General features: G+C 40.4%; 3 protein-coding genes and 1 long non-coding RNA gene across 5 annotated transcripts in view; 1 reads left to right on the top strand and 3 right to left on the bottom strand.

The window, feature by feature from the left end:
• Positions 1–599: 599 nt before the first annotated feature.
• On the bottom strand, positions 600–9,916 carry LOC106937141 (kinesin-like protein KIF3A). The gene is made up of 10 exons (XM_015018493.1): positions 9,749–9,916; positions 8,158–8,431; positions 7,791–7,935; positions 4,922–5,006; positions 4,663–4,768; positions 2,437–2,576; positions 2,120–2,317; positions 1,635–1,809; positions 1,432–1,530; positions 600–823 (listed from the first exon to the last, which is right to left on the bottom strand). The coding sequence occupies exons 1-10, from the start codon at positions 9,752–9,754 to the stop codon at positions 723–725; spliced, it is 1,329 nt and encodes a 442-aa protein (XP_014873979.1). The 5' UTR covers positions 9,755–9,916; the 3' UTR covers positions 600–722.
• Positions 9,917–11,571: 1,655 nt separating this feature from the next.
• On the bottom strand, positions 11,572–32,616 carry sh3rf2 (SH3 domain containing ring finger 2). 2 transcript variants are annotated; one of them, XM_015018489.1, is made up of 11 exons: positions 32,519–32,616; positions 31,566–31,971; positions 28,670–28,960; positions 25,993–26,088; positions 24,723–25,073; positions 14,978–15,099; positions 14,647–14,817; positions 13,420–13,694; positions 13,020–13,327; positions 12,633–12,937; positions 11,572–12,541 (listed from the first exon to the last, which is right to left on the bottom strand). In XM_015018489.1, the coding sequence occupies exons 1-11, from the start codon at positions 32,578–32,580 to the stop codon at positions 12,361–12,363; spliced, it is 2,568 nt and encodes an 855-aa protein (XP_014873975.1). In that variant the 5' UTR covers positions 32,581–32,616; the 3' UTR covers positions 11,572–12,360. The 2 variants fall into 2 exon arrangements, with proteins under 2 accessions (XP_014873975.1, XP_014873977.1); XM_015018491.1 differs by having other exon boundaries at positions 32,275–32,593.
• A 26,378-nt stretch (positions 32,617–58,994) lies between these two features.
• The window catches only part of LOC106937139 (BTB/POZ domain-containing protein KCTD16-like), a 21,865-nt gene continuing 12,062 nt past the window's right edge, over positions 58,995–68,797 (bottom strand). Inside the window, exon 2 of the mRNA XM_015018492.1 lies at positions 58,995–59,615. Coding sequence (XP_014873978.1) covers positions 59,161–59,615 — 455 coding nt within the window. The 3' untranslated portion in view covers positions 58,995–59,160. The remainder of the gene's footprint in view (positions 59,616–68,797) is intronic.
• The window catches only part of LOC106937140 (uncharacterized), a 5,285-nt gene continuing 5,253 nt past the window's right edge, over positions 68,766–68,797 (top strand). The window contains exon 1 of the long non-coding RNA XR_001422326.1: positions 68,766–68,795. This is a non-coding gene — a long non-coding RNA (uncharacterized LOC106937140). The remainder of the gene's footprint in view (positions 68,796–68,797) is intronic.

The raw sequence follows: 68,797 nt of genomic DNA on the forward strand, positions 1-68,797 counted from the left end.
ATCGATTTGGTTCAAGTATCCGTATCAAATTTCCAGTGACTAAATATGACTGAGATCAACTGTCAGTCACTCAATTTAAAATGCCTTTGAAGAAAACTCTGTGATACTCCAACATTTTGCACCATTGCTCAGTTTTTCATATTATCTCACATCTATGGCAAGAGAAAAAAAATACTGTCTCTGACTCAGCTTGTAGACTTGACATCAAGGCAACAGGAAACCCCCTAAGGAAAACCACCTACCTATACATCACCCAAACCATTTTAGATATTTACAGTGTTACTAAAAAGTGTTCAACATCTTACAGAAAGATGTTGAACCACATGCATTAATAACGTAAAAGTATAGGTCACATATATGACAACTTTGACTGGATTTAAGGGATTGCTGTCTACAGATTTAAGGGATTGAATATGCTAAACTTCCCAAAAGATCTTTAAGCAGCTGCCATGCTGCAAAACTCAGCTTTCTAGAAATTTTTACTCCAAGGAGCATATTAATATATTTATATTTTATTTTCTTCTCCTTGAGAAAACAGCCATATAAGTCAGGAAAAGTAATAGGCACAAAGAAAAAAGAAATAAAATAAAACATGCAAATGATTGTGTAGTCACAGCAGCAAAAATATCACATTGGATTGAATATATTAAAAGCTTAAAATTTCTGTGCTCATGTGTGAAAAGGGCTGTAATTTGTGGGCAGGCTGGTTGGTGAGCAGAGGGCTACTCCAACTCACTATCCCGCAGGTCGGCGTCAGTGGGTGGCGGCACTGAGGAAGTGTCGGTAAATTCTGAACTATTACTTCTGCTGATATCACAACTGTCTGAAAAAGAAGCAGAAGAAGTCCCAAAGCCCAAAGACAGAAACATGACAGAAAGATAAACCATAAACAGTTGTAGGAAAATGTGATTACAAGTTTAAGAACAGAAAAACAAGGCGAAAATAATTTGCAAGTGAAAAAGCTGGAGGCACAGGCATGCAAACTGCTAACTCAACAGACCAGATAAGCTCAGAGAAACAACTTAAAACTGAAATCACAAAGAAATCTAAAAATAAAAATAAACTAACTAGCTGGAATTCTATTGCAACGACAAAATGATTCTCGTTCTTTTTTCACACCACTCACAGTAGGTACATGTTGAGAATACCGGGGGGAACTCCTAAATGAGCAAACTACAAGGTTAAATGCAGGTTTAGTCATGCCTTGCAAAACAACTTCGACTTGATTCAGATCTTAGGAGCTGAATAATTGCTTAGCATTAAACGCTGTCGACGGATCAAACAAGCTACATGCAAATCATGTAGATGGTTATCTGCTCTTGTGCTAAAACCGCACACTGAACTGCAAGACAAGATTTTGTTTTAGTCACACCAAAATGTGGGTGGTCTAACTTTTTCCACAATCTGTGCTCATTAATGATCAACTCTTACCCCTCTTCCTCCGTCGGCCTTCTCCTGCCTCTCCTGCATCATCGTCCCCTTCGTCCATCTCCTCTGATCCGCTGCCTTCTGACCCAGAAATCTCTTCCCCTAGTGTTGCACAAACAACAACAACAACAACAACATTTTAGTCTCTGAAGAAAACACGCATGTTGCATGTTATATATATATATTTTTATTATTTAGCTCCTTACCCTCTTCCAGTTTCTTTTTGAGCTCCTCGATCTCTTTCTGAAACTGCCGTAGAAGGGCGTCCTTGGGATCTTCGTTGATTCTGGCTTTGTTTTTGATGTTTTTAGCCCTGTTAGCATAGCGCAAGGTACTGATGGTCTCGTCATAGTTGTAGTCTGCAGGACCTATATTTGCACACTGGTAGGGAAAGGTATGTTGGGTAAAATTTTAAGATAGATACAGGTATAACGACTTTACCCTGACAACTATTGAAAACCATACATATAAAATTAGAATATCACATCAAAGAAATGCAATACAGAAATGTGCCTTTAATATCTGTAAAAGAACAACTTGCTTAAAGGTTGTTTTATTTTTTTCAAATAGTACTTTTAAATCCGACACAAAAGCCTTATCAGAATACCGTAACACAGCCTAACAATTAATCCACGTGAGACATGGCATTTTAAAAAAGGCTCCTAATATTGTGTTCAAACTGAAGCTGTACCATCATGGTCTTGGAGTTTCCTCCCAGTGAATCCTGAAGCAAACGGGTCAGTTTGGAGTTTCTGTACGGGACGTGAGTGCTCTTGCCGTCCACCAGGGCGGAGATAACGTTACCCAGGGTGGAGAGGGACAGATTGATCTTCGTTGCTTCCTTCAAACGCTGGCCTGTGGCTCCGGTTTTGCCCTGTCTTTCTGAGCCCTGTGTTTGTTGAGAATAAGCGGCAGTTGGCGGAGATTGTGCAGAACACGTGCAGCGAGGCTTACTTAGAAGTATTCGTTCAAGTTTAAAAAGAAGCAGCTTTTATTATTCATACTTACTGCCAGATCTACAAGATGAAGCTTTCCCATGCGCACATGCTGGTTACCATCCACACCCTTCTCACTGCACTCGATGGTGATGGTGAAGATGGCATGAGAGCGGGAGCTGTGCTCATTCATGTTTGTAGCACCGACGGATCCTGCACCAAAATAAAAAGAGAAAAAGATCAATTTAAACTTGACATTTAACACTGAAAGTACTGTGTAGTGCTCCTCCAATATCTCAACCTTTTTGTGCAATTCAATAGTACCGCTGGCAGCAAAGCAGAAGCTCGGCATAACGCTACCACCACTATTAATGACAATGGTACAGTGTTCATAAATCTGAAAGCCACTTTTTCACCAAACATGTATGTGATGACTGGTGATGTCTATTATATTCCAAGATCATGAATTCATCATTTGAATACAAAAACATGTAAAGTATGTTGGATTAAAACTCACTGCAAAGTGCTCAATAAACTTCAGAGCATTGGACACATCACTTTACGGTAAGAAAGAGAAGGGTGAGATTTATCATGAGTAATATCGTTGCAACATCCAACAAAAATGTCACATTTTATCTTTAATTTTTTTTCCATTTCCTGAGCAGATGTGACATACGGTAAAAAAAAAATAAAAAAAAAATAGACATCATTATGTTGCAACTGATCGTGGTGTGAAAAATGTCTTGAGACTATCCCAAAACTATTATTATAAACTGAGGTTTGTGTACAAAAAGTGTTATTGATATACTATTTTCTAATTGACACAGGAAGTCTGTATGTGTAATTTAAAAATTGAACTGCAACACTTCCTGGATGAGCCAAATTCATATATGTCATATGTCAGAGGCAGTAAATTCTCTGTAAAATGACATCAACAAAGTCGTGCGTGCAAAACAGGATTTTTTTTGTTACAGCGGGGAAGGATTACCAGGAGTTCAACGCCTTATGCACACTGACTTAACAAACAGAAGCCTGGGTCTGCAGTGCATTTCACATAATGCCGCCTTAGCATTTTTCACTACAAGCAACAGACTTTCATTTTGATGACAGTCAGAAGAATAAACACACAATCCCTCCTGCACCACGACTGCTGTGTGCACAAAGAGAAAAATCATGGAGGCTATTTTCAATGAGCTTCGAAATATTTCAAGTCATAGTAAAGGTTTAAAGAAAGTTATGTGCTGGAGCATAGCATGAAATTCTGAACACCATGCTTGTTTAGTAGGGGTCACTCCTGTCCCCCCATATGTGATAAAAATAAAGTTTTGCCTGAAGCAATTCAATAACTGGATTTGGTATGTGTCAACACAGCAAATAAAAAATTTATATTATTAACATGATATTATACGACTATAGACGAATACTAATACTACTAATAAAAAAAGTTGATGGCTTCTCTGTTAGTGTTACTTTTAGTCTGTAATAACGTTTTGCATATGTTAAATATTTAAACAAAATTAAAATAGTATTGATCATCTTGATGGATTTGCACAATAATCAATATATTGGCCAGAAGAATGCCGGAATACTTCAGGCAAAAAAGTCAAGCTAGTAAGTGAAACAGGCAAACAAATCTAAAAACCAAACACACACTGCTATAAGCTAACAGACTCAGCATTAGCTGCAGGGAGAGATAGTGGAGGTCTGAACAAAACTCTCTGCATTCATTCATGTCTTTACAAAAACATGTGAAATGTTAACCACAACAGTGTGAACAAGAAGAAAAAAAATGTCCACATTCGACGTATGAGGGTGACAGTCTGGATGTCATGGTTAAAACGCGGATACTGCTAGGTGCTCCAACACAATAATCATACCTTGAAACTGGTCTTGGCATGGATAAAGATGGCTAACTTTACATTTCTGGAATAGCCTTACCGGAATCAGGCTTTAACTGTATAGAAAATGCAAGAACTAGGCTTGAAAGTTGGGTCAGTTTCAGCAAACAAACCAGTTTAATGGAACTCTATCAATTTTATCTGGAAAAAATTATCCAATATCCAGCCAGATACCATCATTGAGCCTTTATGCAGTTGCATTATCCCACCCGAGAAAAATAATTCAAATAATCCATTCAAACCCCAAATGTATTATAACATCTGTGCCCAGTCGAGGTGCATGTGAACCTCAGACAACAGCAGAATTTCTCATAGAAACAAGAGTTGATAGTCAGTTATATGTGTTTCATGCTTGATCTGTTGCTGTCATGATTCCTTATCAATTCAGTGGTTGTGCTTACGATTTTTGTGACCGAGAGTCATAATCCTGTCCATGTCGTCAGCATTATTTACAACATAACCAGAGAGATCTTTGATGTACACGCCAACATCAGGTCTTTCTTTGACCTACAAAAAAAAAAAGATCTTTATCATTGAAAGTTGCAACAGTTGCAAGTCCAAATTTAGAGTTTAGCAAAGACAAATGACAACCGCGACTTTTAAGACAACTCGTTGTGCAAAACCTTTATAATTGATTGCAAAATGTATATGTCCCATTACCTCAAGCCTTTGCAACTGGTCCTTGCCCAGCAAATCCCGCACTTCCTCATTGTAAATCTCCAGGTACGAAACACGAACTAAAAACCTGTCAAAGACAAACATAGAACTAATTACATTTTAAAAAGGCTGATGTAGGAATATACACAGTTGAAACCTTTCAAAGAGCCGTGTGTATATAAATGCTTTCACCGTAGGTGTATATCCCGGGGGGTCGGGGGTCCGGACCCCCCCAATCTTGGAAAAGTCTAGAATTGCCTCAACCAAAGAAATCATGAAAGAAACCCTTGTATTTAAACAATATCAATATAAAAAAAGGCAATAGAAACGAAGAACAAAGTAAATCCGCCATTTATCTAAGAAGAAAATAAGAATTAATTTGTAGGTTCCCCCCGCCCCCTATTGTTAGAACAATGGTTCAGTAAAAAGTGAAGGAGGAGCAACAGCTGCGCTGCTGAATGACACAGGCTCCGTTAGAGCCGCTGAAGTGAGGAGCTAGCTGTTAGCTGTGGCTCTGCAGCACTAACAAAAAACCCTCCAGTAAGTAAATATTTAACCAAAAGACATGTAACACGTTTTATTAACTTTCACTGCTCAATAGGAAGAAACACATTAACAATAAAAATCAGAACAAAGTTCATTATTTCAGCTGAATCATGATAAACTGCCACCTTATGCGTTGGAAATCAAAACTAGCTAAACTGATACATTGTTTTCATAGACTTAGCTCCTTTTTCTGTCAAAGGTAGCCAATATTTCAATATTTAGCTCTCTAACTCTTACTTTAATAAGAAGAGTTTGAAATGGGAGGGGGCAGCTGAGCGTTAGCACTAGCCGACAGCTCTGTATGGAAGCTGAGAGCAGAGGGGCTCCTGCAGCTGACAGTAAAAAAAATATAAAGTATGCCTTTATTTCTTTCCATCTTCAACGTAGAGCCTTTAAAACCACAAAATAAAATGAATATTTTTCTAGAAAACTCTGGTGCTGACCTTTAAGTTTAAGTTATGCTTCTTCCCAGATATTCAATTCCTACATATTTATAGGTTCTCAGCCATCCAGGAAATTAAACCTCCTTATCCCCCCCCAAAAAATAAAAGTTTAAAGCAACTTAAGTTATAATTTAAATAATACATGATTTGTATTGAGAACCACTGCAATAAATCGATATTTATGAAAAATTTTATTAAGTGGAGTTACTTATTAAAACTTGTTTTTATTTAGAGCCTTAAAATTTTGTAAAGGTGTAGCAGAAATTAGATCGGTGACTCTGAACCAAACTCAGATCTAAGCAACATTTGAATCTTAGTTTGACTTCTATGGGTCTCAACAGGTTGTTATTCATTGCTTCTTACTAGTCATTTTTGGTGGTGCAGCTTGAACACAATAAAAAAAAAAAAAAATTAAACCACATTTTACGTTACATTTGACTGTAATTTTGCCGACCCCCCTAAAAATTGCTCTTAAAAATATGTCCGTGTATGGTCCCCCCCAATAATGAGATGGGATTTACACCTTTGGCTTTCACTTTGCTCCCACAATCTAGATTAGGGTAAAAAATACAAACAAGCCAATTACAGGAATATATAAAGGAAACTGATCACCAAATTAGCTTCGATTACGACAAGTCATTGTATATTTCTTTAGTAGGATTTAATAAGTATGTGGGTAAAATTACTTCTCCTGAGCTCATCCAGAGAACGACATATGTTTAACTATAACTAGTAAGTAGGATAAATTATGTTCAGAGCTTAGCAACAGGAGAGCTTCATGCTTATGCGATGCTAATACGACACAGCTGTTCAGAAACAAAACCACGTCACACACTTTACAACTTTAAGTACAGTTACGAGAAATAGATTCAATTCCATGGTATTGGTTAGTAAAACTTGCCAGTCACTTAGTTGTGTCATATTTCCAAAATGACTATCAAAGCTGTTAATCTACCAGTGAAAAGCTCTGTTTATCAGCTGCAATCTAAAAAGAGGGTAGACCACACTAAGGATATGAAATGTTCACCTATGTCAAAAAAAAAAGAAGAAAAAAAAAATCCTAGCTCAGCTCTATCATGTAGTTTGGGTGAACCAGTGTTCACAAGAAAAGACACCAATGCCTATCCTAGTTTCTGCAAGCAGCATTTCCTGTTTCCTGTTCATGTTTATATTACGCTTTAAGGTTTGTTTCCCAAGAGTATCTGGCAGAAGCATTAATATGCTTTTGAACATCTTTATTTTAGCATCTTGTTAAGTAAAACTTCAATGTATTTTGCAGGGATTTTATGTGACAGACCATCACAAAACAGTGTATAAATAAAGTGGAAAGAAATGCGGCACTACTTGCTCTGTATTGTTATTTTCATGGTGGTTTTTTTTGTTTTGTTTTGTTTTTTACAAAAAATAAAAGAGTGCATTGCATATTTTGTAAACTGCAGCTATCACGCTCAGATTGACTATTTACCTCATTGGTAAGTATGCAATGAGGTAAATAGCATACTTACTTCATTAAATGTACAATAAAAAGGAGCGAGTATGGCCTTTATAGAAAAGTGATAAGAATAATGTAAGAAAGAAAGATATATATTAAAAAAACTATTTGCAGTTTGTCTCACAGAAAACACCTCAAACATGTGAAGGAAGAACGTCTGATCAAATGACACCAAAGTTTAATTTATGGTGTAAATTCAAAACACTGTGTAGCAGTCACTGGGCAGAAGGCGTGACACAACCTTAAAACCCGTGTTTCTTTTTTTTTTTTTTTTTTGAAGTTTGATAAATATGCAGAACTTTATCACATAAAATAAAACCATGTTTGTGATTGTAATGTTACAGAATGTAAAGGGATATAATAAAACGTTGTCTACAGTCTGATTTCATACCTTGTGTCGCCCTCTGCCTTGGCAATGTGTCCAAAAATATGAGCAAAAGAATTTGGAATAATCCCTCGAAGCTCTGGTACCGCCCTCACCCCCTCCATGGTGAAGGTTTTTCCTGTGCCAGTTTGCCCATATGCAAAAATTGTGCCTGGATGTGGGAATCAAAGAATATAATTCCATCATTCCTAATAATATGGATTGACGAAAATTGAAAATGACAAAGTATTAAGTACAAGGTCTTTTGGGAGTACTGTTATGTGCTTGTTATAAGCCACACTACAGTAGCCCCTGCAACGACTGAAAGTTAACTATTTCAATGCTTTAACAGAGCTGATTAAACAAATCGTTTCTTTAAGGACAACAACTGCACCGTTATATCCCTCTAAAACGGAATCGATGATTGGGCGGGCTGTGAGGTTGTAGACATCTAGCTGCTTGCTGTCAGGCCCAAACACAGTGTCAAAGGTGAATGTCTTAGGAGGTTCGTGGGGGGTCTCCAGTTTGTTCACCGTTATGGTACCACGGATCTCGTCCACGATGACGGCCGGCTTGTAGGCCATCATCTTCTCCTTCTGGTTGAGGGGACGACATCTTACCACGACTTTGACATTATCGCTGACTTCCGGTTTCTCAGCCTTACTGCTCTGAAATGGATAAAAATAAGAAATACTTGGACTTATGGGCATAGCTGACAAAAAACATGGGATATGCTACATGCACACACGGGATCATTTTTGACATCCCTAATGAAGTTATGCAGAAAAAGTATTGTGGAAAAATAGTGGTGAGAAAAAGTGGTTGCCCCTCTTGATTTCCTTTTTTTTTTTTTTTGCATGTTTGCCACACTTAAATGCTTCAGAACATCAAACTAATTAAAATATTAGCCAATCCTCTCTCATGAACAAACAAAAGGAAACAGTGGCTGATTTTCAGATCCTTGTTCCAAAACATAAAGCTAAATTAACACAATATATCAATATCAGCCCCTATACTTACATCCTACAGAAAACCCAATGTCTTAGATAAGTGAAAGAGAGGAGCCAGGATTCTGGACAGTCTAGACAAGGCCAGGGGTCTCCATCATTGGTCTTAGTTGCTTTCCTGCAACTTTCAGATGGATTTGCTACCACACACATGAATCAAATGGAAAGGACAAACCTCAGCAAATTCTACAGAGGCCTGGTAATTAATTATTCATTTGATTCGTGTGTGCTGGAACAGACTCCAAGGAGAAATGGTAAAAAATCCCTCTCTCTGTTTGCTCCAGTTCAGTGAAACGTAACAAGAGAAGTGCTGCTCCATTGGCAAAGGATTGTTGCATTGACAATATCTGTGTACTGATTTTGTTATAGCAATTATGGCATGTGATTTTAGTCCGCAAATAAGTTGTATATTTAAATTAAAGGTTGGATTACTACAATTTTCACTGCGAGACTATTCTGCTAAAATGAAAGATTTTACAGCTTTTAACGCGTTTTTATCAGGGTTGCAATTACATCTGTATGTACAGACGCAATTTACCGTCTCATAAACACCCCATAACAGAACACGGAGTCTAAAGCAGACACAATAAATGCATAAATCAATCAGAGCTGAGTGGTTTTAATTAACCCTTTATGGGTCAAAATGTTATAAGATGTTGCTAGGTAACGACGTTAAGGTCTCTGCTTTGACCGTAGCTGGCTGGCTAATAATAACTGCAATGTTCACTTACATGGAAGAAGCGAACGTAAACTAAAAGCTATTGTGATAAAATACACCCAGTAGTACATAAAACATTAAAAGGAAACGGACAGTTGTCAGAGGCCTTTACCATATCTCTCTATCCTGCAACAGCTACGGTAACTGATATGCTAATGATGCTAAGTGGGGTTAGCATCACATCAACAGAAGAAGGGAGGAACCCTACTTACGAACAAAACAAAACAAAAAAAAACATACAAAAAGGCGTGGCGACTTACCGGCATAGTGAGGAAGTGGAATGTATTATATATGGAGGCTTCTAGACGCTTGGAGTGATCTGTTCATTTGATTTTGGGTTACTGCTCGCTGAATTTGTGCACCAGCGATGTTGTGATTCTCATCAGCAGCTCATGGCCGTTGGCTTGTCAGCTCCAGTCTGAGTCGGTGTGCGCATGCGTATCCACTGGTTTCGACTGGCCAGTATAATGGATCAATTTTCATACAGTAATATCTATTAGCCCTATTTTGCATAAGTTCATTTGGTAACTCTACAGTTTATTAAACCATAGAACTGCTATTTTAATAACAAAAACGAGCACTCTGAGCTATTAGTCAGCATAATATCTGACTAAAAGATATTTTATAATATATATTTTTTTCGTATTGTAGGAGTCAATGTAACAAATGTATTGGCTCCTTACGCTGTATCCAGTACCTTCCATAGCCTATATGTAAAATGCTATAAGTTAATTTCTCATTATCTAGCTCTCAAAAACTTAATTTTTATTTGGCCTTGAAACCCAACGAGGACAAAAAAAAAAAAAAAAATAGATCCCTTTTGTTTAATATTCCAGAAAAAACCTACCTTTAGTTTGAATATTGATAGGTACTATTGATAACTCCATGCTAAAAACAAACAAAATGACTAGAGACGCAATTATTAGTGCTGCTGCTGTAATTTAAAAAAAAAAAACCCATCTTTGTTCTGACTAATGGAGCTGTAGTTAGTCTTCTCCAAAGTTGCCGTACATGGACTGTGGCGATTTGCCTCCTTGATTGCTGCTGAGCTTTGACTTCTAACCTTGCAATTTTATGGTACTTAAAATAATAACTTCTGCCTTTCTTGAATTAAGCAGTGGGAAATTTAGATTTGTCATGGTTACTATGGATGCACTGTTTAAGTATCTGTGCTGAACTGTTGTCATGTGCTTACAGTAATAAAAAGTTGTCATCAACATATATGTTATGAGACATAATAGTACTTTAAGGTTTTCTCTGATTTATAATCAGAAAATGACAAATTAGTCCCTTCCTACCAGCTGAGATCGGAACGTATTGAGCACGGTCTATTTATCATTCAGTATGTTATGTTTAAATGCATCAAAGGCAACACTTAGATCCAGTAAAACTAAGACGTTTTTGATGCATCAGTGTGTGTGCTGTGGTTGAAATCCTGACTGAAAAAGGAGTAAACAGATTCACTTTTAAATTCGATTTGTAAAAATGCTATAGGTGAGATTACAGAGGCATCTGATTTCCTTAAAATACATTTATTATCTTTGAAATCTGTAATATTTCAGAGGCAAAACAAAGAGATAAAACAACAAGAGATAAAAAAAAGGAAAGAAAAAAAAAGAACTTGTGGGCACCATGTCTAGACAACAGGTTGCAGTTTTTAAGTCGTGATTAGTTTCTGTGAAACTGACATGAGATGGATAGTTCAATGGTTCAAAATTAATCTACGTGAACAAATTATTACCGAGGCCACACAGGTCTTACTCTTAGAATTTCATCTATGAAATAATCAGCAGGATTTGTTGGTGAAGAGTCCAGGCGACAGCCTGCCAGAAACAGTCAATAAGGTTGTAAATCCTGTACATAAGGTATGATAACTTTAAAAATGTCCTAATGGTCCCAGTTTAGGAATTTAGTTTTCTCGACCAGCGTTTGGTTCTTCTACACTCCTTTACTTTCACTTTGGTCTCAATTGAGGCAAATTCAGTCACAGCTTTCCAGCCGCAATACTGGAATGAAAAAATATTTACAGGTTTATTAATGTGGCCTAAAGGAAGGTTGGGTTATAGAAGAAAAAGCCAAACTGTTACAGGTTCTGGAACTATACTTTATTAACACAAAAGCAGTACAGATAATTTACCTAATCTCTCTAAGTATGTACAAATATAATATGTTTTCTTGGTGGGTTTTGACAAAGGCACTCACCATTGTGTAACAGATGAAGCAAGGAACCTGAAGTGGGTTTTTAGTGCAAAACTCGAATAATACCACGTGTTACAAACATGCGCACACATTATAGGATGCAAAATACATCTCTGAAGACTTTACCCACGCTCTCACATCCACTCAGGTCCAAAGTAAAAACCTGTTATTTGATTGTCGTGTGGCAGGACTGGTTTTTGGACATAAACACTCGTTTTGTTGAGTTGATCTATTAAGTTATTTGGCAGTTCAAACTGATATGACAGAAATTAGGGGTGTACCAATTTATCGGCCAGCTGATTTATCTCGGTCGATTTCCTTATTTTTGGGAGATTGGTGATTGACTGATACTTACATGTGAAACACATCTTATCCCCCGATCTTATCTACGTCAGCAAAGGTTTTAAAATCAGTCACTGTTCTCTTCTGCTCCGCTGTCAGAGAGGTTTGACTGACAGACCGGCCCACCAGGTCACGTCTGCACGTTTGCAGTTAACAATAGTCACCCCACTGTTGCCAACTCAGCGACTTTCATGCTATGCTTAGCAACACCTCAGACAAAAGAAATTGGTATCGGCCAAAATTGGGACTTTCTAAAGATCATAATCAGCCAGAAAACTGCAATCGGTGCATCCCTAACAGAAGTATCCATCAATTTAGCAGTAATACACAGTCAGCTGAGCCTCTCAAGGACTTGGAGAATAGTGTTGTGGAAAATGCCTGTTTGTCCGCTGCTCTCCTGCGTGAGGAGGACCCGTCCGTCAGGCCGAGGTCTGTGGACGAGGACCGCCTCTCCTTGCAGCAGACTGAGCTCCGAGTCCGTCTGGGCTAAATGCGTTGTGGTCACTCTGTGCCTGGAAAACAAAACATTTCAAACAAAATAGATGAGCGATTGCTCAGGTCCGCCTCTCCTCGGGTGAGTGAGGACTCCAAAGCGAAGTTTACCTGACGGGGCTGAACTGAGCCGACAAAGCTGACAGCGACGGCTGTGAGTGGAATGGTTTCTGCGGGTTAGAATTTGGATCGGAAATGGCCGTTTCAAAGCCCTTCCTAAGAACCGAACCTTTCCCGTCTTTGAGGAGGATCCCCGGTCCGTCTCTCCCCATGGTGAGAGAAGGGGCCCACACTTCTAAAGGCAGGGGCCCGGGACGACAGTTTGGATGAACCTGAGACCCAGACGACCAGGAGGAGGTCCGATGTCTCGGAGGAGGAGACTCTTCATCCGTCAGGAACCGAACTGATTTTGGAGGCTTTGGAAAATGCAAAGAAACATTCAACCTACCCAAAAGCCTGAGAACTTGAAAACGAAGGCAAACGTGAATCTGACATTACCTTGTCTATGCTGCTTTTCTGTGCGTCAGGTCTGACTAAAATCGACTGAGGTGCGTTTGCAGCAGGCTGCCTGTGATGATGAAATACTGCTTCGTGTGAGGCTCCACAGTCCCTGTCCTTCAGGACAGCACCAGCAGAGAGCGCTGCTGGCTCAGTCATCCAGCCGTAAGGTTTGGGGTTGGAGAACGGGAAGCTGCTGTTTCTCTTTCTCTGCAGGGCAGGCGAGTAGCCCGACGCCTGAACTTGTGCGAAAGGTTGCGTGTTGGACGGGATGTTGTAAGAGGACACATGGGTGGGACGTTGTGAGGCTGAAACAAAACATAAAGAGTGCATTTTTGTTTCACAACTGCTGGACCAAGATAAAGCAGGCCCAATTGTTGGAAACTTATTTCTCACTGACCTCTGTGGGGGTTGAAAACACGTCTCACGGTGTCCCAACCTTGAGACGTCCCGTAAAAGGACGGCTTGGCAGCTCCGCCGGAGGACGCGGCGTGCTGCGCTCCATTTGGCACAGATGACACCTGTCCTGTTGAGAATTTCGTTCCATCACCGCCCACCTTGTCGAGAGCAAGGACCACAGTGGGATGTTTTGCAGCGGTGGGTTTCTTCCCAGACACTGTGCTGTAATGCGAGGACGCGTTAGCTGCTTTGGTCTCCAAAAGTCTGGCTGAGGTTCTGTAACAAAAAGCATGTGTCATTTTGAAAACAGCACTTTACTTTTCAGGAGTAGTCTCACATTTTTTTTCACACTTTAACCACAAACACTAACGCTGCGTCTGAGAGTGATTTTAACATGATGTGGTGGACCAGCACAAAGCAATGCATTGCTCTGAAATCCGCTAATAAAATAATTGAATACATATATCACAAGGATATCAAAATCACAATTTAACTTTAGGATATATCCATCTTTTCTATGAGATTTTCTGTAGAGCATTAATGCACCAATAGCATTATGAATCCCTAAACTAACATGATGATAAAGGAAAGCATTCATCAGAGAAACAACGGAGAGGCCCTGCAGACATCTGCAGCTCAAGGCAAGTCAAGCAGGTTTATTTAAATAAATTCATACATAATATAATGCTGCTTCCAACAGGGAACAATGGCCTTAAATAAATCGCTACAATAGAAGGGTTTAGATCAAATCAAGTCCTATTCATGTTTGGAAACGGCCCAGTCAAAGTCCAGAACTACTTCCAACCAAGATGCCGCGGTAAGAGTTGAAACGTGATATTCACAGAGCCTCTGCATCCGATTTGACCAAGCTGAGGCACACCCTGATAGGTATGCAGCAGGGATCGCAGTGGAAGGTGGTTCCACAAAGCACTGACTCATGAGAACAAACAAACAAACAACTTCTTTGGAAAATATCTTGAAAACCATGAATTCTTTTCCACTCGTGTCACAATTTGGCATTACTTTGTTAGTTCTTCACATAAAATTCAAAAGAGGTTTTTGGTTCTAATAAGCTGTGCATCAAGTCCTATAAATAATTTAGAGAGATCTTAAAATTGTCTCTCTTATTTATTTATTTGGGCTTTGAGTTCCATTGAGTTTGACCACATTTCTGAAACGTATGCGTGACTGAAAGCCTCCGAGCACGTACACAGATGCAGCCTCTCACCTGAGCACGGGGGTGATGTAGTTGCTAGGAAGAATGCCCACTTTCCCCGTGCGGAGCGACAGCCCACGCAGCCAGCCATCTTTGAACTTCCCGTACACGCCCACCATCTCTCCTTTCCTCAGCTCCAGTTCCTCCGGTCGTCGGGGTTTGTAGGTGTACAGGACAGCACACCTGGAGGGGCACACCCAGCGTTTGCTTAAGTCGTCACCGCATGTTCACGGCCCATGAAATTTCACTCAGGCTTTCCTCATTGTACCCTTAATACTCTCATTCTCGCACGCATGATCCTGCATTATCGTCTTAATAATGCAATGTTTTAAAGATGACTCACACGCTGATCGAGAGCTGCTGCGTGGAGGAGTTTCTGCCGTCTGCAGAGGAGGAGGCCATCTGGGGGCTCATCAGGGCCATGGAGATTGTGGACGGGGTCTCGCTGGTCATTTTCTTCTCACTCTGAAAGGCAATCCGATTTGAAACTATAATAAGAAACTGAAAGCATGATGCACAGCGCATTATGAAAGTACACATGTATAAGAGATGACAGCACAGCTGCATTTCTGGGAATGTAATGTCTTCGTTTTTTGTTTTTTTAAACGACATGAGTCAACAAGAGACCTGATGGTGGTTACGAATGGCGTCATTAAACCTCATCCTACATGCACTGTGACTTATGCTGGCTGTAGCTTAATGGTAATTCGTGCACCAGCACAGAAAAGATCAAAGTGGGAGATTCCTGTGCAAAAACCTACAGCTGATGTTTCTTTGATCTGTCCGACTTAGACAGCTGAAGCCTCATTGTGTCACTTTAACAAATTTTAACAAATTCAGTACAGCTCTTAATGACTGGGAAGTTATTTTTACCCAGTAAGTCCTATGATTTTATCTATGATGCATCTTCATTTAACCCAAAATTTAATCCGAATTTTGAAGCAAGACAAACTTGTGGTACTCATTTCTGTGGGAAGCCGATGATGTTATCTGAAAGGAAGTTCAAAAACTGACGCAATTAACTTTTCTGCTACACTGTTTTAAATTTGAGGCGTTTAAGTTAAGCATTTCGAAATCGAGGTCTTAAATGGTAGCACAAAAATAAGCATGTATTCTAGATCAGAAGGGAAAATGATTCAAATCTACCCTGCGTTTCCAAATCACACAGCAGATTCTGAACTTTCGTTACTCACCGAACCAGAAATAACTACAAAATGGAACAGCAGCATGCAAAGCACACCATGACTGCTTCCATAGGATTTAGAAAGGAAAGTAGTCATCATGTATTGCTACTTAAATCCATCTTAAAATCTGGGATGGGTTTCAACAACAAAATCACCCGAAGCCAGAATGGGGTCATGCTCAAAAAGACGAACACAATCTGACACTGCAAGCCTCAGTTAGCAAGTTTACTGTGAAAGTGGTTCACCGTAAAATTAAGGAGAGACAAAAGCAGTCGAGTTTGTCTGAGGAGCTGGTAGCACGGTGGTGGAGAGATGAAGCTTTGGGTTCGTTTTGCAGTCACTGAATCAACCGTGAAACTCCTCTGTTGACCAGCCTGTCTGTTGGCTTCAGCCTGAGCAAATTCTGGCAGATGAAGAAGGAAAATCACAGATCCAAAGTCTAAAAACTTCAGATCTCAAGCTGATTTGGTAACTGGAAGAATTTACTCTGTTTTTCTGTGAATGTAATTATGAAGCTCAAGAAGTTATGCATAAAACAGAAACTTTGAAAAATAATCCGATAATATTTGTCTTTCTTTTCCACCATGCAGAAACAAAGCACTTAGCTTAATTTAACTTTAGTCAAACCAGCATTTAATACATATAATATTTTTTTTTTTTTTGCCATGTTGTTAACCAAAATGGTTGTAATGGTTAATCTGTTTCCTCTCTATCACAGACTTTATAAAAAAAGATTCAACGACACAACACAAGACATAAAAGTGTCTGGTGCAAACAAACAATATCTATTTTGCATAATAACAGAAGTACTTTACTTAGCTAGAAAAAAGAGTTAATGACTTTAAACAGGAAATAAGATTGTGAGACTTCTCAAAAAAGCCTAAAAATCCTAACAAAAAGCATAATTTTTCTGCTATCCTAACGAGGTTCTGTTCATCATCTCTCCTCATAATCTTTTACAGCTGCACAAGCCTGTGATCAGACATTTCGAAAGCAACAGCACCATAACTTTTAAGTGGGCAAAAATAAACGGCGTTGCAAACGGCTAGCAACATAATTGCTCCGCTCCTTTACTCTCTCATCCGTCTGCGTAGCGTAGCGTTTACGATTTGATGATTTACTTCTTTGAAGTGCTAAAAACCTTTCGCTTTCAAATTGCTGATGCAATAATGATGCACATGCATGAAGCTGTGTAGAACACACCATGAAATATAAATGACCAAAAGCTTGTTTAGAACGGTTGACTCTATGAACGTAGTTTCTCCGTGTAAGCCTGAGAAGCTGGGAAACTTTTTCCAGGCTAGATGTCGGCCAGCTGTGAGTCAGCCGTGACGCCGTCGGTGAATGACAGGGAGTGACACGGAGGCGAGTCAGCCAACCGTTAAAGATCCAGTTCAGAGCTTTAATCCCTCTTGTTAGAGGACTGATGATGGTCTTAACGAGGCTTTGACTAGATGTGTTTCTGCTGCCACTGTCTCCTGCTCACATTATTTTAATACAGTCACTACGAAGAGGAGGGTGGAGAAACTTTTGTGCTGTCCTTTATCTTTTGTCATAACAGATATCTGGTACTATTTATAGCCTCCCCCCACTCATCTTCTACTTAAAGCGTTACTGCTGGCCCATGGGCATTTTTGTTTCCTCAATGCAGCTCGCATCTGGCTCTCAATTCACATTAAAACTTGAAAGCACAAAGACCAAAATTATTAAGCTGTGGACGCAAGCTTCCAGGACTGGACACTTAAGCGATTAAAATAATTTCAATAAATAATAATAATTAAAAAAGTAATGAGAAATGTTTTGTTCTACGTCATCCGTCGTTCAGAGGAAAATGTTTTATATTTCTTCTTTCGCACCTGTTACTCCATACACATAATCCCACCCAAAGCAATCATGGCCATTATTGCAGGACCTGACAAGTTTGAGTTTTCATATCCTTTCTGAGGCAGCGGTTTCATTTCATTTGCACAGTTTCTTACAATTATCCAAAACTCCTGTGCAAAAACTCTTCTGCAACATTATGCAACAACAACAACAACAAAATACTTTTATCACATCTTGAATTATTTAAATTCCTTCCAAATTGTTCAGTTTTTTTTTCTCTCTCTGTGCTTAAAGACTTACGCAAACATGAGGCGCTTTGAGAGTGTGAGGATATCAATATTCATCCTGTTCACACTAAAACTTTGGATAGAGTCACCGTCGGCATAAATGTTTTATTGATTTGGGTTTTTAAGTGATCGTGCAAAATTATACACACATGTTCAGACACATTTTAATATGTGGTAAAATTAACAATAAGAACTTGTTCATCAACTGTAAGCTTACTGTAGTGACAATTAAACTTAGGCATAAATCTGACTGTTTATTCAGCCACTATTTCAGAAAGAACTGGTCATATTTATTCAAACCGGTTGATTCCTGAGTATTAGCCAGGCTTTTAAGCCCAGCGCCCAAGTTTTCAATTGTGAGAAAGTCTGGACTGTTCCAAAATCTTACCGACTGCAGGTCCGACTCAAATGACGACTTTTCAGATGACATTTAAATGAGTCCGTAGAAACGTTTGGCCAGGACTACACGGGGTTAAGGTTTGTTAAATCATATGATGTTTTTTGTATGTGAAGGTAACACTTTAATAAAAACTAGACCTGAATGACATTCGACGTAAAAATAGTAAATTCAGTTATTTTAATTCGGTCAAAGATGATCTGTTAACTTGTCGCATGTCACTGTTGGTTCTATTATTAACTTGGTTGGTTTAATTGTTTTAAAAATTGCTTGTGGAATGAAGGAGAACGTGTTTATCAAAGGTTTAATTAAATCAATGTCATCAAAACTGACAATAAAGGTTATATAATTAACTTGACCAACCCCAAAAAACTTTATCTGACCCAGCCTTTGTAAAAAAAAAAAAAAAAAATCAGTTCAAATCCACCAAGTTTTAACATTGATGGCTTAATTCTTTATTACATGACATATAACAAGCGTTAATCAATTTATCTATTGATTTAGTTTAAGTTGGAGCTCATATTAAGCTGAAAGGATGATGTGGTAAGGACTACATGGGGTTAAGGTTATCCTTCAGGATGTTGATTTCTGTAACTCATGTTACAATCTTCTCCAAAACTGCTTCAAATCATACTGTGTTCCACTTTGGCACAGGAAAAATCAAAGCTGTTTTGAATTTGCAGAACCCTCGGCTCCTCGCGGCTGAAATAATAAATCTTTGTGAGGGTGCGTCACCAGGGTAGGCTCGTAATAAGGGTTTGTTCAAGAGGTTCTGTGAGCGCTTAAGCTGAACAGAGCCGCCTTTTGTCTTTGGCTCGTCCGAACAAACTGCCATTAAGACACATGCTGTTCTAATAAGTGAATAATGCTCTACCAGCACTTTGTTTAAAGTCTTTAATCGTCAGAACTCTGATTTCTAATCGCCTCCAAGTTTACTGCCAGCTTGAATGTAGAAATGTATATAATATTTTATCAAGGGATAAATATTTTTTCTTAAACGTGTCCCATCATAAACGCAGCACGATACTTTGAAACCAACAACAAAGACGTCAAAACTAGAGGCCTCAACGGTGAAAGAGTCACTGCGTGGCCGATTCCTATTGCTCCCATCTTGCATTTTATTTTCTGTTAATTTGTTGCAGAGTTTGTACTGGCATATTATTAACTTGTGTGGTAGTTTAAAACCGATTGCTCTTGAAAACGACACTACATGTCTCGATGAGACGAGGGAGAAATAAAAGGCCAAAAAAAAAAGAAAAAAAAAAATTAAGAGCCTAAAAAATATTAGGAACCAGACTGCACACTTATAAACTGAATGCAGCAAGCATTTTAAAAGAAATGTAGAAGATAACACAACATGAACAAAGTTGTCATAAGAACTGCTTTTAAAGAAACACACAATTAATAGTGAATGTTCAGCAATTATTAAGGACAAAACCAACTGTTCTCAAAATATAAGTTAACTATTTCATCCCAATTTCTATTTGAAACCCCTCAAAACAAACTGTCTCGTATCCACATATCTAAACCACGCAATAAAGGTTTGACTTATCGTCTAAAAGACACTATCTCCATTGTGAAGCACGGTGGCAGCAGCATCATGCTGTGGGGATGCCTTTTTCCAGCAGGAGCAGGGCCTGTTGACCCTCAAGACTAGCTGTCACAACACAGTAACACTGTGTATGAATGAGCTTCCCATAATAACTAAGTACTTGAGTACTTCGAATTAAAGTGCAGCATAGATAATGGGTGTAACGTGCATCTATGGTAAAATCACAGGAAGTTGTAAAAGCCAATCCTGAAATAGACCCACCCTGCTTCAGTCTAAACAAAACTGGACTAGGCAATCCAGTTTTGTTTTGAATGCAGACAGCAACAGACAGACATTTCGTCATGGCAATAAAGAGAAAAGAAAAAAAAAATCCATATGATTCAGACTATAACCGCCGTCACTTGGTGCAGAGGCTGTGATGAGAAGTTGGGGGTGACATCAAACGTTGTCAGGGATGACTGAGCCCTCTCTATGGTTTGCATGAGGGAGTAATGAAGAGTCCAGCTTTTTAGTGCTCACAAGTGGTTCGTGAGGTGTGATGCAGATACTTTCGTTGAGTGTCTGAGTGACAATACTCTGAGTCATTTACATTAATGTGGAGAGGGACTCGGTGCAGAACTGTTTTAATTCAGCCACAATGTGCGTGCTCAGTCTGCTACGGGTCACTACAAAACATTTCCATGGGTTGTAAGCTCAACTTTGACAAAGTCCCCTCAAATCCCTCGATTCAAATAATGTTTAAGTCAGTCGCTTGCTGTCTTGCTGGTGTGCTTTGGATCAGAAACTAGTGGCTGGACGATCGTTTGACATGTCGACTAACCTGTTCGACAAAAGAGTCACACGTGCGATGAAAAAAAAAAAAGCTGTCTGCGCGACAAATGTTGCATGTGTCACACAAGTCGGTGACCAAAGTCTGCATCTGTCTTGTAAGTCCAGATGAGCGCTAGACCGTTTAGGATTTAAACCTGTTTCCATGGTATTGCTTTCATCAACACGTCTCCCTATTTCCATCAGCTGACACGGCACATTGCGCCGCATCCACGCTGAGCGGATTGTGGCGCTGAAGTGGGAGCAAAGCTCTGTTTGCTTAGCTGAGCCAGCAATTACTGATCCGCACACAATGAAATACAAATGAACGTGTTTCAGAGCAGAAGGTTCGTAGTAAGTCAAACAATATCCATATAAGAGTACATTTTTAGCTTTCCAAACTTACATTTGGAGAGTCGTTTTAATTTGTGGGAGTTTTGTTTTTTTGATAATGAAGGGATCTTAATAAATTCAAAACAGAAGGTGCTGCTCCAAAAAGAAGAGCCAGATTGAAATTACAGACATCATATAACATTTTGACTGATTTTTAAATATTATCTAAAACTCTAGACTGTAATAAATAGTGTGCATCTGCACTTAAAGAGAATTATTTGGACAAATTTAAGTAGCAAATATCTGAGGACCTACATGTTCCTCATATATTTAGGACTGTCCCCAGTCCTAGTGCAAACTTTATCATGCATGTTTCAGAAATGTCCTGCCTGACACACTCCCACATATGCCATTTTGGCAGCTGTAGTTCAAAAGTTTTCGAAAACACCGATGAGAACTGGAAAAACTGAGTTGGTGCTCATGTCTCATCAGAAAATAAAAGTCCCTCCCTCAGATAATTATGTTGAAAAAAATGTAAATTCCCCTGTTATAAATACATATGACATTAAAAACGAAAAGTCCCATTGAGAAAAAAAAAAAAAATTAATTTGAAAAAGGAATTCCGTACCAGGTGGGCAAGTTCATCTGATACGGATTAAAATAGTTTGTGCTAAACGTAAGGAGTGATTCTGCTGTGAAACGGGGAAGCCTGATCTTATCTTGACTTTGTTTTAGCTTTTCTATCTCCATCCTAAATTCTGCTCTTACGTAACCATGCCGATATTCACAACGATGATCATCATTTCCCTGGCAGTGGGAGGGATGCTGCCGCTCTCTCAGAGAGCAGAACCTGAGGTAAGAGGAGCCCAGCTGGGGCGGAGAAATCCCAGCCCGAGCTGGGCTCGAGGTGGCCTGGGCGGACCCGGCCCTCGGCTTCAGGGACCCGGCCCTAACCGAGACGCTGAGGCCTGTCGGCCGTCATGGCCGACTGATGTAAAGATGTTACCTGCTTCGTGAAGAGGAAGGAGGATAGTGTGGTCTGTTATGTAACCAACTTCACAAGTGACTCATCATCATCATCATCATCATCATCATCATCATCATCATCATCATCATCAGGAGCAGCAGGATGAGCGAAATAAGCAGACACACTGAGGGACACTCTAAGCCTCCCACTCTCCACATCATTCTCTCGTTTGTCCACCTCCTTCCTTCTCCCTCTTGCCTTTTTGTGGGTTGTTTCTCTTCCCAGCTCAAAAGCATTTTTACAAGTATTTCCTCTCACATTTTCTCCCCCTCTTCCTGCCCAACCTATCCCATTTCCCCTATTTCTTATCACTCTTCTCAGGTGTACTCCATTTCCTTCCCCTCCTGGTTTCTTCGGCACAAATGAGATTTTTTTTTTTTCCATACTTTTTTTTTTTTTTATGCGCTGACACATGTAATTGCAGGTTAGAGCTCTGAAATCTGAGGAAATTCAAGGGAAACCATTATGTGAGGGGGCGGACCAGCAGATTATATTATCAAGGCTTTTCAGGTTTCAGTGCGACCGCCGCAGTCGGTGTAAACGCCTTGACGATCTACTAAATGGATATTCTGCTTAACTATTCCTTAAGATTGTAAAAACTTAAATGCAGCCTTTCATTTGAAATGCTATTACTTATTTGAAATTTTGTAAACAAATAAAACTTAATCGGTAAGTGTAACTTGGTGGCAGTTAAATAAATCAGAGTCTAACTACGGAGATGCAGAAGAAAGAGAAACAAAACGGTAGCAAGAATCAGATTCTTATGATCTTCAATCATATGAAGATGCTAAAGTTTTGAAGTATTATCTGTAAGCCCTGTTGATCTGTAAACCTGTGTGACACTGACTGCTCTTACATACAGGGGGTGATGTTGCTTCTGCTGCTACTCTGAATAATTAATGACTGATCGTGACAGGAAAGCTGTTTGAAGTCGACAATGAAAATAAATTTCTATCATGAACAATTAACACTCAATTAAGAGCTTTTTTTTTTGTCTTCTGAAATATTAAGTTGGAAAATGTTAAACTCATTTCAAAATTTACGTCGGAGAAAGAAAAAAAAATACTGTACTTCACTTTAGATCAAGATCAGCTGAGTAAAACGAAACAAGGCAACCCAAGATAATCACACTACCACCACCATGTCTGAGGTATCAATATGAGGTTATATCGATAAAATGTTACCTTGGTTTCACTGCACAACAGAACATGCCATTATGGGATGAATAACTTCTAAAGTAACCCACTTTTTCATACTCTGCATACTCTGATTGTTAACTCATGAACTCTGACCTTAACTGAGCCAAGTGACGCCTGCAGTATATTTATTGTGTTGGTTATTTTGTGACTTCCTGGTTGAGTCGCTATGCAGCCTTAGAGTGTTTCTGGTAGGTCTAGATCTAGGGTTAGGGTTAGGCCCACTTTAGAAGGTCAACAAGGTCAAGGTTTACAAATGACTTCAACGTCCTTCTCAAATTAAATCAACTTGTTGTTTCTAATCTGGTCATAAACTCCTTCAGATCAGTTGCTTTTCGACAATTTTTAGTCAACTTCATGTTGTCAGACACATTTTGTCAAATTTAACTCAGTTATTTAGAGAAATGTAGTTTTTCTCAGTTTGTTCATGATTTTAAAATTAAGTGAGAGGCATAACTGGCTGTGGGAGGTTTGGAATTTTTTTTTTCTTCTTTTACACAATTTTGGAAACAAAATTAAGGAAAATATTTAGTCTCATAGCATTGTACACTCTGAAGTACGCAAAATTAATTGTGTGAGCTTTAATATTTTCTGTAAATAACAAGCTGTATGAATTTTTAGCTAGTATTTATTTTCACAGATACCTCTTTCAGATGTCTTTGAATAAATTACTGTGTGATGCAAAAACTCTGAACTTTTAGAGATGCTCTCTAGCTGTGGTTAGTTTAAAGCTATTGTTTTATTTTACTAAGAAAACATTTTATTATAAAGACAGTCACATTTTCAGTTGATTCAGAAATTATTTCAAAAGCACTTGGAGATCTGAATAAGAAATTGGTCGGGATTCTGCAAAACTGTTGACCAGAATTCAAACAAACCCAATCTCTGATCAGTCGATCTCAAATCTTTCTGTCGTCTGATGCAGTTACATATTTAACACAAGACAGGTATTTTTTTAATCTTTTTTTTTTTTTTTTTTTTCAAATATCTCAATTTGTTCAACACTCTGCTCGAGTTGAAGGCAGAAAAAAGGACAGACGCTTACACATTCCCTGTTTGGCTGGAATTCAGCCTGGACTCTCCCCCTGGACTCAGATGATTAAAGACCTTTTCAAAGTTACAACCCATTCTCATCTCTCTTATCTTGCTCTTTTCCACATCTGTGTCCTCTTAAGAGCCTCTTAATCAAACCCTGGCCAACACACGGGCAAGCGCCCCCTTTCTTATCCGCTCCTTGAGCTCGGTGTTATTATTTCCCTCCCTGCATTCCTGAGGTCAACCTGATCTTTTTTTTTGTGACTCGAGCAAAACATCTCTATCATCCCACTGAAAAATCGGCCATATGCATGCTTCTGCAAACCACACGTTTTCTGTTTGGATAAAATCCCTGACAAGAAAAACAAAGTCGAATGCGACTTAGCTCAACGGCGACGCGAGCACAACGGAAGGAAAAGGTGAAGAGCCTGCAGAGTTCGACTCACCTGTGACAGGTGCCTGTGGGAGTCAGAGCGCCGGCTGTTTCGCCGAGAGTTCACTCTGCGAGGGTAGGACTGGCTGCGCGCCGCGGAGGGCGCCGAGAAGTGCTGCGACTGGCCCTGAGGGACGAAGCTGATGTTGGCGGGCGGCTGGAAGGAGCTGGCTGCGGGCTGCTTCCGCAAAGCATTGATGACGGGGGTCTTGGTTTGGACCTGAGGGACTCCGTAAAGGGCAGAGCGGCTGGGTGCGTCAGCGGCCTTGTCTTTGCCCCCGCTGCCGGACTGATGGTGAGGTTCTGCTGAGTCACTCCCGCTCCGGCCCTTTCCTTTAAGCAGCTTGGCTGCTGCAGAGTTTGGCTGGAACAGTCAGAGAAGCGTTAACTAAAAATCAGGACGAATTCATGCAACATCCTCTCCTACACGCTGCTAGTGCCTGACAACCTTCTGCTCCCACTGATCGGCGAAGCGGCTGTTTAAACACACCTACTTATCAAAAACTCGGTTCTCCCTTACAACTTGTTGGGGAGGCTGGCAGGCAGACAGGGTAAGTGCGAGCCAATCAGCCAAGAAGGGCTGAGCGATGCTGAGAAAGGAGCAGACAGACAGACAGACAGACAGACAGACAGACAGGCATAGCAGGGTTGATGCTGCTCCCTCGGCACTGTGATGTGCTGTTATGTCACCCAGGCAGAGAAAGCATTACCGTGTCTTCACGCCTGGCTGCACGACGAGAGGAGAGACAGGCTTGGTGAGGAGAAAAGTACAAGCAGAGGCTAAGATGGATGAAAAAGGAGGAGGAGGCGAGGATGTGGGGGACAAAAGCAGGTGCAAGAGGAGACTTCTTGGAGAAAATCTAACCAGGAGCAGTGAACACACTGTAGGAGCAAATGCAATGTTTTTTTTTCTTTTCTTTCCAGCATGGATGAAGTTAATTCCTTAAGGCAGAAAGCACAGAGGAAAACAAATGACAGCCAGCAAGCTGAGCAAGCCCAGCAAACCTGAGTAAAGCACACAGTCACACGCTAATGAGCAGCTGCAGACACAGCACAGCTTCACAGACGAGCCCTCTGCCTCAGCGCTTTGCAGCATAGCAGTGACCTTTGCCGATGAATCAACCGTTTAACTGAAAAACAAGGCAGCATCCAGCCGCTGAGCTGTACCCAATCACATCTGGGACGTGTTTTTTTTTTTTTTTTTTTTACCGTCGAGAGCCGAGCACCTTAAAAGTCAAAAAGTAGAGCGAAGGAAAAAAAAAAGAAAAAAAGAAGAAGCTCACCTCCACAAACTGTCTGGGACAAAGCCCAACTTTCTCCCCCAGCTTTGCCTCGATCCAGGCCTCGTCCACTCGCCTGACGGCGGTCAGGATGTCTCCCTGCAAAGATCGGAGGTAAGTGAGAGACACGTAGAGAGCAGCGGGAAAACATCAGGTGGTTGGTAACAAGACGGAGCTCGTCCCAGGCACTGAGCACTCTGCCCAGAAACTCTCAGAGTCCAGTGTTTCTGCTGCCGTACGTGACATCAGCTCGCTTTGTGTCTGCAGGCCTGGTGCTTTCTGTGGCCAATCTCTTAAAAAAAAAAAAAAAAAAGGGAAAAAGACATTTGACCACCTCCATTAAAGAGAAAGGCCAGCTCAAGTGTGCTTTAATGGAGAGCGCGCAAGAAACCGAGGCCCTTATATAACAGCCTCAGAGATGCCTCAGGGTAAGTAACGACCAGCACAGCAGAGGTCGGTGCCCTCAGCTCCATAAGTCTCGGTTTTCCCTCTGTGAGAAACAGGCGAGCGAACAAAACGCAGTGGCCGTTACATAATGGTACCACCGTGAACTTACTGTGCGGTGCATTCATGGTCGCACGTTGTTTGAGAGACTAAATATGCTGAGCTTGTAAGTCAGCTATTCTCAAAACTGCTGACTCTTTGTAAGTTTTCCAGCAAATCGTCATTATTACTGACCTTGAGTAAAACAAAAATAAAAAAATTTTAAAAATGAAAGAGGCGCAAATGAATTAGCTGCTGATCTGGAGAGGACAAATTTCAGCCTGATCGGCGCCGACAGCTGACCGCCCGGTTTGAAGCTCAAAGATCCGATCTGTATCTGTTCAGCGGATACTCCACATCAGGCTATTTTTAGAACCAGCAAAGTAAAGCCTGATGAGAAGAAGTTATGAAAAAATGTGTTTTCTAGGTCACATGGTTCATTCAACAACTCAGCAGGCAACAGGAAGGCTGAATGAGTTTCATCTGCTTTACTGTTGGATTTGGAAAACACTGGTAACCTTTAGGTAAACCCAGTAAACACAGACTGTTGTCATAGCGATGCTGTAAGGCTGTTCAGTGCTTATGTTTTTTTTACAGTACAATTTAATTAAAAAAGTAAAAGATCTATATTACAGTATCATGAGATTTACACAAAAATGTAAGACATAACCTGATTACTTACACTGAAATAACTATCCCTACTGCTGCAGATGACTACATTAACATTGGATTAAGTTCTTTCTTGAAGATCACTCAATTGCAATTTGCAGCAAGAGGTGGGGGAGGGGCTACATTGTAGTAATCTATGGTCCAACCAGCCAGAGAGAACACTGGTATTTTCTTTGGCAAAAGGTCTTTAACTCTGGTAAATTTTAGCCACTTTGAAATTGTGATTTTTTTAAAAAATAACTTGGGTAACCACCCAATGCAGCAAAGTGACAAAACTTTAATTTAGACGGTGTCAACATGGACATTTGAGGTGGACAGTTTCCCAAGAATGACAGTTGTTTTAAAAAAAGAAATGTGACTAAGACGCATATTGTTACAAATTATAATTAAACACAGAGTGATTCAGATCAGAGCTTCACAACCGACATGTAGCGCTGTAATTGTAAACTCCTGGGTTGAATTATTTTATGCTAGTAAAATATTTGGCCGGTGGGACGAAGTTCCACTGGCTTAACATATATTTTTCTTCTCTCCTCTTTTTCTCTAATTGCTAAGATCTACTTAAAAGTAACAAAAACAAAAGCTAATCAATAATAATAATAATAAAAAATGGAACCCAAATATAGATAACATCTACCAAAAAAAAAAAAACAAACAAGAAAAATCAACTTCTAATAAGCTTCCTTCACAGCTCATGGCCTATTTTCATTAATCATTAGGAAAAGGATTTATTCAAGTTTCAACTCAATTAAACTTGTTTCAACACCAAGCAGCTGTGATTCACTTTAAGCATCAACCTTTCAGTCCAAGCTCCTAAAAAAAAAAGACGCTTTAATACGGGATGAAGATTAATAAAAGGTCTGATCAAAACACAAAACCTCTAAGGAAGGAGAAAACCTTCATTTCCCCGCAAAGGGATTTGAAAGGTTCAGCAGGTTTTAGAGGGATCCTACCAGACCTGCTAAACAAGTCTGCAGAACAAAAATACAGGACTAATGAAAAACTGATATTTTCCTGCAATGAATGGTAGTGCTTTAAAATAAGGGCTACAAAGTATCTTACTTCACTATGAAAACAAGGGTGTCAAAAAGGAAAAAATAAAGCTTAATCATAACTGTAAAATAAGCAAAAGATTAAAAAAAATAAGGGACTGGAAAAAAGACACTTAAAATTGTCCAAAATTGTTTTCTTGTGAAATCTAAGTTAGCCTAGCTCCATCCTACATGAAGGATGTTAAAATTTTCCTAAACATGAACTGAGAATAAACTCCTCAAAAACTGTAAAAAGACAAAAGATTAAAGACTTTAACATCTACTATTTGTGCAGTCTTTTACATTTGCGAGTGAGTACATCTTTCCCCTATTTGGTGATGCTGCACATCGGATGACAAAAGAGTTTTGAACGCTGGTGGCAGGCTGGTGGAATGAGGCCATTAGACACAGGAAAGCTCCACTCTACGCACACTGACAACCGAAGGCGATGAACATGAGCCTTCCCTGCTGTGTTCGTGTCGTGTTGAGTGGCAGACCTTGAGGAAGCTGAGATAATATTTGCTGTCTTCCACATCCATCTCTTCTGGGCTGAAGTCACAGAGCGCCCTGCAGAGAGGCTGCGGCTGGGCCTGCTGCAGGGGCTGCAGCTGAGGCGTCTGGCTGCCCGCCTGCAGCGCGCCGAGAGACGCTCTGCTGCTGTCGTTGCTGTTTTCATAGTACCGCTTGTCCGCTGCTTTGTGGCTGGGAGGGACACTGCTAGCAGGTGTGAAGACCAGCTCCCCCGACGCGTCAGCCCGGTGGTTGTTTGCTGACGATCTGAAGGTCGCCTGAGCAGCAGGAGAGAGTCAGACATCAGCGGATTCCTGTGACAACATTGCTTTTAAAGACCTTGCAAGAATTGCGTTTCCCTTACGCAAACTTAAAGCCGTTTGGAAAATTCTATAAAGTGCTAATTTAAAATTAAATGACAAAATAACTCTGCATTTTACCAAATATATTCTAAGACATGCAGAGCTTTAATGAAGTACATAGCCGTCTTAGAAAAAACACGTCAGGAAAAAGTTAATTAAGAAAAAAATAGCAAGGGAAAGGGAAGTAGCTCAGTTATGCTAGCTTGACTATGACAACCTTAACATGTAGATGTGGTGTGGAATTCTGTGTGTACGGTTCAGTTAAAAAAAAAAAAAAAAAAAAGATGATTTAAACACCAACTCTGACAGATCATCAGCAGAGCAGGTGTTTAAATGAGCTAATCAACCACCACTGTGTTAGCGTAGCTAATAGCAGCTAATCAACCACAGCAATCACTTATTGCAAAATAAACATCAGCCGAAAAACATCAAACTGACTGAATGTTCTATTCGTTGTGTGGGAATAATGTTATTATAATTCTTCATATTATAAAAAGCAATAATAGTGATAATATCATATCATAATAACACTATGTTGTTATACTATATTACTACTACTGCCATTATTAAACAACTTCTTGTAAAATGATACCTTCATGTCTAAACTGTAAAATGACCCCAGATTCAATAACCTGAACTGAGCAGCGTCTTTTCAACTCTGCCTGAACTCATGATGGGGAGTTGAAGTAAACCCTCAACTCCTAGCCAGAGCAAATGGGAGAATGTTAGTTTGTTTTTTTGTTTTTTTTCCCCCTTTGTCACAATACTTTATCACAATAAGGTGACTTTCAAGCAAAAATGCACCTCAATTACAAGTCTGCTTAGTATGTTCACAGAATGCCAGGTATAAATAATGTGGAAATTTGAGATAAGTTTCAAACAGACTACTCATTCTGAAATGTTTAATAATGTATTATTTTTTAAAAAGCATTAAAACAATCAGGCTGCAGGTGTTGAATGTCAGAAAGTGCTCTGTCAGGAGTTGAAATTTGATATGTCATGACTGAATCACAGTTCGTCTGACCCAGTCTTGCTGTATCAATGCATTCCTTTTAGAGTTTTTCAATAACTTATGAGCACTTTGAGCCTGTGCACTGCACTGGCTTTCTCAGTGGAGACTCGTGTTTGAGAACAGGACTCGGGGGACGTGCAGGGGTTTGTGTTCGGCTCTTTGTCATGAGGGAAGTGAACCCTCAGCTCTGAGGTAACATGCACCTGAGGAACCCATCCACACACAGGTCTGAGCGGACCGCCTTGCTCCAGGCCAAACGGAGCAGGGAATGCCTTTTTAATGAGTCGAATTATGCTCTAGTGTGACTATTACAGAATTAATTAAACCGTTTCAGGCTGTAATGTGCATAAAAGATGCAACGCACCATAAAAATACCGTCACTGGAACCTTGTCACTGGGCAAGTAGCAACAACCGCCAGGAGATTTTTTTTGTTGTTGTGTGCACTGAAACAGCCTAATCTTCAAAATGCATCACTGTACTGCAGGGAAATATTACCAATTAAACTCCAGCACAACATTATCATTAAAAATGTGACAAGTTTTCCCCGTGCTATGACGCCACATTCAACTTTTATGTTTTATTAAATGTCTTTTTACTGAAAATATTGAGCGCTCCGCAGTCGCATGTGGATCTTTAGCGCCAAAGTTATTAGTTGGTCCTAATATCTTTGGGGGAAAAAAAATAAATTAAAAGTAAGTGGTATTTTTAAGAGTAAAGGTAATAAAATATGTGACTTTAACAGCTTTTTTTTAAAGCTGTTAAAGTAAAAACAAAAGGCGCTAAAGTCACGTATTTAACGCAATATTACGCTGTTTGATTCCTGTGTTGTTACAAACTACATGATTTGTTTCTCAGTTTTTCAAAAAACAAAAAAAAGGAAATTTCCATTGACAAATGTATGTTTTGCTCTGTGTCCTTAAAATAAGGATTACATTTTGGTTTTACCATAAAACCAACTTATTTTACATTGTTCCATCTAGTAGGAGCAACGGCACAAAGTTGTTGAGCCATTTTTTGCTTTCTTATTATATATGTCCGTATTTTGTAGGTTTTACCATTTTTCAAAGACATTTTATAAATAAATCTTACTTTAAAAAGTCCAATTCCTGTTTCAATACTGTTTTAAATTTGTCAGTACATTTACAAGACTTTGTAGTTACTAAGGTGCTACTTGTAGTAAAATGTTTGAGAACCTTTGCTCCGGAGGGAATCATTCCAGATAGGATTTTGAGGATGATGAACAAAGATGACATCGTTTTTACTCACAGTAGAAAACAGACACAACAGGCACAGCCACTAATGTGTCTATGCTACCACCAAGCCACACCTAAAGTTTGCACAGTGTTGTTCAAGTTTCTGCAGTTGCGAACAACGTTATGATCCACATACTTTCCGTAACACCTCATCTTTTAATGACATAATTGTTAAAAAATAAAATAATAACATATGTATTTAAAAAAAAAATCCCAAAGAAATGTAGAGCATATTGACTGGAGTCACGCACTGACCTCACTGTACCCTTGCCTCTCTCTGCGTTGACTCTCCTGCTGCTGATCCTCCAAGCTGCCCTTATCTACTGGGAATGCATACCGGACCCTGTTTGGGCTTTTTCCAGGTCCCGACAGGCCCTGAAGCCCCTCCAGGAGCCGGACCAGCAGCAGGTTTTCCGGGAGCTCCTCCACTGTCCTGACAGGGACGGGAGCTCCACACTCCGGGCAGAACAGCTGGGACTGGGCCACCCCATGCCTCTGTAGACAGGACAGGCAGAAGGTGTGCTGGCAGGGCAGCACCTTGGCAGAAGCATCCAGCCGCTCAAAACACAAGGGGCATTCCAGGAGGGATGTCAGAGCCACGTCCTCGGGTTCAAATGAGAACAGGGATCCAGGTCCATTTGAAACACTGTAATCCACCATGCTGGAGAGACAGGGGTGACAGGAGACGCAATAAACTACTTAAAAGTATTTCAATTACATAATATTAAGTTTGAAGCTTAAATATATCACATGGTTACGTCTAATAAGGCGGATTCACTACATACGGAGTTTACATCCTGTCAACACTACGTGTGCACAGGTGTCCTATCGGCTCACCTGGCTGCACAGGTGAGACAACAACAGGAAATATACGACAAATATCCGTATTCCTCCAAACCAAAATGAAAATAAACAAAAAAAAACAAAAACAAAACCACAGCAACATCCTTTAACTCTTACTTACACGCTCATCTACGGCCTGTCACGGTGATTCCCCTCCCCTGAACTCCGCTTTTAAAAACGGCGTAAGTTTTTCCCGGCGGTCGCCATGTGTGAACCCGGAGGAAGGAGGAGGAGGCGACGGCGGCGGCGGCGGCGGAGCGGCTCTCTGCCCCGGGGAGGGAAGGAGGAGCACCCCGGCGTCACATAAACACCGACAACTCACCTCCCCTCTACAGTTTGGTTGTACGTGTCAACACGAAACCCACCTGTGGAGCTGCTGCCCGAAACGAACCGGCGAAAAGAGAAATGTCTCCACAGGCAGGCTCATTCTTCAGGAACTGTGTCGGATTTCAGTCATGACAAGCTCAGTTAACCCTTGCACTGTAAAAAAGGAATTTTACAGGGTTTTAAATATTAGCCATTTAAACGGTCTGAACTCGAACCGCGAAAACTGAATGAGAACTCTGATTATACATTTTATTTCTCAAGCATGAACTCAAAGATTTTGAACCAGCTTGCCAGAGGAAGGTATAGCAGTACCCTTAAATTTAATTGAGGAACCTTCTGGAGATGAAGTGCTTCTAGGATATATATCTCTATCTATCTATCTATCTATCTATCTATCTATCTATCTATCTATCTATCTATCTATCTATCTATCTATCTATCTATCTATCTAGATAGATAGATAGATAGATAGATAGATAGATAGATAGATAGATAGATAGATAGATAGATAGATAGATAGATAGATAGATATTTGTTTGAGTGACTCTACTCTCACTTTTCCAGCTACTCTATGCACCCCAGGTTTATTGTGCCGACTGATGTGAGCCAAACATGCACACACTCTCACCCACATATTATGCTAAAATTATATTGGTTGTTTGAACGAAGCCTACCTGGTTGTATTTTTATTTCCTATCTGCTGAGTCTGCAGTGGCATTTGAAGGGCGAGGTAGTGGACAATGTACAGTAAATAGTCCCTGGAAGATCGACTAAGACCAAAAACATTATGATTTATCTTTGGCGATTGGACATCATCCTTCTCATCACCCTGATCTTTGGCTCCTTCCACAAATGCTCAATCAGATTGAAGTCCAAACATTACTGCTTCCATTCAAAATAAACATGGTAAAATTAAAACAACCTTAATCTGGGCGTCAGGTGTACAGATTATATAGAGTATAACTAGTTCACTCTGTTCAAAACTTACACATGTTGCCTAATGCAGACATTGATTTGAAAAGCTTTATGCTTCAAGTGATAAGCAGCTTTGTGTGTCTTGTGCAACAATTGTTTTTTGTTTGTTTGTTTCTTCCTTGAAAAATGTTATTTATTTTTACTCATCTTTATATATTATTTATAATTTATACTACTACTACTACAACCACTTATCAGAATGTGATGATGTTGCAATAAATCAGACACTCAGTACTTGATTAGCTTTTACGTAAAACACTTTTTCCTCTTACTTGATCTTTTTTTTTTTTTTTTTTTTTTTGATGACTGCTCTTGTGCAACACCTGGGCACATACTGGCAAAACAAAGGTCAGAGCTGCTGGCTGCGGTCGCCCTGCACTTTGGAAAATTAGAATTTGTGGGGCATTCAAGTGCCGTTCCCATTCAGGAAAAATGATACTTAAATGTGTTCATATTAGGAGGCTGCACTGTTTGAAAACAGTCATGTTCAGTAATGGTTACATTGTAAAAACATTTTCCTTTTCTTTTGATAAGAGATATTATCTGAATATCTTTAGTATTTTTTTTTTCTTACCGAGAATGTTGGTTCAGCGTTATTCTCAGTTTTCCTGACTTGTATTTAGAATGTTTGCTACATTTGTATTTGTGGTGTTTAGTAAAGGTTAAGAAGCGTCAACAGACTTGAAGCTGTAAATGTGTCTGTGGTGAGGCAAGAATTTAAATTTGTAAATAAAGAATATGTTTCCATAAAACAAGCTTACGCCAGTCATTGCTAAACACACTTGATTGATAAAGTGTACTTGTACATTTATCATTGATTGTTTTTGTGTGGTTTGGACTTTGAGTTTATGCATCTACACGGTTTCACAGTTACAGGGACTCATACACGCAACAAGTCGGTTCTCAGATTGGGTTCTCAGACGACGACATGCAAAGCTTCTCCTTGACAACAGAAAGATAAAACGGTGTTTGTTGGCATCCGCTGCTTCAAGTTCAGCTTGGTAGCAAGTTTGACTAAAGCATCAACGTTGTTGCTACGGTAGCTGAAGCATGAAATGCTACTGAAATAGTAACAAAATGCTGAAGTCAAATCAATCAAGGTGGCATGGGAACTGTTTTCCTAACAACCGCTGTTTCTTAGCAAAGAATCGAAGCTGGCAGGAAGTTTGAGTTCAAAATTTGAGAATCGAGGAGGGGGAAGGTTTTAATGCATGCTTTTTTCTGTTTTCTAGCATGGATTTTGTTGCTGCAGCATGGTCTTAGTAAGTTCTGGGTGTTACTGTTTGTTTTATTTGATGTATAAGGTAACCATTCCTGTCTAGACTGAGCAAACCATCTGGATGGAGCAGCAGAGGGGAGGATCCCTTCCTTCCTCAGGGGAGGCCAGATACCAGGTTGGGAGCAGCGGGAGGCCAGAGCCACAGGAGAGCTGGAGGCTCTGGGATAGGCAAGCGAAAGCAGCAGCAGCAGAAGAAAGGCAGCAGTAGTGATGCCAATCTTGGTTGGGAGAAATGAAAGATCTCTGGGAGCAAGCAGAGTCCGGATTCAGAAATGGCCGCCGTGTATTTTCCACCCTCCCTTGGACCAAGTGGACCTGGACTCTTTGAACGCTAAGAATTTTTAACCCAAATCATGTGTAAAAAATTTTTTTTAATAACTTTTTGTGGATTTTAGTTTCTTTCTTTCCTGCAGTGATAAATCTTTTAACCACAGTACCTTTTCATTCTTGAAAGAACTGGGTCACACTATTGCTAAGTTAAAGGTGGATATAAACCGAAATTTTTTGCTCCGACACAGTCATGAAGCAGCTCTTAACTTGTACTACGTTGATATATTTATTCATAACACAGCCTTTCATATTGTCTGGGGTTTGGACACAGCACACAATAATAATAAGACTAGACTCTACGCCATCCAGTGATTTATGAACTAATGAAATCACTTTAAAGTCTATTTTCTGAGCCAGTGGGCACTTTGGGGTAATGTGCTCAGTTTTTATGGTTCTATTGAGAACGTGAGCAGCAGCGTTCTGGATCGGATGCAGCCGATTCACTTTTTTGGAGACTCAATCAGAAATAGAGTAAATTGATTGAATTTATGTCACTGACTTTTCAGTTGTTAAATTTACACAATACCTGCTGATTACGATCCAAACCATTAAAATGTGTAAAATGCAGTCGCGCCAGTTTTTGTTAGTTAAATTCCAACAGTTTGTTTTGTGAGTGCAGCAGCTCCTTGAAGCGATTGCGACATGATGACGATAAGAAAACTTTCACTGTTCAGTAACCCTGACAGTACAGGACAAATACTTTCGTTATCCTGGAGGAATTTATCAGTTTTGGGCTACTTATAACATGTATAACTAAATGATAGTAATTCAAATAAATAAAAGAGATATTCAAATTTTATGTTTAATTTACTTAAAAAATAAATGATGTTGCTTAGAGTAGTTTGATAGTTGTTTTATTCAAATGATCATTAAAGCCATCTTTAGGTCATAACAGACTTTAAGGAGATAAAAAAGATCAAAGTTACCCAATGACAGAGGTGATATGTGACACAATGGCGCCCTCTGCTGGGGCATTCACGGACCTGCCGCTTTCCAAACAAATCTCAATTGGAGAGTCAGAAATCAAAGCTGACCTCTTCCAGCTCCTCTTTTGTCCTCTAACACTGCGTTTAAGTTTTAGTTTCACTTGAAGGCGGTTCCCAAAGACAGGGGGACGTCCTCTAGTTGCAATCCTTCGTTTGAATTCAGCTGTTTTTTTTTATTGTTGTCCTTTGGATTTCCAGCTGCACACTTCAAACCCCAAAACGGCAGTCTTGAATCCCAGGGTTAAATAATTTATCTGTGCCGGCTACGCACCGTAGGTTCAGAACATCGGCTTCAATTTTTCAAACAAACATGAATCTTTCATGTTTTTTTTTCACGTCAGCAGAACTGGGGGGGGGGGATTCTAAAAATGTACATATGGCTTTTTACATCAAGTCTGAGAGCAACAGAGATGACTTATTCAAATGTTCACATCAGCTCTGGAACGGGACACTCCTCCTCCTCCGTCCAGGCCTCCCTCGGCGACTGCCGATTTAAGCTTTTAAAATATTTTTCCGCACTGAAACTCGGTGTAATGCCTTCCTGTGCAGCGAATTGATTCTCTGTCTTCCTTTCAGCGATGAAGAGGGGGCAGAAAATGGTCTTTGGGAGGAAGTGTGTGCATAAGTGCTTATCAGCTCCTCACAGTCCGACGGTCAGGCTGGCCTCCGCGGGGAAAGCCCTGTGTGCCGTGGGGTGAGGAGACAGGTCTGATGGCTCTGATATGACGCCTATATGATGCAGAGGGAAGGCTGTTCCCAGGTGCACATCTAAGCACAGTTTCAGAATATTATGACTTGCCACAAGTTTATTTTCTTTCTTTTTTTGGGGGATATAGAAGAGATCCTCCTTCTCTTGCTTTCATGTTTTATTTAAAGTGCTGTCTTACTCAGAGAGAGATGCCAAGTCACTGCCTTTCCCTCTTTTTCGTCAGATGAGGAGAGACTCTTCCTACCCCCTCACTCTGCTGCTACATTTGATCATTAGGTGAATTTAAAAAAAAAAAAAAAAATGGTACGGTGTGTACGAGGGATGGCGCCTCCCGAAAGTTTTCCCATTTTGATGCTGCAAAACCACAAACTTTACTCTGCGACGTGAAAGGAAATGAGCGAACAATGTTCAAGGTTTTCTTTTCAACTGTGGAATCTGAAAAGTGTGGCTTGGACTTGTATTTACCGCCCCCTGAGTCAATAATTCATAGAACGTGCTTTGTTTGGCCTTCCAGCTTCAATTGTTTGTGGGTATGCCTGTGCATGGTTTGCACAGCTGGAGACTGATGTTTATTTAATTTTTTTTGCACAAAGTAACTCAAGCTCAGTCTAAATGGACAGAGAATGTCTGTGAACATCAATTTTCAGCTGATAAAAATCAGGAAAGGTCTCGAGGCTATTAGAGCTTGAAATGACTTATTGATACGTTGCCTAAAGCTCATTTATCTTTCACTTGAAAGCCAAAGCCTTTAAGTTCTTATCACTAGAATTAGATTATTTGCTTTGGGTTGTTTATCTCTCTAAGTTTGGTGAATTGCAAATGTTTGTTGCCGTAGAATATTTTTATATTTAGATTAGTTTAATCAGTGGTTAACTTTTTGTTTCATTCATGCAGCTGTTCCTGGATTATCTTTGTCTTGGGTGAGACGTCCTGAAAGAAGCCAAATACAGTGCTAATAACTTGTCTTTTTGAAATGTAATAATTGATTCTTTAATGGTAAAATAATCGACGTCAGGCTGATAGGTTGTCTGCTACTTCTGATGTTGCTAATCAGACCAGTTTGCCTGAAACACTGGGCACATTCACCAAAAGATATTATTTACAGATGCAAATTCCTGTTATATATAAAAAATGTACTTTTATAATAAATCTTTTGGCTGTGTAAATTGGTTGGCTTGACCTCAACGCTCATCTTTCACTGAAGTGCCAAAGTACATCCAGTGGTACTTGTACCTCAGAGAACTTTAAATCCAAACCAGCCTAAGAAAATACCAGAAGTAAAAAATCTTCACTGATTGACAAAAATGTCAAAAAGAGAAGAACTAAACCCCTCGATGAATAAATAATTAAAATAATTTGGAACCCAAATAGTAGCTGATCAGACCACTGATGATACAAAACTAACAAACAAACAAGTGGTACTATAAAAAATATACACGACTGAGTCAGGATTGTCTGCCCAAAATAGAAAAAAAACAAAAAAAAAAACAAAACTGAACAAGCAAACTCCAAACATCCCCTCCCTTTACAATCAGACGGGTGGTGTGACTCATTTGAGTATTTACGCTATTCAAAGAGAACTGCTGCAGTCGTGCAATTCAGTAGTCAACTAAGGAGTCATGTTAACAATGTAAAAACCTATTTTAAAAATGAAACATAAACAGTAACTAAAACATAAGCATTTCCATTCAGTCATGTATGCGTCCAGCTGTCTCCTCCATCCCAGACTCCAGTCTGGTGCGGCCTGCAATGCATTCAGCTCCATCTTCCCAAAAAGACTCTGGCTCACTTCCGCGTTCCAGCCGAAGAGAACGACAGCATGATGCTGCCACCACCATGTTTCACCCGAAGGCAGGTGTGTTCCTGGCGATGTTCAGCATTAGTTTTTGATCTCACGTAGCGTTTTGCAGTTTGAGAGTTCAGTTTTAATCTGCTCTGACTGAAAACGGCTTTCCTTTCACGACTTGGCTCGTCCCAAATTGGAACGGGAACTTCTTCTTGCTTCATTTTTTTTCCCTCCACCTCACAATTTAGCACTACTAAATGTTGGTCTATCACATGAAATCCTTCTAAAATACCTTGAAGTTTGTGGCTGTGACATGAAAAAAATAAAAAATAAATAAAAAAAAGAGGAAGAACTTCAAGGGATATGAACGCGGCAGCTCAATTTGAACTCATAATCCTCGCGCTGCAATGCCCCGGTGAGGATTAGTCACAATCAACTAACGTGACGACGAGTCACATTAGGTGTGTCAGAGAAACCTAATTAACTTCTCTCTTTCAGGAGGAACTAATCCTCCACCTGAAGGTAAGAGGGTCATACGGCTGCTGGGGTTCCCAGGTGACTCATTTGCATTGTTTCTCTGCAACAACAACAACAACAAAAAAAAAAACTGCAGCCTAAATAGGGTTGATGTTTTTTTTTGTCCAGAGTGAATGTCTGAGAGACAGAGTCAGCTTGTGTTTCCAGTCAAACCGGCTCAATTGGAGCATATGCAGTTTTTTTTTTTTTTTGGCCTAACACTGTTTATACCTCACCTTGTTTCCAGGTGAAATTTTCCACTCTTGCTGCAAGAGAAAGTCCAGCTGACAACAGAGTGGAAGGATAATGGCCCTCAGTGTGTTGTCACTGCGGGTCCACTGACTCAGCCATGACTGCCTGTGAGTTTCAGAATGTCATTTCGGACTAAAATATACACAGAGCAGCAGGCAGTCTTCCATCAGATGTCTTTTTCACTTTTTTCTTTTTTAAGCTTCCATTTAAAGCAGCTTGACCAATTTATTTTATTTTATTTTTTTTTTCTCGCCCACTGTTTGTTCTCCCTGCCTCCTCTGCCTGCACATTGAATCCCGTAAATATTTTAGAGTTGATAAATAAATGAAACAACCTCTTTTCCTACTCCGAGGCGGCACGCTGAGACGCTCCCCTACCTACGTCTGCAGCAGCTTATTATCGCAGCTCTTACTTTGTTTCAGCCGGAGCCCAAATGAGGCTCCGCTCAGGGACATTTTCATTTATTTTTCAAAAACGCATCAAATAAATGCATCCTCTCTGCTGCCAGAAACAGAAAAAGATATATATTTTTTCTTTTACAGAAACTCTGCTGGAAAAACCTCGTTTTTAGAAGTGTTTATTTATTTTTTTTTTTTTTTTTTTTTTATTTTTACCAAAGCATTTGATGAATTAAATATTTTCTGACTTAAAAGAACCTGAGCATTTTTGTTGTTGTTGTTGTTGTTGTTGAAGACAGCAGACATGCTTGTCAATTCTTTCAAGAGAAAACCAGTGACATCTGAGCTCTCCATGTCATTAATGACCTACTTTGACTGCTCTACGGCTGTCATCTCCCTCTATACATGAAATGTACCATAGCTGCAGCAATCTGACTTATCAGGCTGCAGGCGTTGAGCATCAGCAGCGCGGGGGGTCATGTGACCTGTGTTTCTGTTCATGTGCAAAAGGAACCCGCCCCGTCTGAGTACATAACCAGAGCTGGGCGAGGCGAGAGAGGCGGCTGGGGTTTGAGCTGAAGTCACCTGTGCCGGAGTAAACTTTAAGTCTCCCTCCTCCCTGCATGTCTGTCTGCAGTGACAGCACTCTGAAGACTTTTTTTTTTCCAGCTTGCTAATGCTCCAGCAGCTGTTTGAGCCTGAGATGTGCATGAGGGAAACCAAAAATAGGAAGCACACACCTCTGAGCCAGCTGTCGTTCACTGCCTGCGGGACTGCCTTTTGCACCCCTCCTCCCACCGCTTCTAGCTCTCCTCCGTCTTACACCCCCTGCTCTCATGCTTTTCTTAATCCAGCCTGGTGCTGGGATGAACTGTGCTTTCCCTTGCAGTGGTTCATTATGCAAAGTCATGAAAAAAACTAAAGGATGAAATCTTTGTCTCATGAGTTCCAGATGCAAGTTTATTGGGAGGCACACAGCAGTTCCTGTCCATTCTAAGTGAAGAGGATGAGTGGGTGGAAATTAAAATGACTTGGATTAAATTAATCCGTCCCAGCCCAGACATCCCCAACTCCTCCAGGTGAATCCCAAGGTGTTTCCAGGCTTATGGCCGTCAAGGCGGCTGGGCATATTGGTGTCCCAAAAGCCAGATTAAGCTGCCACCTGACACAGATGTTCCCCTCCCAGGTTGGAGGCTCCCAAACACCTGAACCCGGGGAGCCTCCGGAGCAGAGACTGGACCCCCCCAGGCAGCAGAGTTCAGGGACGCCGCACATTGTAAACATGAAGTCAGCTTTATAGACATGTTTCTCAGTCTTTACTTTATGGCATTCCAGACATTTGGTCTAAACACTCTAGTCTGTTTTTCTGCGGAAACATCACAATGCTAGAATTGGTATTGCAGATCCATTTCACAGTTATTTTTTTGTGACATTTGATTCAACATCTTTACTTGTTTGACTTCTCAAATATTCAACAGAGAATCTTTGAACCAAATACAGAAACTTTAAGGCAAAGTTTGTGGTCTTTGGTACCTTCTTTTTGATGGTAGAAATTCATAAATAAAGTTGTTTTATTGCTTCATTTAACCCTTTAGATCAATGTATTAACTGTTGGTAGTCAGACTTGAATTTAAAGATGTCAAGACAAAACAGGACGACCAATTTTTGTTGGTGAATTAGCGTTTATTCGTTCAGTAAGAAACCAAAAGTTATTTAGAAATTGAAAGATAAAATGTGTTCAACTGATACAAAGCAGTGGTAGAAGAAATTCAATAAGCCTTATTAGACTTCTGTTCTTTATAAAGCTGAGATGATTTTTTTTTCCCCCATACTTAATTCTCTTTTTAATTATTCATCTAAAACTGACGCCATGCATCACCTGAACTTCGACCCACAGCATTGACACCAGAGGGTTGGTGTGACATGCAGCCAAGGATGGGGAGCGAAAGGATGATTTGCTGTGGAACCGGCTTAATAGAACCTAATTATAAAAGAAAAAGAAACAGAAACAGTAAGAGCGATTGGAAGCAAAGGTTTAAAAATGTGCCTCACGACAGCTTGTTTCTGTATTTTGTGAGAAAATTGAAATTCTGTCTTCAAACGAAGGCGGTGTGTAAATTACTAACTAGGAAATCAATGAAGCGTTCGTCTGTCAGGACTCCTGTATTTCGATGGCTCCTGCTGGCTGCGTAGCTGTAGCTAATTCTGAAGTCCATAATGCCAGAAACACCTTCTCAGTTTTAAAACTGATTTGCATTTAAGCTTTCCCCCCTGTCAGCTCTTAAGCCCATCAACTCCATTTCAAAACAAGACAAGAGCACCTGAAACGAGGACGGAGACAGTATTTTAAGTAGCCGTTTGGTGTTATTTTGAATTTTTGTCTTTCGTCGCACCTTTTAAGATGCTTTTAAGATTCAAAATGTGCATCGGGTTCATAACCTGCTGCCGCTGCTTGTAAAAAAAAGCAGAGAGCGAAGGAGGATCAGCAGTAGGTTAATGCCGAGCGCCGCTCAAAGCTCACACTTGGAGAGGAGTGAGCTGAAGTTCTAGCCTCCGTTGGGTCCTGCTGGAATACTGTGGTTCTGAAAGTATCAAATCTTTCACTCAAGCAACCCTTAAACTTTACAGAAATGCGTCCACTGCGATGCTCCTCTTGTGGATCGTCCTAAGATTTATTTACCCCTCGGTTTGTATGTTAATCTCCAGTGTTATTGACGTTTGGCTAAGCATTCGGAGGAAAAGCGGACTCCTTGGTGCACTCGTATCAAATGCAGGTGAAATTTGTGATAATGCTGTCTCTGCTCTGGCGTTTTCTGCAGTGTATTGATGCTGACTTATAGTACTGTTTACTGAGAACTGCACTCCCAAGCTGCTTTTACATCTTCAGCCTGAACAAATAGCCTCGGGGTAAGACAAGGTAGAGAAGACAGAACGTACTCAGAGGAGGACGAACATGCTGAGGGTTTTTGTTGAAACAAAAGGGAAAGGAAAATGATTGAAGGTGAGTTACTAGATCCAAATTACTAATACACCCAAGGACGCAGATTGAAGCTTAAAGCAATGCTTTGATTTTTGTCTATGGATGTTTTTTCCTGACTGGAAGTAATATTTGGAGTTAAGATGTGAATCTCACAGTATCTCTGGAAAAAAGTTAAAGATTAAGTGCAATTGCATGGAGGTCTTCTCTAACCTCAAACTCTTGGAGCTCATCTCCACAAACAGGTTGTTCAAAATACTAGTGGAACATGCAAAAAGCTTATCGAGCAATTAGAAGCAAGATTGGATTAACCACAATGAGAAGGCAAGAAAGGAAAATGACTGGAAAAGACAGAGAAGACTGCAGAGTAGTAGATCCGTCAGAATCCCTGATCACAGGGCCGGTGGATTTGTAAGATCAAACAGAGAGAGAGAGTCACAGTCTAAAAAAAAAAAAAAAAAGAAGAAAAAGCAAAGCATTGATCTCTGTTTGTGATCCTTGAAGACCCCACAAACACAAATGTTCCCCTTCCCAAAGTAAACGTGGTTACATGGTTATAATGGCTCGCCATCTGTGTGCAGATGATGAAAGTCATTCACATCTGAGTTTTTCCACTCATCTCATCTGGAACAAACTCCCTCAATCACACCCTTTGATGTGCTTTAGTACTGTGTCTAATTCCCATTCAGCAGGGCAGATACACACAACGCACAGTTTGCTTGGTGTCAGTTTCGGAGAAAGACTCGGAATAGATTATGCAAACTTCCCTCTCTTCCTTTGGCTCATCGTTATTCATGCTCATTCTCTGCAAACATCCATTCGGCGTTAAAACTTGATTGTTTCGTCCAGCGGGGAACAAATCAGCTGCGCATTCGAGGTACTTGGACAGCTGAGGCCGTCAGACAGGTGAGTTCATGGCGACACACAGACACAAAAAAAAGGGAGAATCAAGTGGGAAACATTAGCACGTTGTCTGACAAACACTTGGCGATGCGTTTATTAATGCTGACCTGTTACTTCAGTCATAAAAAGTGTGTCAGCGGTGATTAACGTGACACCGAATCACATCTAGAGGCCAGATCACGACTCCTGTTAAACCATGGATATAATCTGTATGGCGCACAAAACCGAGAAATGTCACCAGTGCCCCAGAGGGGTTTAAGCATTCGCTCAAGGCTCCGTCTCACGCACATACACACACACACACACACACACGCACGCCACACAGATACACCAGCTGAATGTTGTTATGTCACATTGATTTCTTCTCACAGTCGGGGTGTTTTTCGCCATGTTTCGGCAGCGGCGCTGAACAGTCTAGCACAAGACTGAATCAGGATTTTCTAAACTCAGCATGTGGGGTTTTTTTCCCCCCAAAGAAACACAATGAAATACATTAAAATGTATTGCTGTAATGGGAAAATATTTTAAGCAATGAGAGGGGTTTGATTACGACTGCAATGCAGTGAACAGCAGGTCCACGATAAAGTTTACAAAAGGGACAAATAAAAATCGTTGCATTTGCATTTGGAGAAACTTTTACAGAGATGGATAAAAATCACACACACAATAAAAAAAAAACTGAAAAAAAAAACTAGCACTTTTAATTTCTCCATAGGATAAGTCAACACAGCAGAGCAGCTATTTAAAACTCCCATGAGTCCTTGCATTAAAAGTTGGAAGATGGTTTATTGTTACTGTGGTGATTTCCTCACATATGTCTGGTAAAGCTTATGATGCTGCACTGGTGATCATTTGTAACAGTGTTCGTCATGCAAAAGTTCTCCTACTGTTTATATGAGCCAACTATTGAGAAGTATCCAGTATATTGTTTTCAGAAGTGAAGATGAGATTACTCTAAGCCCCACTGCACCAAGACTTTATGCTGGTAGAATATCCCAACTCTTAAAAGTGTGTAATAAAAGCCTAAAAATGCAGCGATTTAAAATCTGCAGTGTTTCTGTTGCAGCAAACTTTAATATGCGGGTTTCTACACTGCGTCCTTGCTTCCGTTTCCTGGAGTTGCTCCGCCTCACCTCATCCTGTGGTCTCCTTTATCTAAAGTTAATCACAGAGTCGACCTTTCCCAACATCCAAACCGTGGATTTATCTCCCAAACATACACACTCACAGCAGATCAATTCGCCTTCACCCTGCCCTTAATGCATCTATCTTGCTTCTATTTTCACCTTCATTTTGCTGTCTGAAACTGGACCTCCTGTGGCCTAATAAATGACCGGCCAGATGTTGACTCTTCAGCTGGTAAAAAATGAAAGCAAAGAAAGCCATGGCCGTCGAACCGATCCAATCAGGGTTATTTCTGAGGCTAATCCTGTGTAAGAGCTTGCAGGTTTAAAACCAGAAGACAGCTGCCCCCGATTGTGGACTTTGATAGCCTGCAGTCTCTTTATGGGGCTTAATAATTAACTGCATCTTTATTTAAACGCCAGTTTTTTTTTTTTTTTTTTTTGTAGTCGCACGGCTCCCATTTAAAAGTCATCATCACAAAAATCAAACCCAATTACTCTCCCTCTTAGATGCCACCGGATTACTTTTCTGTTTGTTGTTGCCATGGCAGTCGCCCCACAGTAGCATTTCCAAAGTGTGGTGAAGGATTACAGACCGGAGTCAGACATCTGTGTCAAATCCTTCTCCAGCTCATTTCGGCTGGTTGTCATGTACTTGGATGACAGACGATGGCCCGACGCTTTGCAGAGGAGATCAGAGCTCTGCGACTCCATGATGAGCTTCAGACTGATGCTCATAACCCACTTCCTCCTCCCGCCTCGCGGCGTCTCCCTGCGTCCTGAGGTAATATGGCCTTTGGGGTAAATACCATTTGTTTTGTGGCTTTTCTATGATGGCTGAATAATGGCCTGGAGTTTGTGGCTAAATGAGAGTCTGAGGCCGGGATGGGAGTAATCTCGCCTTTGTTTCTGAGCCCTGACACAGGGCAATAGAGATTAATGAGAGCGCAGGGGTCTTAACACTTTCGAGGGGAGAAACATCTGCTGGGCTTTGTGGTGTTGCGGCCATTTTATGGCCGACGGGTGAATATATACCAACAGAACAAGTAAATGAGCAGGTAAGAAAGAACAAAGCATGTCACTGTTATGCATAAATTCAAGCTTACCTTTCAAGTGAAATATTTAAAATGTTCGATTTTCACTGTAATTATTTTTTTCCTCTTTGCTACTAATTTATGAGGTCTGGGGGATGTGATATATTTGGTCTACGAACAGTGGAGGTGTTTCATGAATGGCATCCTGAGTCGGAGCCTCCTTCTGGTGTTCAACAACCAATGAAACGGCAGGAAACACATTTAAATTATGTAGCAGAGATAACATGCAGGACACAAAACAGTTAAAAATAATCTTTCTACTCTCAGTGTCAAACAGGGAACATCAACTCTCCAATGTCTGCACAAGCAAAAAAATAAATAAAAGATTTGTAAAGGCTACAGATAATTTCTAAATTTTTGTATCTGAAGCCTGCGCCCCATTTCTAATGCCACCCTGAGTGCTCACCCACATGGTCCACATAAAAACCCCCCACTATCTTATTGAATGGTTAAGTTATTGCAAATGCCTGTATTATTACTCGCACTATATTAACTCTTGAAAAATAAAACATTGGATGTACACACATATGTACATGCTATTCGATTACTTCTTTATCTCCTCTAACATTAAAATACTTTGAGGATGTGAAACCAAATTCCAATTGTTTGTTAAAAAAAAGTACTCTCGTGCTGGCAGTAATTACAGACACAAATGTTAAATAAAGTTTGAAACAAGTGCACAAGCAGATGGTTCTTCTTATACGGTGGGCCTCCAGGTTTGCAGCTGAGGAGGAGAGGTTTGTGGTTAAAACCTAAGGCTTGAAATGAGGAAATATGTTGAAACGCTGTCGGTGAAACCTTCCTGTTCCAGAAGGCGATGGCGGTCCGATGGGAGGCGTGTATACCCACAGAGTCTGAGGCTGACAGGTGGTGCTGAAGGGCTCAGAGTTGGGAGTCTGGGGAACATTGGCAGGTGAGCAAACAAGTTGTCAGGGTGATCCGGACAGCTGATATCAGGAGGGACGACCCGAGGAGCAATGAGGAGATTCGAGGAGGTTGTCTTGAGAAGATTTTTTCCTAAAAATCACAAGGTGCAAGGAAGAGCAGAGCACCGGAACATGAGAACTGAGCACGAACCTGGGAACTGGTCCAGGTGGAAATGAAGACAGCAAAGGTGAAGTGTCTGAGGATGGTTAAGATACAGAAGAAGAAAATACACACAATTACCTGACGCTGGAGCAAAACAATAAAGAGGGTGGATCGGAAAGTCTGCACCTCCTAATGCTCCTTTTGATTAGTCCTGCAGCTGTGAGGAGGACACACCTGCCAGTAACACCCTGCAATGAAAGGAGGAGAGACAGACACACACCAGCCTGCACACAGCTCTGTGGACAATAAATCTGAAACTGCTAAAGCCACATATGAATGAACTCTATTCCATAATACCCTCCTAACCCAGAAAAAAACTTGTGCTTTTTCTGCTTTCTGTTATTATAATTGACATCATTTAACTTAAAAAAAACCCTGAGTCAGTAAAAATCTTACAAATTTGAAGATAGTGACATTTTACGGGTATAGATTCAACAAACAACGTTTTGTGTTTAGGGAAACTTGTCCAGATCTCTTTTCCAAAGACATAAATCTGCATTCTGCATCAGTAAGGGTCGGGATCAAAGTGACGAAACTCGTAAGTGCAGTTCACCAAACTACGCATTAGTATTGTATTAGTTTAAAATTTGTGTTCATGGTTGGGTTTTAAATGCGTCCTCTGTTACATCCACCTTAGCATAGCAGAGAAGTTATTACATTTACCCAGCTACATTTACTTGAGTACATTTTTAGAAAAAACATAACTTTTACGAGTAGTTTTACTTTTTACTTATAAAATATTGCTGCTCCTACTTCAGTAAAATATCTGAGTGTTCTGCCTAAATGAAGAAATGACACATTTTAACACATTTGCTTGCAAACAATTCAAGCAATATAAAAACGTGGAGAACGTAACTCTCAGTTTCTCTCTCTTTCTCTACCTTGTCGGCCAAAAACTCATTGCAGAGTATGCAAACCACTTCGATGCCCTCATAACTGTCATCAGGGTCCACCGCTTCAAGATTTGACGATAAATAATGCTTCTTAGCTCTGTCACCTCTTCAGCTTCTTGCTTATGGCTCAAATCTTGCATTGCTCCTGGGCCATAAGTGCTGGTAATGGGCCAGCTGCGAGCCTCTCTTCAGGCCCCTGGTGAACAATTCACTGAAGTCTCGTTGCGACTCTGTGACACACCAGGATTTGATGAGGAATCTGCTTAAGAGAAAAGAAGTTATTCTAGTTTCAGCTGCCTTAAATATGCTCAAAAACTACGAATCTATTTGTGTGTCTGTGTGCTGTTTGCCATTACCATACAGTCGGTGACTGCCAGCAAAAGTATCTCAAGAACTTCGGACTCAAGAGTTTCTTGAGGATAATGTTGCTTCCTAAATAAGTTCCATCAGCTGTGTCTGAAAGGTTGTGCTCTGAAGCAGGTGCAGATGACAAATAGGTATGATAGATATTTATGCATTTTGTGTCTGCTGAACCACTTCCATGAAGGTTTCTGTTGTCAAAAGCTCAGCAGTTATTCTCGTTTCAGCAAAACATATGGTTAGACTTAAAGTCCCAGCAGACTGGGTATGTTTGTGATGGTAGGACAGATTGGGTTTTCCAAGTAGTTGCTATGGAAACTTGTTTTCCAAGAGAGAGCTGTGTAGATTTTGTGCAACCTCCGCACGTCATAAATATGCGCATATTATTTCTATTTTTATTTCTGTGCTGGGTGTAATCTTGGTGGAGATATTTATTGCTCTGTTCATAATCGCAGAGCAACTGTAGCCAGCCAACTGATGCGTATGCAGCATGCCCACCATCTGCGCGAGTTTAATCCACGGAGGGATTAATCTGGCGCGCTTCTGGTAATGTGAGTGGTTTCTAGCATGCATAACACTCTCAAATTGGTGAAACCAGTGTGTAATATCCCATATCCTCACCTGCCCCCCACTGAACCTCAAAATGAGATCATAATCACAGTAGAATAAAAATAAAAAGACAGTTTTCTGTCACACGACCTTCCAGCTATGATTCATTTCTTTACTTATAAAACTTAAATATTTAATTGCAGAGAATCTAGACCACCAATTATCAAACATAATTTTTTTTAAAACTCTCATATCTAATTGTCTATAATGATGTATGTAAGAGATCAATACCATAACAAGTCTGATATATGATCAAACTTTTGTCTGAAGGATGGATTCTTCCTCCCCAGTGAACGATCTTATAGAAACGAGGAGATTCTTTCTGTGTCTCATCTTCACGGTTCTGAAAAACGTTGTGTCTCCACTATGAGTCATTTCTGTTTTCCTATGAAAATCAAACCTAATGATCATCATTCACATCTGTCTTGGGTTTCATTGATACATTTGCAGATAAAAGCATCGAGCATAATGCTTTACTTCAAACAGAGAGTAGAAATTTACATTTGGAGGGAAAAAGTTATTTTTTTATTTTCTTAAAAGCACAATTTCTGAAGAGGCAAGGCTTCTCGACAGCAGTATTTATTTATTACTAATGAGGTTAAATTTATAACAATCTGATTCGGAAAAAAGAAACAATGTGGATCAAAGCTAACGCTGGTTCTGCAGTCAACCTTTATAGAGAAAATAGATGTTGTTTTTTCAAAAACAAACCCCTGATGATTAATTAATTAATCAACTAATAATCAACTTTTTTTATTATCAAAGTTTACAGGATACAAATGAGTTATGGTAACAAGCCATGACTTTAATATCAAAGGGAGAAATTGCTAATAGGTGTCACGTTTGTGCTTAGACCCAGATGCGGAAAGGACTTGGGAAGAAGAGTGGCAGTGACTAGATCGTAACAAAACACAGGAACTTTACAGATGTTGCATAATGAAAACAGAAGAACCCAGTAATGGCCCCTTCAGCAGCTCCACCGGGCCCAGATAGGGCAGCAGGGGGAAACCGTTCCCACTGCAGTCATTTGCAATCTGCTGCCACGCTTAATCGTCTCCATGGTGAACAGACTTGAGTCACGGCGTCCTTGTACGCTCTCACTGCTTTGCTTGTGTTGTCGTGGTTGTCAGCGGCGAGAGTGATTCTTCTGTCATGCAGTGTCATGGACCCAAACACAGAGAAACCGTCTGAGGAAGCAGTTTCTAATGCTGAAAGAGGCTTGAAGAGGGTTTCTTCTCAAAAGGTTTGATCATAACTAGCTTCATTGGGGAAACTGTAAAACTGAGATTTTTATATTTTTTTTCATGTACAGTGAGAGCTTGGTAATAAACACAGAGAAGGATACCCCCCCCCCCCCCCCCCCAACAAGCTCTCCTTAACAGGCATGAGAGAAATTAGCCGCCATCAGGGTCTTTATCTTGATTATAGAGTAAAACAGGGGAGAAAGAAGGAGGAGTGCTCTAAAGCTATTTGAGGGCGTTTTATAAAGCAACGACACCTCAGGCTGCGGTTGGGGCGTGCAAAGATAATTGGGCAGCGCTGGGAAAATGTTGGGAAGAATTAAGGCACCGTTTCCCTGCTGATTATTTAATAAAGCAGCACAGTAGCTGAGAACAGCACATTTTCACCGAAAAAATGATGCTAAGTAGGCGCCTCTTGCTTCACGGGATCGGCTGAAACTTATCAAGAAGCTGCGTGTAAACGCTCTTCTCTGTAATGATTCCTAGCAGATTGGCTATATGTTGCTGTCTCGCTTCCCATAATGCCGTCGCTGTTTACCTGTCCCGCTGCGTTCGCTGTCTTGATATCGCTCCTCCTCAGACAATCACTGTTTATTTTCCGGATTTATGATGCGGTGTCCTCCAGTATTTCATCACCTGCGCTATCCTCTGCACTCCTCTTTTGATTTATATTACCCCACAGGCCCCGCCGCGCACACCACAGCGCTTCGGTGTAGCTGAGCAGTAGCCCTCGGAGGTGATTTATGAGCAATGGCATTTCCGGTCAGAACATCTTAATTGAGCCCGGATATTGTTCAGTGCAGTCCTTGAGAAAAGGGATAAGGTAATGACGGGGGGGAAGAGAGCGACAAGACGATTTGGCCCGCACGCATCTCCCGAGAGGACGCGTTTCATTTTAAAAGGAAAAAGCACTCCGTGTACACTTTTTTTTTTTTTTTTTGCCAATGCGGTGGAGCTTCAAGATCATTTGACAGACCTCAAGCTGCAAACTGGCTTCTCTTCATTATTTTTGTGCAGCTCATAATCCACTGGTGGGTTGTTTGCCACAGAGGGAGCTCAGGTAAGCCTGAGTAAGCAGCACTTCGATCTGCCCTCCAACAGCCTCTGCCTGCCTCTTCTGGCTGGGCAGGAGCAGCTCTGCAGCCGGATCTGAAAGGTTTCGCTGACTGCACGCTGCACGCTATGAATGAGGTCTCCAAGCTGCATTGAACACAAACAGCAGCTGTGATGGCTGACAGCGGCTGTCTAAAGAGCTTTAATGGCGACGCGTACGTCGTCGTTGGACCTCGGTACTGGCGCCGCAGAGCAAAGAGCCGAGGGAGAGAAAACAACTGGCGCCGTAGAGCTGCCTAAGTAGACTCACAAATGGACTGGTTACCTGCTGCAGTCAGCATTATTGACTGACATCTGTCATTGCGGAGAATGCGAGAAGTTGGCGTGTGCTCCTGGAATAATGGGAACAGTGCAGCTTAAATGAATATGGGAACACCAGGCTCTTACTGAGTCTTGGAAAAAACGTTTTGCATATACCGCCAAAAATCTTAACGCGGTTTCTGGGGGATTTGACTTGACAGTCAAAACCCAAAGAGGGTGTCAAATAGTAAAAGTTATAGTACATGGCACTTTGTATTGGGTCCTCTTTAATGCTTGGGAGATTGTTTTGCTCCTTTAGCTACTTACAGGGCCAGTAGATATTTTTGTTACGGTTATTGCCTGATTCTCCCTTTTAATTCTTATTTTCCTTTTTTTAGAAAGAATGGAATAGAAAGAATGGAAATATACCAGAGAAACAAGAAGCTTTGAATTACAAATTACAAGTTTTTACTTTATATCTTCATGGGTTTTAATTGTACTCACTCATTAAAATTTAAGTGTAAGATTTTCCTACTACAATCGAGAAAAATAATGATTTTGTAGCTCTTCATATATCTTTCAGTGGGGGAGGGGGGCAGCAACAGAACAAGATAAAGAATTAAAAAGACAAAAAGTTTGACTGAATAAAAACACTCGTATAAAAATGAAATAATACATATTTTAAAACCTAACCGAATTTAAACCAACTTTTTATTGGACTTTATAAATTGTTTTCCAATATTTAATGCAAATAATTTTATCTTCCAATATTTATATCAGTTGTCTTGTGCCTTAAAATTTAATAGCCTACGTATTTCTTGCTTACACAGCCTTCAGGGTTTATGCCTAAAATAGAAAAAAAATCAATATTTCAGTGAAACAATCAGTCTTTTTTTTCTTTTGCAGCAATGTAAACTGCTATGCTGTAATTGTTATACAATTTGTTGTTCCTTCAAATTTTGGACATTTCTTTCAAAATAGCTCAACGTTTAAAGGGATAGTTAACAATTTTTGAGATGATGTTAATTAGTTATAAGCGGTTACTTTTTAATCTTCACATAGTTTCAGTCTGCAGTTGTTAAAAAAATACTGCAGACAAGACAAACTGCTTCAAGAATCCTGAACTATCCCCTTTAGGCCTTTAAAAGCAACTTTAAGTATTATTTGGAAGTTTGTTTTGCTCGCAGATCATAACAGACACTGGTAGGTCATAAAGCAGAGGGACTACTGTAGGATCTCGTTTTTTTTATGTTTCTTTTCTGAGTTTCAACTCCAGAGTTTTACAGGGGTTATAAAGCTGACTTTCACCCTCGTTTTGTCACTTCTGCGCTTCGTTGCGTTTAAAATATGCTCCCCTGGTAGTTTCCCCACACTTGACGTGGCAGAATAAGGCCAGATTGAGACCCTAAATGTGCTCCTAAGTCTCCTATTTTTGTCACTGTAGGCTCTGCAGGAATGTGTAGCGGGAATGTGGCTTTAACTTAGCAGAACGTCGCGCGGAAAGAAAAAAACCGGAGATGTAGCTGTTTCAGTTGTGGCATCAAATGTTAATTGACAGAACTTCAATTGGCAGACATAGCCCAAGAGGGGGGATGATGCAGAGAAAATGCTGTTTTTTTTTTTTTTTTTTTTTTTGCAGTCAGCTCAAGGAGCTGCTGAATATGTAGAGAACAACAGCATTTGATCGTTGATCCTTTTTTTAGACAACACTGTGGCACAATCAGGGGAATTCCTTTTTTCTTTCTCCCCCCTTACCCCCTGCGGAGAAATATGTGAATCACAAACATGCAAATGGAAGACTTTAAACATTCAAGGTGTCTTTAAATATTTTTCACTCTCTTCCTGTGAGCTCCTGAATATTTCTCTTGAGATGTCATTCATCTAAAATTAGAAGAGCGAGCAGAGCGCTGCGTTGGCTCCGGATATTTTTGTATACATGCAACAAGACCTGTCCCAGTAAACACTTCAGAAGAACGAGTTAAATTACATAATTTGAATTCTTTATGCCACATGTCAGCGCTGTCGGAAACCATCGCCTGCCTGCCGATGTGCGGAGTTTGGCTGCGTGGAAAAATCTAGGACATTCACACATTGATCTCAGATTTCAGTTTTCATTCGTGATCTAATTCTTCCTAAGCAACAGAAATAAACTTTATTTTAGTCATTTAGTCAAATATGTAACGCAGACGTATTCTTGCACAGGAAAAAGTACGTACACTTCTCACCCCTTAGTGTAACGCCTTCAGGCCCTGACTTTGGGGAAAGTTTCCCTTACTGATCACGTTCAACTCTAACATGTCGGAGGGATTTCAATTCACCTCATTATGAATGAGGTGAATTAACCCAGCCCAGGACTTCCCACTTCTTTATTTTTAGCACAGCGTCCAAGATTTTCCTCAAAGCCTCACACGGCAGAATTTGTGGTTCTACAGTGGAGAGCTGGATGGCTTCTGCTGCAGCAAAAACACGCCCAAACCATGACACGTCCACCTCAGTGCTTCATAGCTGGCTTGAGGGTTATTTCATCAAATTCTTTGTGCCACATTTATCTTCTGTCCTGATCTCCAAACGATTCAGTTTTAGACTCATCAGTCTTAATCTGTGTTGTCAAACTTCAGCATGGCCTTCATGATTTTCTCATGGAGCAAAGTTTTCCTTCCTGCATACATTCACCTTGTATTTCGACTTCAGAAATAGCCTTAACTTCAGTTGCTTACATCACTTACACAGTGACTTACAGTGTTTCTTTTAAAATACTTGCAGTCTGCTCTGAAGGTTAACTTGCTTGGATGGACAAGCCTGGGGATGCTCGCAATCACTTTGACTTTCCTCCACTTTTATACTGTTTTCCATGCAGTGAAATAGCTGATTTTAAACCCTCACAGATACAGAGACGCTTAAATCTTCATTCCGAAGCACCCAGATGGCTCATCTGATTTTAGATATTGTTCTGCACTGACGTGTTAACCTCCAGTCTAGGGTGTCCTAATTTTTTTCACGACATTCTTTCAGGTTGAAGAAATGGCAGCCCACTTTGTCTCAGGTTGAGGAGAAAAAGGATATATTTCTGCTAAGCCTTCTTTCATTAGTTGCTGTGTGCTGCTCATCGGCCTTCAGTCAGAGAGCTGAGGCTGATGAGCAGCGACGGTGAAGCTTTTCCATGGCAGATTTTCCGTTGCTTTGCGTCCTCAAGGAGGATGTCGTTAATCGACCGCCTATAAAGACTGCAGCGCCCGTGCCAGGACCTTAGGAAATTGATCTGAAAGGAAGGCAAAGTGCCCAAATGGATAAGTAAGTTCAGGTGGTTCTGTGCTGCGGGTCGTCATGATCGTGTGACTCGGGCTGCACAAAGCGCGGCTGCTCCGAGATGCTCTCAAAAAATTTGATATGTTGATCTAAATGAATCGATTTTCGGCACTGGTTGCAGCATTGGATGTCATCCAGGTGCAGAGAGACTCTGGGTTTGTTCCTGGACTGAGAGAGAAAAGGACAAGAGCTGCTTTTCAGAATCGACGCTGTAATTTAAGATTCTGCTCAAATATTTAGCCGGATTTTACTGTTTTACTTCACTGCTGCCTCACTGAACCGTACAATAATCACAATACTACAGGGAACTTTCAAATTATAAAAAATAGTGACAGTAATAACAGAATTAAGCTATAATTATAATCTGCATTTATATGTTTTTCTAATGCATACAAAAAACTTTTAAACTCACCTTTTCGACACAGTCGGAGACCTTCATTAAACTCAGTCTGTGTTAAAACACACTGGCTCTCAAAAGTGTACTCATCTTTTAAATAGCAGACTTCTGTGATGTGAAACCATAAATTGTCTTAAGACTTTTTCTGCACTTGATGTGACTAATATTCTGTCAAATCCAGCAGGAAAATGGAGAAATAAAGAAGCTGCAACAGTGGACAATGGTAACTTTGTTGCAGAACATTTTGATTCATTTTTCAGGAGGAGTCGGTCAGTGTCTTACATCTTGCCTCATCAGTATATGGGAGCTAAAACGTGCCAAAGTTCTGCAGTTCTATCAGTGAGGACATCTCTTGTCCACAGCCCTCTTCAGCCAACTTTATTAATTTTCTGTCAAATTTAATGCAGCTGTTCTCTCATGAAGCCAATTTGTCGCATGCTTGGACTCACTGTGTTGTAAAAGATATAAAAAAAAATTCACTTGATCTTTATCTTTCCTTCTGACCCCTAAAGTTTTAAAGATCTTCAGTTTTTTTTTTTTTTTTGCTGTTGTTAAACTTACATTTTAGTCTCATTGGACCAAAACACTTTCTCCCACAAGGTTTTTGGAAATCTTAGCCAAATCAAAATCCAAGAGGATTTCCAAACACCTGAGAAATAGTATTTAATTTTCAAGTTGGAAAACTAATAAAAAAGGACAAAGCTTTAATTTTTGCTTCTTTGTACAACTTTTGTTGTTCATGTCTTGTTATTCTGCTCGTAGTAGTTAGTCTGATCAACTATAACCTCAGACAGATTTTTTTTTTTTTATTTAATTTAATTGATATTATTTTATTTACTGTATAAAACCAGAAACCTTCCTCTCAGGTACGGACTGATTCGGTTTGCAGGCATGCCTCATAACAACAGGAATGCTGAATGTGCGCTGCGTTTTCTCTTAACACCAGATTATTGTTTTCTGCATCTAGAACAAAAAACCTCAAGCCCTGACACAGCTTCTTTTTCCTTGGAACTTGTGCTGGAGGACACTTGAGCCCCCACGAGAGAAGCAGGTCTTCATCTATCATCTCAGGAGCTGTTTTTGGGGTTGCAGTGATGCAGCGCCCAATCGGAGCTTCTCACGGATGCAATGTGGGAACACTGCAGGAGTCTGTTGGCTAAAAATAGTGCTCTCTGTGCGCAATGGTTTTTCTTCCTCTTTCCTTGAGGTCCTCTTGAGAGGATGAAGTGCATATTTAAAATGTCAACAAGAGCGGATCCATTTCGCTACTTAAGCGGAGTGAAGGGTTCGCTGGCGACTGGGCAGGGAGCCTGGATTAATGTTCAGACAAATTTCTCGCTTTGCAGAAAACACTGAAGTCATATTGAATTAAAAGTGCATTTCAACAATGTGTGCTTTCATATTTTTTGATTAGCTGCTGAGCACACGCCTGATAATTAAGCACTTGCACTAAGCAGGCATTAAGAAATGCATGTGTGAGCAGGAAAATATAACGTGTTTTGGTGAAAACTATACCGCTGTCTGGGCGAAAGAAACCAGAGTGTGTGGCAGCGACACCAAAAAAGACAATTTTATCCATGACAAAAAAATAAAAATAAAAAATAGTATAGCAACCAACGGATTATCCTGCATCATCAAGTTCAGACGCAGGCAGAAATTTCACAGCTGGCAGGTCCCTCCATGCGTGCTGTCAAAATGCCTCCGCAGAGGCACAAAGAAATAAAAGAGACGGAGTTCTGGAAACAGAGCTAAGAAAACTTCACATGCAGAAAAAGAAAGGCTGAAATGTCCAGCAGTGCCATTAGCCGGAGCAGAGATCTGAACGGAGACAGCAGGTGCTGTGGGCTGATGAGCAAAAAAATAAATAAATAAATAAAATTACAATATTTGAATCTGATAGAAAGCAATCCACGGCGGAGAGGCTGAAGGAGCTGTGAAAAAATGATGGGAATGGAGGTGGCAGTTTCACACAGACATGTTTCTGGTTTCCAACAAATGGAGCGGGGCGCTGGGTCTTCAGATCTCAGAAGCACAAGCTGATACTTGTCTGTCAAGCTGCAAATGATTGGTCATCGTTCTGCAGTGGTACAAGGACTGAAATGTAAAGTGGGAGTGGTGGAAAGCAATTTTCTGACATGCGGAGCGGTACATCTTGAGATGATGGAGTCAGTCTGACATTAAACACACAGAAAAATTAGATTCGTCCACATTAGTTTCATTTTTGCCTTTTCGTTTTTTTTTTTACTTTTCACGTCCAGCACTGGTTATTTCACATTCGCTGTCATATCTAAGCAAATAAATCTCTTCCGCAGAAATACAACCACTTTAAACGGGTTTATTCTAATTTAACTTTTTGTCACACACTTGTCAGGTCGCATTCTGGTCCTTCTGAAATGTGAGAGATTATAGATAATGATCAAATCAAAATAACTCGGAGTACTCACCTGCTGACAGACGTTAGTACTAAGTTCAAAGGTCACAGATGGCTATATTTCATATCCTGAAAAGTCAGGCTATGACAAAAATATTCACATCTCTGGCAAATCTGGATGAACAATCCTTTCATTCAGTCAACATATTAATTTAGACTGGAGGCAATTAATTTCTGTCCTTGACAGGACTAGTAAGACATCTGACTTTAATCTAGTAGAAAATCTGTAGAGCAAGCTAAAAAATCAGACTTTGAGATAATCACCAAACAATAAATCCTCAAAACATCAGTGGAAACATTCAAAAAGCCAGACAGCAATTATAAGAAGGGCTTGGGAATGTGCAAATAAAGATTTTTACATCTGTTGTTGAGAAGGCTGTAAATCCTTCCAACGTGCCCCATAAGAAACAAAGTCCTCGGTTAATTGAAAATAAATTTAGATCTGAATCTTTCAGGGGTATAAATAATTGTGGGAATAAACAAAGCATGAAATTGCATAGTCAGCATCTATTGAATGGTTGTGACAAAGCAAAACATGAAGGGATCATAAACCGTCCTGCAACTTACAAGACTCTCTTAGTGGCAGAAACGACTGCTTTTCTGACTTCCAGTAGCCAATAGCTGTGCTGCAGATCCAACTTCAGGTTGTTTTTAAACAGAAACAACATCAAAATAACTTTTGATGCCATGGCTGGTGAAGAATTTAGTCGCTAAAACCTGTAGCCATCGCACCTCATCTCAGATTTCTGTACTGGTGCAAATCTTAATAAAACCGCTTTCACAGAGACCAAGAAGGTTCACATTTTTTACATAGAATTCTAACCCATTTATTTCGTCTTTTAGCACATTTACAGTCAGCGAACCCACCAATCCCGCTGCCATTTGCTCTACCTACACAAAGTCTTCTCACCAGTACATAACGACAACATCAGACAAAAAGTAATACAAACAGATCAAGGCAGTGCTTCCCTCAGTACATTAGTCTCGCCCACCAACACTCTTTTTCACCCATCAGACAAAAAACAGTGAATTGAGATTTTGTTTGATATTGCATAATTATGCTAAGGGTGAGATGACATGCAGTGCTGTTGCCGAAGCATACTTAATATGTTTGTGTGTGTGTGAGAGAGAGAGAGAGAGAGAGAGAGAGAGAGAGAGAGAGAAAGAGACAGAGAGAGAGAGAGAGAGAGCTCGGTGAAATATAGAGATAATGCGTTGCTAGCTCACAGCACCATCTGGGTACATCCGCTTTAAAAAGCAGCCATTGTGGGCGACTGCACATGCAGAATGTGGTAGGTCGGTGAACAGAAACGATGTTTCCCCTGAGGTCGCTTGTTGTCAGTGATGCTATGACCTGGTGTATACCTTTCGTTCTCGTCTCCTCACGGAGAGAGCAGGACGTTTCGTATTAAGTCTCAGTCTGATTTACACGTGTGCATGTCATTCACAACACTGTGCAAAGGTTACGGATAAATAAATCGCGCTGCTTCGTATTTTTTTTGTGTGTGTGTGCTTTGCAATCCATCCTGGCAGGACAGTCATATTCTCTGGTACAATATGTGCCTCAGAGTGCGCAGTGCATCGATAATGCTTTGTAATACTCTTTACTGGCGGTGATATGACACTATAGCACCATCTCGCTGTCTTTACTTCCCCCTTTCCCGCTCATTTTTTAGAGTCTGTACTTTCTTAGGAGCTCGGATTGCCACATGTACTTCCTCTCCGGGAAGTGATCGGGAATCCTAATGCGCCGGAAGTCCTGAATGCATTTCTGCAGCTCCTGCTCCGGAGTCATCTTCTCTTTGTGTGCTTTCCTCTTGGCGGCGTCACGCTCCCGCACGCCGAAGGTCCTCACGCGCAGCATGTCCGTCTTGCGGCGCATCTCGGCCTGCTGCTGCAGCATGAGGGCCGGGCCTTTGGGCACAGGTCGGTCCAGGGTCTGGATTTTGGACTGACGGCTGACGGGCGCGTGTATCACGGTTCCCTGTGGGGTGCTGGCCTCCGACTGGGTCTCGGAGCAGGACGTGGAGAGGTCATTGAAGGAGGTGCCGCTCTCGCCCTCGCGCTCACTTTTGTGGCTCTTGCAGCAGCAGTCACAGTGAGAGGACGACCACCGCGATGGCCCGCCTAGGACAAAGCACGCAAAGACATTGGTTCGTTTAATTGCTGGCAAATTGAAGCCATTTCACATTTTGAGGCTTTACAAGCACAATTTCTAATGCATTTTATTGTTATTTTAGGTGATAGACCAACACAAAGTAAGTCAGTAGAAAATATATAAAAGGCTGGACGATTAAACTGCAAATCTATCAAGATTTAGTCATCTACCTAAACCTGGAGGAGCTGTAAAGAGTCAGGAGAACCACTGACTCCACATGTCTGTCTGCTATGAATATGTGACAAAACAGAAAGGCGTGAAAGATCCTGTTTGCAATCAGCTGCATGTCAGGTAGTGGGCTGTCTGCTACTTGATTCAGGTGTGTTGGAGAAACGATTCATTGACATGTTGAAGGACATCTCAAGGACTTGACTTGGGCATCCCTGATTTAGACCACAGCCTATTTGGTATAAATAAATGTTTTGCAAACTGCTAGTCTTGGCCGGGATTCTCTTGCAAAAGAGATTTTTAATCTCAGTGGGATTTTCCTAGAGATACAAAGGTTAATAATAAGCAATGAGTTTGTCTCAAAGTTCAGACCTACATAGATCCAACTCAGAATCCCTTCGACTGCAATGAAAATCTGGCACAAAAGTCAACACATCCTTCAAGACTGGCAGCTGTAATTGCATCAAATAAATACAGACTGTTTTGGTGTTGATTCTCCACAATGCAGAGCAAACTTCTCCAATTTTGAAATGATTAAATTAGTATTTTCTTTCTACTTCACAGTTATGCGCTTTTCTCGTCCGTCTGTGACACCGAATGGAAATATAGTTAATTTAAATTTGAAGTTTCAATGTACAAAACGAAAATGCCAAAGGCTTCATCTGATATTTGTGGAACAATGTCAGATGATTGTATGTGCAGATATTTAAGGGGTGCAGCAGTTTGAACATCTGATTTCTCGTGTGATATTCAGTGTTTAATCCAAAAAAGAAAAAGAAAAAGCTAGTGAGCTGTGCATGTTGCTCTCTGTGATAAGTCGACCCCCCCAGAGCTCAAACAGCTCACCACGGCTTGCTGAAAGACCTTTCCCATTTCCCACGGCAAACCTCGCCTCAAACCCAACGCAATCTGCTCATACCTTGACAGTTTCTAATTAGACCTGTAGCCGCACCGCCAAGACGGAGGCACGCTAGCTTTGTTTCGGATCAGTTAGTCACATGAGCCAAAAGTGATGTGGTTTCTACCTTTAGGGAGGCGCAGAGGTAAATTTAAAATAATAATAATAATAATAATAATAATAATAAAAACAGGCCAGCAACCTGCAGGGTAGAGAGAAAGCGAATGCATTCGGCAGTTGAACCTGAGGGTCTCCTGGTCTCTTTGAGTTTGGATAAATCGGCACAAGCAGAAGATTCCAGCTGCATTTTTTCCTCTCTCTTTTCTTGTACATTCCTTTCGTTTCATCTCACATCCTCCTACACAGCTAATTGCGAGGCAGAAATACTGTACAGTACAGTGCTGCCTGCTGGCTCGAGAAGTGCTAGAGTAAAGTCACTGGCACCGTCTTTTTTTTCCCCCAAAATAACCGAGATCGCTTAGATCCGCTTGCAGCCAGAGATGTGCTGTGGAAGTAGTAGAACTGCTAACTGTATGTAAACAGAAAACACAAACTCTGAAGACCTCTTAATAGCTTTTTTTTTTTTTCTTCCTAATGGGATGATGCAAACTCGATAGCAGGGACATCTCAGGGGTGGAACAATGATTCGTCCATTGCCTCCCTCCAGCACATGCACCAATTTAAAACAGGCAGAGTTCAAGGGGGATTTTAACCTCTCTGCGCGGACTATAATAACGACCTTATCTCTGCTGCGATGATTGCATTGAGCTGATATAGTTGGAGAGTCGCTAACAGCTTTTTAATGGCTAATCCATGAGTAAAGAGGCCAATCAGCGCACCAATTTCCCCCCGCAGAAAATGAATCTGGCTGAATCCGGCAGCAGACGAGCAGCGCAAATGGGAAATGGATGCAGGCGCTTCAGTAAAGGAGGATCAGGAGCAGGAGGAGGCGGAGGCAGAGCATTGTTTCTAAATGGATGGATGCTGTAGTCCAGAGGGGCAGCCCGATTAGGAAACGAGCCAACACCCAATAATAGCAACTGAAAAAATTTCCAGGCCATGCAAGAGAGTGAGTAATTAGCAAGGCGGTGAGAGAAAAGTACCTGGAGGTCTTATTTTAGTGATGGAAAATCACATATTAAAACACAAAGTTTTGTGTTATGTAATTTCAGCTGGGGCAAAAAAAAAAAAAAAAAACTAGTCCCAAGAGCAATCACTTTGGCTGTAATCTCAGATCTTAATGAGATTTTTACAGCTATTAGGGGCTTTTTTTCTGCAAGTTATTGTTAGGAAAAACCAAATGAGGCAATTTTTTTATAAGATCTGACATCTCTTTTTGTCCCTGCAATCATCAGCAATCAGAGGCGCTTAGCAGCTGCCAAACACCCTGAATATTCAAACGAGTGATTTCAAAACAAGAAACGAGAAGAGCTGGTAAGTAGAGAGCAAACTGCATTTCAGTCGCCGCTTCCTGTATTTTTAAGGAAGACCAAGTGATTGTGACATTTAAATAAGTAATACATTTAAGTAAAGCTTTTATTGCTGGTCCAGATGGCAACAAGAAGAACTTAAAGAGCTTCAAATCAGAACATCAGCAGAACCAAAATAATGGAAAAAAAGCAAATACGGATATGATACAAATAAATCCGGTTTTGCTTTTGAAAAGCATGCCAACAAAAATCTGACACAAATCATTTCCAGTGAAGGGTTAAATAAAACAAATATTTCTTTCTCTCGGAACAGTCATGGAGTCTTGACAAAAGTTCAGTCTGGAAGACTCTAGTCGCACCTGCCTCATCAATCAGCGCCCGCCTCTCTGCAACCTGGACCTATCGGCGCGGACCAAGCCTCGCTCCAGCCAATCATCGTTTGGGCTTCAGTTCAAAAGGACCTTCACCCATAGCCTCCTCTGCTCACCAGCTGCGATCAACCCACCTCCACCCCATCTCCACCCGGCTCTCAGGCCTCATCTTCCTCCGACCGCCAGTACAGGCCCCGGGGGTCTACATTCCTATGCTGCATCAGGAATGTTCATCGAGCTCATCGAAGTCCAGCTCGATGTCCCCGGCCGGGGCCTGAACGCCAAAGGACTTTTTATTTTCATGTTCATTTTGTCATTAAACTCTTTTAATCGCCTTCTTTCTCCATTTGAGTCTCTCCAGATTGAAATAGCAAAACCCTTAAAATAATAAAGAAATCAGTAGATCATTGATATTCTGAAGGTTATTCCACAGAAAAATGTTTTACCGACTGAAAACATTTACCTATATTTCTTTTATTTAGACCAACTAAATAATGAAGCAACACAAGCTAAAAAAAAAAAAAAAAAACTTTTTAGAATTACAAGGTACTTCTCTGATTTAAAGAGATACATCCAAAAAGTACAAAGCCTGAGAGCCTTCGTTTATTACAAAGGGAATAAGCTTTTGCAGCGTCCACTTGCAAATGTTGAGTTTGACCTCCGTTTCTTGCAGTGATTCTCTGTAGCATAGATATAACTAAGTGTTAATATTCCTCAGACTGTAGATTCCTCAACTGCACATCCATGATGTTGATGCCCCCTTACACCACCTCCCAAAGGTGCTCTACTTTATTAAGATCTGGTGACTGGAAGCCGCTAAGGCAATTGGTTTCATGCTTTCCTGTTGTTTACACCAAATCCTGACCCAACGAACTGAAGGCTGCAGCTCAAACTGAGGAGAGGCAACCACTGTCCGATTTATTATCGGCCAATACTGGTGAGCCTGTGCGAATCTTAGCCTCAGTTTCCCATTCACAGCTGAAAGAAATTGCCCACAGAGTGGTTTTCACTCCTGTAGTTTATATTCTTCAAAGTTCACAATTTTGTGCATTTACAGGTGATATTTTGTTGATATGCTGCTACTTTCTTTTTTTTTTTAAATCATTGTGGAAGCAGTCCTCCCATTGACACATTGTATCCCCAAGGTTCAACAACACAACTGCTGCTCTGTGGATGTTTTCTGTTTTTATTCACCATCGTCTTTAAATAAGAGAAATATTTATACCTGAAAATCCCAATAAATCATCAGATTCTGAAATGCAAGGTGGTATTTTCTTTTTTTTAAGATAACACACCAGGTTATCCCTGAGTGGAAAAAAAATATTGTCAGTGGTTTGTATTTCTACTTTACAGAATCAAAAGCTTTAGCCAAAGAATGCTGTTTATTTTTTAATGACTTCACGATAACGTTCGTAGCCACCATTGCTGATGTAAATCTAAAACCCAAGGAAGAAGAAGAAGAATATAGGAAGGTTTATAATATCCAACTTGAATAAATAAATCCCAAAACATCCAGAATTTGAATCCGTGGCTGAATAAAAGATGAAGAGTTGCATTCTTCTCTTTAAACAAGTGGGTGTGTTCACTTTACTATCTTTTCAGGGAAGCTATTGATTGAAATGTGTTTTTCTCAGCTCCGTGCAGCCTGTCTGAGAGATCTGATTTCCTCCACATTAACAGACCCAGGCTGGTTCCGAAACCAGACTGAGGCTGTGTGTCTGAACTCCTTATAAATAACACAGAGATGGAGTTGAGCTCAGCACAGAGCATGTCTCACGGGGTATCCCCCATCCCCTCCGCCCTCCCGACTCCCTCCACTCAACAATGACAGCGGCGATGTTTGTCCTCGTCATGCCCGAGAGAGATCAGTTTTGTGGAGATGTGAGTGCTTGTAGATTTTAGAGGCTCTAATTGGCAGAAAAGTAGGACATGACGTGGACTGAAGGCAGAGTTCTCTGACAAATTCAGATGTAAAATGTCACTGAGTTTATTTCCCACCGTCCATTTTTCTATATAATTTGAGCTTCTTAACTGACTCATTAAAGGCACCTCTGCACAGCATTTTGACAATTGTTGAGAAAATAAATTTAAAATAAGCTAGTTTTAAAACTAAGCATGTCTTGATTCAAATGGCCTAAATTGTGGTTTTAAATCAGTGACTTATTCTGGCCTATTGACCTTTATTTTACCTATAGTTCCAGCAGATGGTTTGCTGGGATCGTTTGAATTGCCTTTTGTCTGTGAGAAAACAATACAGTGGAAGTTCCAGCTTTTCACGCTCATCTGTGAGAGTCTGTAAACACGGCAGGGGTTTTAGGCTTCAGATAGAGGGTCAGAGATAGCTCCTGGTTGGAGGAGCAAAGATACGCCTTATTTGAATAAATTAAATACAAGAGGATAAAACTTTCCACACAGAAGTAACAAATCAGATTTGCTCTTGCAATTCTCCAAAGATGTCTTTGCACGTCTTTGCTTTTCTTTCTTTCTTTCCTTCTTTATGTCAGGTAAATGAATGTATGTCTCCGTCGTTCTGCAGTTTCTGGTGTAAGTTTGTGCATTGTCTTACTTCTAAGTTTATGCATTGTCTTATATTGGATTAAACTCTGTAATTCTTTGACGTCAACACACATTGTTGTTTTCCTTGTGGCTACACGTGGCCTGCCGAGAGGACCTGGGATCTAAGGAAGAGAGAGAGCCAACTTTTTTCCAAAGTTAACTATTTTAGAATTTCTTCCTTAACACAATCTTAGAGGGACTTTTAACACTTGAAGCTGAAACCAGATATTTACATACATAAACTGTGCAAAAACATGCATAAACTATTAATTCTCACTGTCTGACATTAAATCATACAGTCTTCAGTTAGGAATACTAACATTTTGTCTCTAGAATTATTAGAGATAATATTTGAGAATACATTTCTTTTTTTTTTTCCAAATTGAGAAGTTGACATTAAATTACTGTGCCTTTCATCTATTTGGGAAAGACTAGACGGTGATGCAAAAGCTTTGTACGGTTTTGATGAAGAACATTTGAGATAATTGGAGGCACACCTGCGGATACATTTCAAGGAAAATTTGGAAAATTTTAAATAAATCAGTCAAGGCAATCAAGAAGGGATTTGAGAGTCTGTAAAAGTGTTTGGACACAATTTCAATCTGCCGATGGAAATTCATAATTTTACATCCCAAAGATAAACAAAACCAGAAAACTTTGTGAAGATGTTTTTTGAAACTGGTAGATGAGCGTCATTATTACTGGTTAAATGAGTCCTGTGTCCTCATGGGCCGAATGACACTCAGTCACGAAGAGGCCATTACTCCAATATCAACATAAAAAGCGAAGACACAGTTTACAAAGACTCTCTTTTTATGGAGACATGCGCTGTGGTCTGACAAAACTAAAATTTTAGTGTAAGACAATAAAGAATACTATTATATTTGGTGTGAATAGGGAGGGGTGTCATGAAACGGTATTAGTTGAGTGGTGAGGTAGACGCAGTAGACCCAGGTAAGTAGAATGAAATGATGATTTAATGATGAAGAGTACAAAAATGCAGGCAGCACAGGAGAGTACAGGCAAGGAGCTCAGAATCTGGTAGCACTGGTGGTAAACAGTAGGCACAAATGGGAACAACAACAGAATAGATGGTGGACAAGACGAGGACTCGACAAGAAACAAGGATCACAGGGAGACAATCAGGGGAAACAAGGAACATGTTTAACTAATCAAGGGGTAGACAGGACAAAAACAGAGAATCAATTGACACAGAAACCAAAATAAACAGAAAAAAACCAAATCCTGACAGGAAGCTTGTAAACCTGTAAAGAATAAGAACAGTAAGGATATTATTATTATTTTTTTTTTTTGCTGCAGCAGGGGCTCATACACAAAATAAACGAATAAAGAACATTATGCAGAAATATTGAAGCAGTTCCTCAAGGCGTCTGCCAGAAAACTGAAACTTAGACGATGACCCAAAGCATACTGTGAGTTAAAAAGTGGCTTGAGGGAATTCAAGTTATTGTTTTGGTTTGGTCACCACTTGTTCTCGGTCTAATAGAAATGTTGTTGGCAGCGATGCGAAGCTGTGTAGGAAAGATGACCTAAAAAACGTACTCTTGTCAGGAGGAATGGGCCAAAGTTTCAGTAAACTATTGTTCTGGAAGGATAATCAGAGTTTAAAGGCAATGTATGTACACGTCAAAGGAAGCTTAAATATATTCATATTCTGACATTTACTAAATATGTTTGATAAACTGAATTGACCTAAAACATTAAGCATTTAGTCTGACTTATTGTCTGACAGGGAGAAAGAAGAGCTATGCTTATTTTAGAAAGTGAACATCATAGTTTCAGCCGTAAGGTTTTACTTTGTCATAGACTCAAGTGACCCAAAGCTGCCTCCTTCCTAAATATGATTTCAGATGAAGTGTGAACTGTAACCTGAGTCAAAATTCATGAGAATAACTTTTAAATAATAATAAAAAAGGAGCGTTTTACATCTACGCTGTCTGAGTGTAACAAAAAAACAACATCTAAGTGGCATGTCTTTTCATTACTGTCTGTTTGCCTGTAACTCAGCCTAACCCAGTGAGACTGAGCAGTTTGAATTATCTTGAAGTGCTTCAGGTGCTGCCTGGCCCAGGTGCAATATCATTTTCTGGCCAAGACTTTGTGAAATAAACAAAACACAGCGAATGCTCCTGACCTTATTTGGAGAGTGGGGAGGGGGGAGTAATCTACATGTGCAATACATCAAGGCTAAATGCAAGTTGACTGAAAATACATGCAGCCTGTCAGCGAGTACATTCTGATGCTGCTGACCAAATATTCCTTAATCTTCCTCCGCCTCGAGGGAAGAATAGCTTACATGCTTGTTAACTCACAAATGAGGCCAGTGTGCCCTTGCAGCACAAAAAGGGCTTGTCTTGCAAATGCAGCGACTGTCCCTACAGCGGGAGGGAAATCCATTTTACAGAGACTCGCTTCATCACCCGATGTCCAGCCTGACTGATGACTACAGCTGTTTCCATGCCATGCAAAATAATGTGTTTCTGAATTTGCCAATAATGATTACTTCCATGAAGAGCTTCAATGTGGACGGAGCTGGGGGTCAGGAGGGGGGGAATTAAGTAAAGTGTTGTGGTGTGCCCCCGTGAAAATCACACGATCTAACTCAAGGTTACCAGTCTTGTACGCTCCAGGGCGCGTCTTGCGTTGGCTGATACCCGCGAGGAGAGTGACAGCTCCACCGGCTGAGTATTAATGACACGCGAACGTTGTCAAGAGGGTGCCGATCTGACGAGTGTCACCCTGACCGAGAGACGAAGCGTCCATATCAGCCTCTCTCTCTCCTGACCCTGAGCCACACCTCTCCTCTGCACAAGGCCTGATTAAGATGGAAAGAAAGGTGTTCTTATCATCTTCTAAATTATGCCTCAAGAGGATCGTCCGGAGAGAAGGAGTAATCGTTCTCCTTAGAGCCGTCGTTATAGGGAAACGTCTATATTACACTGCCCAACAATAGTATTTACCTCAGGAAGCACAAAACTTTAGGGAATAGACAAACACAAAGTAGGGCTGGACAATAAATCTGTAATATCATGCAGTAGACACACATAAGTAGATAATACGTCTGAAAGAATATTCAATAATTTCACTGAACTCAGATCCAGCATTCTGGTTGATGTAGCGAGAGGAAAGTGCTTCAGCCACCAAGAAAGGTGGCTAGCGTCACCTAGCTCACTCTCTCTCCCGTCACCTAGCAACGTCTTGTTGAGCAATTTTCACAGCAGTAGTTTAAGGTTTTGCCACCATTAATAAAACTTTCATTTTAAGGCCTCGGATATGTTTGTTAGAGCACATTAGAGAACAAACAGCATCACGAAGACCGGGGAGCGCAGTACAAAGATCAGAGATACTGCTGCGAAGAAATTTAAATGTTCAGTCGGTCATGTGAAATGGGTAAGAGTACGGTTCAACTGCAAGAACTACCAAGCTACGGCCATCCACCTCAGCTTGACAGGCATGTTGTAGGACTAAATATAGTTGAGAATTTGTGGCAAGACGTGTTCTCTGTACATTCTGGAGACATTTTAATACAGCAATGCATCTTATTTAAAAAGAGGGCGCTGCTTAGCAGAATCGACAGAAAAAAATAATGATGGTGGCAATTTCAGTCTTTTGATATTAAAATCTGGTAGCTTCTGCTCACTATTGAGAGCCGAAGCAATAGTGAGCTTCTATTGCTTGAGAAGAATCAGTAAAACAGTTATCTAGGT

The sequence above is a fragment of the Poecilia latipinna genome, unplaced genomic scaffold (genome assembly GCF_001443285.1).
Source record: "Poecilia latipinna isolate Pla-1442-1.1 unplaced genomic scaffold, P_latipinna-1.0 Scaffold2284, whole genome shotgun sequence".
Classification (NCBI taxonomy): domain Eukaryota; kingdom Metazoa; phylum Chordata; class Actinopteri; order Cyprinodontiformes; family Poeciliidae; genus Poecilia; species Poecilia latipinna.

Bases quoted from the DNA above. Each gene is read 5' to 3' on its own strand.
- LOC106937141 (XM_015018493.1), bottom strand. The intron at 4,769-4,921 runs GTAATGGGACAT...TTTTTTTTGTAG, and splicing joins ACCAGTTGCAAAGGCTTGAG to GTCAAAGAAAGACCTGATGT. The intron at 1,531-1,634 runs GTAAGGAGCTAA...GTGCAACACTAG, and splicing joins CAAAAAGAAACTGGAAGAGG to GGGAAGAGATTTCTGGGTCA.
- sh3rf2 (XM_015018489.1), bottom strand. From the start codon at position 32,580: ATGAGCCTGCCTGTGGAGACATTTCTCTTTTCGCCGGTTCGTTTCGGG. The intron at 14,818-14,977 runs GTGAGTCATCTT...GTGCCCCTCCAG, and splicing joins CAGCAGCTCTCGATCAGCGT to GTGTGCTGTCCTGTACACCT. The intron at 13,695-14,646 runs GTGAGAGGCTGC...TTTTTGTTACAG, and splicing joins TACATCACCCCCGTGCTCAG to AACCTCAGCCAGACTTTTGG.